Here is a 72,089-nt window from a genome sequence, read left to right on the forward strand (position 1 = left end):
TGTATTGCAAAATAAAAACAGAAGTCTCATAAATAGATAATAAATAATGTAATAAATAGGGGGGGATGTTTAATTCCCTTAGAGTCTTTACACAGGATTTACATCCACTGCACAACTACAACGTCATTCAGCTCACACCTCATGAGTCTGGGGCCCGCAACAGACCTCCCTTTGGGGGTCTCTTGAGAGGGGGCTGGGGGCCGGGTGGGTAGGCACCAGGTGGGACTCTAAGCTGGGGTGAAGGCGTGGTTGGTGTTGGGGAGCGTGGGCAGAACGGTTTGCTTGTCTCTGTGGCGATTCCTGATGGGTCCATGGGTGGAGAGGAGGAGTCCATTGGTGGAGAGGTGGGGTCCATGGGTAGAGAGGTGGGTGGAGAGGTGGGGTCCATGGGTAGAGAGGTGGGTGGAGAGGTGGGGTCCATGGTAGGAGAGGTGGGGTCCATGGGTAGAGAGGTGGGTGGAGAGGTGGGGTCCATGGTTGGAGAGGTGGGGTCCATGGGTAGAGATGTGGGTGGAGAGGTGGGGTCCATGGTTGGAGAGGTGGGGTCCATGGGTAGAGAGGTGGGTGGAAAGGTGGGGTCCATGGGTAGAGAGGTGGGGTCCATGGGTGGAGAGGTGGGTGGAGAGGTGGGGTCCATGGTTGGAGAGGTGGGGTCCATGGGTAGAGAGGTGGGTGGAAAGGTGGGGTCCATGGGTAGAGAGGTGGGGTCCATGGGTGGAGAGGTGGGGTCCATGGTTGGAGAGGTGGGGTCCATGGGTAGAGAGGTGGGTGGAGAGGTGGGGTCCATGGTTGGAGAGGTGGGGTCCATGGTTGGAGAGGTGGGTGGAGAGGTGGGGTCCATGGGTAGAGAGGTGGGGTCCATGGGTGGAGAGGAGGGGTCTATGGATGGAGAGGTGGGGCTGGAGATTAGGTACCAGGGGGTTGTTGTGGCTGGGTCAGGCAGTTCCGGGGTTCAAAGGGGGGGAGCCGGGAGCCAGTGGGGAGGGCTGTGTAGCGGTACCCCTGGAGGTCCACCACCAGGTAAGGACTGAAGCAAGGAGGAGAGAGGGAGGAAAGTAAAAAGTGAGCGTCTGAGGACAACATCCGACACAACTTTGATTAAGAATGATGTTTTTTGTACGAAATCAACACGATCAACAAACACGCAAATCACGCGATCAGTGCAGACAGAGTTGCCTTGGTTTAGCAGAGAGACGTGTAACGGGAGGCTCGAAGCCGACATGAAGGAGAAACAAGAGGGAACAACCAACATGATGACGTCATTGCTGTAGGAGCCTGGAGCTTGTATTGATGAGGGCATCAGGGTTGAAACGTGTCATTCAGCAATCAATTGTGAACTTGAACACGTCACATGTCTTTGAAAGGACAGGGCCGTCGGTGGAGATCTGCCATTGCCCAGTCTTGGGCTTGTTTATTCACTGCCGTTAGAAAACTGCAGTTATCTCCTCAATCTTGAATTAGAAAAGCCATTATTTTATATGATTGATAGTGCAATGGTCTCTTCGCCTCTCTCTTACTGACTTCATAATTTTAATAATAATTTTAATAATCTTGCCACAGTACAAAGCACAGATCCAGAGACAGTCTACGACCAAACGCTCCTTCAGGAAATGGTCTCCTGAAGCAGCAGAGGCTCTGAGGGACTGCTTTGAATGTACTGACTGGAGGGTGCTGCAGGGAGCACATGGTGAGGACATAGAGGGGGTCACACACTGCACTACTGACTACCTGAACTTCTGTATGGACGTTGTGGTCCCTATCAAAACAGTACGCTGCTTCCCCAACAACAAGCCCTGGATCACCAGTAATGTCAAGGACATCCTGAATAGGAAGAAGAGGGCATTCAAGGAAGGTGACAGAGACGAGCTGAAGCGCATACAGGTGGAACTCAAGGTCCAACTGAGAGAGGCGAAGGAGGAATACAGAAGGAAGGTAGAACAGAAGCTGCAGCATAACAACATGAGGGAGGTCTGGGATGGCATGAAAACCATCACAGGCTGCAAGAAGAAGGGCAGCATCACAGGAGAGGGGGATGCTGGAAGAGCAAACCAGCTAAACCTGTTTTTTAACAGGTTTGACACTCCAGCTCCCACAACCAGCGATGGTCCACTTCACACCCACACCATGTCCATCACCTCCCCCAATTCCACCACCTCAGACTGCAGACCACCCCCACCCCCAGCCTCCACACCCATGGACAGTTCAACCCCCCTCCACACCACCATCACCAAGGATCAGGTGAGCAGAGAGCTGAGGAGGCTTCATCCAAGGAAAGCAGCAGGCCCGGACAGAGTGTGTCCAAGGATGCTTAAAGCCTGTTCTGCTGAACTGGGGGAGCCACTCCAGCATGTCTTCAACCTGAGCCTGCAGCTGGGGAGGGTCCCAATGCTCTGGAAGACTTCATGTCTCATCCCGGTTCCTAAGAAAAAACACCCCAGGGAGCCGGGTGACTTCAGACCAGTAGCACTGACATCACATATTATGAAGACATTTGAACGGCTGTTGCTCCATGTCCTTAGACCCCAGGTCCACCACGCACTAGATCCACTGCAGTTTGGATACCAGGAGAAGGTGGGCGTGGAGGATGCCATCCTCTATCTGCTCCATAGGGCCCACTCTCATCTGGACAGGGAGAGCGGCGCTGTGAGGATCGCGTTTTTTGATTTCTCCAGCGCCTTCAACACCATCCGGCCGCTCCTGCTGAGAGACAAGCTGACAGAGATGAGAGTGGACCCACTCCTGGTTACATGGATTACGGACTACCTCACAGAGAGACAACAATACGTTAGACTGAAGGGCTGCACGTCAGACACTGTGGTCAGCAGCACCGGAGCACCACAAGGCACCGTGCTCTCTCCCGTCCTCTTCACCTTGTATACATCCGACTTCCAGCATAACTCTGGGCTCTGCCATGTGCAGAAATACTCAGACGACACTGCGATAGTTGGCTGTATCAAGGATGGAAGGGAGGGGGAGTACAGGAGCCTGGTTGAGGACTTCGTGAGGTGGTGCAGGTCCAACCATCTGCAGCTGAACTCCTCCAAGACCAAGGAGATGGTGGTGGACTTCAGAAGGAAGAAACCACATCTCCAACCCGTGTCCATCGAGGGGGTCGATGTGGAGGTGGTCAGGACCTATAAATATCTGGGACTGCAGCTGGACGACAAGCTGGACTGGACAGCAAATATGGAAGCTTTATACAGGAAAGGGCAGAGCCGTCTGTACTTCCTGAGAAGGCTGGGGTCTTTCAACATCTGCAAAAAACTACTGCAGATGTTTTACCAGTCTGTGGTGGCCAGCGTGCTCTTTTATGCTGTGGTTTGCTGGGGAGGAAGCAGCAGGAGGAGAGACGCTGGTCGAATGGACAGACTGGTGAGGAGTGCTGGCTCAGTAGTGGGAACAGAGCTGGACTCTCTGGTGACAGTGGCAGAGAGAAGGACCCTTGACAAACTGCTGTCCATCCTGGACAACACCCACCACCCTCTGCATGACACCTTCACCAGGCAGAAGAGTGTTTTCAGTGGCCGACTGCTGTCCCAGTCCAGCTCCACTAATAGACTAAAAAACTCTTTCGTCCCCCTGGCCATCAGACTGTACAACAGCTCCCAGTAAAGGCAGGGAGGACAATAGATTACAACAATGGACATTTTATTTATTTATATCTGTATTTTTGCACATCCATCTGCACTGTTTTTATGTGTGTTTTCGGCTGCTACTGGATACTTGAATTTCCCCCGGGATTAATAAAGTATATATCTATCTATCTATCTATAATCCACACAGCTGCAGGTCCCTACTTGCAGACAGGAAGTTGTTGTAATTTGAAGAAGTTGATGCCATTGTGTTGGAGCTGGATGTTTAGAGCCCGTGCTTATGTGCAGGTGTGTTGTTATTTGAATACATGCATACCGCAAAAAAAGAAAAGAAAAGACATGCATCCAGTCAGGTATCGATTCGGAAGAATACTGCATTTCCTGTACTAAACAATATTCTGAAGTTGGGGCTGTTACGCTTCCATGGTAACAGGGAGGCCCCTCTGTGTGAAGCAAAGCCAAACTCTATCATTGGTTCACCTGGTGTGACATCCAAGAGGACCAAGTGGACAGAGTTTTTGGAGAGCAAAAAAAGAAGGAAAGAAAAAGGTATGTGCTTGGCTATGGGCATCTCATTTAAATGCAGCACGCGTCCCTGACCAGGGGAAGGACATGAAATAGCGCAGAGACAGAGAGACAGGGAGAATGAAGAGAGAGCCAGAACACAGAGAAGGGCAGTGGCAGAAGGCCAGCGATGGTGTAAAGCTGCGGTGTGTCGGTGGGACGGTGTGCGGGCGGGGTGCGCTGGCTGCGTCTGAGGCGCCCTGGAGGGCTGGTTACCTGGGGCCCGCTGGGACTCTCCCTCGCCTTACTTGTGGGGAAAGTGGCGGTATCGTGGCAGCAGCAGGCTGCGGACAATCTACAAGAGACTGATACATTAGACAGACGTACAGAGTAGTGACACAGGGTTAGCTCACAAGACAACACACATCAGGGGACTGGGGAGGGGGGGGGGGGGCAGGAGGTCAAGGGGGGCAGTTTCAGCGAGAGATGACTCTAGGTAAGCCGGCTCGGAGCATAGGACGTATAGGTTGAGGCCGATAGGACGTAATATAGATATATTTTTGGTATATCTAGATTATAATATACTAATAATATCAATGTAAGGGGGGTTGGCCTAAGGAGGACAACATGAAATGTAAACCTTTTCTCACCTTGATGGAACATTTTCAGAAAGACATATAGACAGACGGACAGATAAGACAGACAGATAGACAGATAACGGACAGACAGACAGACAAAGAATTTCCCTCTGAGATTCACATCTACAAAATATGTCCTCCGTCAAGAAATTTGTTTGTACACATTTCCAGGTAATTGTTTATAACTTGTGTTTCAAATGGTGTGATTGTTTGACGGTACAATCCATTGTGTTTGGAAAAATAAGTGAACAAAGTTGTATAACTGGTTTTACTACTGGTGGAACAAAGAACTTTTTAAAAATAGGTACATATAACTGTGAGCCAATTTGGTATTTATTTTATAAATCACTATCTGGGTTCATAATGTCCATTATAGTAGGAAGGAGTTAGATATAATAACTGTCTAAGGCGTATTCTTATGAAAGATTCAATAGCCACAGCCACTACCACTGGGGGGCGCTGTGAGCAAATACATGTATGCAGCATGCTGCCATGTCGCTCTGCAGACTATGAGGTTTGCAATCAAATCAGTTGATGTCCTGCAGTTAATTGGCTACTGATAACACCTTGGAGCTGACCCGGACTGACCAGCGCTATGGCTGGGGTGGGGGTGGCCTGGCGGTGTTGCGGCGACCTACTTTGGGCGGGCTGCTCCTGATCTTGGGCCCCTTGGTGCCGCGGCCGCGGTAGGTCAGCTCGTTGTCGAACTCCAGGTCCTCGAGGCGCTGGGTCAGCGCCAGCTTCTGCTGGATGGCCATGCGTAGCAGGGAGTTCAGCGTCTTCTTCTCGTCCTCCGCCGCCGCCAGCTGCCGCTGCATCTCGTCCAGCTGGGTCACGTACTCGTCACACCTGGGGGGGACACAAAGGTCTCGGTTACCCTTTAGTGGAGGAGAGAGTGGAGGAGATACAGGGTAGAAAGGATTGGAATGGAGCCGATTGGGCCTTGTTCACCTGGCGGCCATCTTGGTTCTAAGTACTTTGGAACCAAATTAACCAAATAAATACTGCTGAGGTTGGGGATCCGCATGCTCCGACATTAAGAACCATGATGTCGCCAAGCTAGGTGAATGAAGATGAATAGAGATGTTCTCCTAACACAGTCCCTACTGCGCGTGTGTTACAGGTCTCTGGGGGAATGTTCCAGAAGCCGGTCTCACCTGGTGGCGAACATGGCCCTCAGAGAGGAGAAGGTGGCGGCGTCTTCCTTCAGAGCCTTCAGCTCGTTCCTCAGCTTCATCATGGTCTCCGTCACCATGGTCTTCTCATTCTCGTATTTGCTCTTCAGGTTGGCCAGTGCCCCCTCTGCTGTCTGCCATTGGACAAGAGGGTCTTTAGTATCTCAGGCCTCGTCACAGATCACGAATAAGGAACATTCTCCTGAGCACACTAACAGAACAAAGCCCGGCCCGGGGCGGTCACCTGCTTGTTGGCCTTGAGCACCAGCCGCAGCGTGGCGATCTGCTCCCTCTTGGTGCTCAGCAGGGACTTGAGCTTGAGGATCTCCTCCAGACACGCCTCCTTGTCCTTGTCCAGCATGGGCGCCAGCTCCCGGGCGGCGGCCCGCTGCCGGGACAGCTGCAGGGAGCGGTCGACCGCCCGCTGCAGGTGCTTGATCTGGTCCCGGATGATGGCGTTGAGGTTGTAGATGTTCATGGGCTCCTTGCGCAGGTCGCTGCCCGCCTCCGAGGGCCCCGGGGACAGGGAGGGGGAGAGGCCGAGGGGGCAGCGGGGGGGGCTGCCCTGGCACCCCAGCGGAGAGCCCCTGTCTCCGTTGGTGGTGTTGGTGGTGCTGGCGTTGGCGTTGTTGGTGGTGGTGGTGGGGGTGATGCCGTTGGCCTGGCCCTCCCCAGACGGGGCCTCTTTGGAGGGGGAGTCCATGGGGCTGCGCGGGGGGCTGGACGAGTCGGCGGAGGAGCAGGCGGCGGCCACGGCGGCCAGGCGGCGGGCCAGGCGCGGGGTGAGCAGCGCCCGGACGTCGTCCGAGCCCTTGAGGCTGCCCCCGCGCGGCGCGCGGCGCTGGCGGAGGTAGTCCAGCATGACGCGGTTGGGCGTCTCGTTGTTGCACAGGCAGACGTGGTGGTACAGCTGCGCCAGCTCCTCGCTGAAGGTCACCAGCTCGTCCTGCGCCGTGTTCAGCATGCCGTGGCTCTCCGTCGCCACGGCGCTGGCCGAGCGGAGCTCCGCCTCCAGGCGCCCCACCCGCTCCCGGCCCTCGCGGCAGCTGCGCTCCAGGCCGCGCACCTGGGGGCGAGGAGAGGGGCGTGAGAGGGTGGGGTTAATGAGTTGGTTCGTTAGATGTTCATTAGGTTCAATTGTCAGATGTTAAAATTTATTAAAAATTCTAACGATAAATGTTATTGTATCTTGATGTGTGTGTACATCGTTAGAGATGCTCATTTGGATTCATTGTAAGAGGTTCATTTTTATGAAAGAATTACATTATATATTATAGTATCTTGATGTGTGTATTTTGTGTGTACATTGAACTTGTGAATTGTACTTAAATTAGGCTCCCTGCACTAATAGTACATTAATAATAATGATGTTGGACTTCTATAGCTTCTCTCTGCAGACTTGTCTTATGATTGGATGACAGTGGCTGCATGTGTGAGCGCTGGAGTGTCCCGGGGCGGACCTGCTCGTCCAGCGCCTTGGCCCGGCAGTCCTCCCCCCTGCAGCTCTCCCCCTGGGCCCGCTCCGCCGCCGCCTCCAGCGCCTTGTTGTACTTCTCCTTCAGCGCCTTCAGCTCGGCCTTCAGGTCGATCACCTCCAGCACCGCCACCTTGTACTTGCACTCCAGGACCTCGAACCCGCGGATGTCCGGGTCGTAGTCGTGGGGGGCGTCGTTGGCCGGCGGCGAGGGCGTGCCCCCGTCGGGCTTCTCGCTCCGCTGCGAGTCCTCCGACTCCTTGTCGCCACGGAGGCCGTTGGCGGCGTTGACCCTCTCGGTGAGGCGGTGCACGCGCTCGTGCTGCTCGCTGAGGGCGCCCTGCGTGTGCAGCAGCTGGGTCTGAGACTCCTGCAGGGTCATGAGCAGCGCCGCCTTCTCACGCTCCACCTGCAGGACGGGAGGAGGCACTGCAGGGTGAGACAGGCAGGGTACTGCACACAAACAGCTGGAGCATGCAGAACTAACCGACTAGTAACTAACAATGTGCACTCCCTGTGCCCTTAGCCAATCTTTTCAATTTTTTATCTTTTTTAAGATTGAAGTGAAGTAATTATATCATCAATGATAACCGCTTTCTCATATTGTATATTTGCCATTGAGGTTAGGGGTTATCTCTGAGACAGCAATGGAATCCAGAAGAAGTCCCAAAAAGCCTCAGCAATTTCCTGAAATATTATTTTTTTTTGTTTTGGTCCGCCTATTCTAATCAAGTAAAGCTACCCCTTGCTTCTAACCTATGTCTGATGTCTGCGTTTGGGTTCACCTCCCCATGCAAGCCGTGGCAGGGAGTGAAAGGGGGAGAGAGTGAGAATGGGGGAGGTAGAGAGGGGTAGAGGAAGTGATCAGAGTGCGACATAGAGGCACAGATAGAGCAGTACTGGGGTCTCTGGACTCTGTTGTGCGCCAGCAATATATATTCCTCTGTCACCTTATGTGTGCACTTTATTAGATTTTTTTATTTATTGTTTTTACATTCTATTCCTGTCGACATGTCTCTCAGCTAAAGGGTGATGAGAGAGACTGTGTGTCTCTGTCTGGCAACTTCCTCCTGGATGCTAATCCCACTGACAGGTGTTTCCCTGCGGCCTCAGAGCTAGCCACACAGCGCTAACAGGACACTCTGCTAACATGGCGCGAGAGCACCCTGTTTCTGGGGACTGTTCCAGGCTTGGCTCGAGATCCTAGTGCTTTCTCTACGATGCTGCATGTTCTAAATTGCCGCGTAGAAATGGCCACCATCAAAACTAACAATGGGAATGGTACAGGTGTCATGGTGTGTGTGTTTCCCTCGTGTTGATTACTGTTCCCTCCCCTAATGTGTCTCAGCTGTTCCTCGTTGTGTTTGTTATTTAAGCCCTCGTCTTTCCTTTGTCCCTTTTGCTGTCATTGTGGTTTGCTGTGGTTAGTTGTGGTTGTTAGTCCTGCGTGTTCCGTGTTCCCTGTCGTCTCCCGAGTTCCTTGTTCCCTCTCGAGTTCCCTGTTGTCTCCCGAGTTCCCTGATTCCTGTGCCTTAGCCTTTAGGCCTGAATAAAGTGCCGTTTCCTGAAACCGTCTGCGTTTGGGTCCTACCTGCCTGCCTGCACCCGCAGCCCCCTTAACAGAATGACGGCACCAACATTGGACCCAGCGGACGATCAAGTTAGCCGTGAGTGGGAGGATTTATTAGTCTTCTTAGATAAGGCAATAGATCGCTGGGAGGGTTTGGGGTACCACCCGGTTCCTCCTGGTACTCCAGCTCCCGCACTGACTCCGGTCCCCGAGCCCTGTCCGGTTCCTGAGCCCACTCCTCGCCTTCTAGAGGGGGACCGGCCTCTTCGCCTGCTTGAGGGGGCCCGCCCCCTGCTCCTTCCAGAGGGGGACCGGCCTCCGCTCCTGCCTGAGGGGGCCCGCCCCCTGCTCCTTCCAGAGGGGGACCGGCCTCCGTTCCTGCCTGTGGGGGCCCTCCTCCACACCTTCCCGAGGGGGGTTCCCCTTCAAGGCCTTCCACCAGAGGGGACCCGCCCTCTACCTGGCCTTCCACCAGAGGGGACCCGCCCTCTACCTGGCCTTCCACCAGAGGGGACCCGCCCTCTGCCTGGCCTTCCACCAGAGGGGACCCGCCCTCTACCTTGCCTTCCAGTGGGGACCCGCCCTCTACCTGGCCTTCCTCCTGAGGGGACCCGCCCTCTACCTGGCCTTCCTCCTGAGGGGACCCGCCCTCTACCTGGCCTTCCTCCTGAGGGGACCCGCCCTCTACCTGGCCTTCCTCCTGAGGGGACCCGCCCTCTACCTGGCCTTCCTCCTGAGGGGACCCGCCCTCTACCTGGCCTGCCTCCTGAGGGGACCCGCCCTCTACCTGGCCTTCCTCCAGAGGGGACCCGCCCTCTACCTGGCCTTCCTCTTGAGGGGACCCGCCCCCTACCTCGCCTTCGCCGGCCTCCTGAAGGGTTCCGCCTTCACCGCTGCCGGCCTTCTGAGGGGGTTCTTTGCCACTGCAGGTCTCCTGAGGGACTGAGCCCTCATCGTCCTTGCCGCCGTCCTCCTGAAGGGTTCCGCCTTCACTCTGCCTCTGCTTGCCCCCCAGGCCGTTCGCCTGAGGCTCCCTGCCATGCCCTGGGGCAGTTTTCTGGCCGCCCGCCTGACGTCCCTCGGCTCTGCCCCAGTCCATTTTTTTTTTTTTGATTCCCCCCTCCTGGCGCCCCTCCACCCACCCGTTTTGGGTTTGACTTTCTTCATTGTTTTGCTTGTCGTGGGTCGCCTGGGAGTCGACCCTTAAGGGGGGGGTACTGTCATGGTGTGTGTGTTTCCCTCCTGTGTTGATTACTGTTCCCTCCCCTAATGTGTCTCAGCTGTTCCTCGTTGTGTTTGTTATTTAAGCCCTCGTCTTTCCTTTGTCCCTTTTGCTGTCATTGTGGTTTGCTGTGGTTAGTTGTGGTTGTTAGTCCTGCGTGTTCCGTGTTCCCTGTCGTCTCCCGAGTTCCTTGTTCCCTCTCGAGTTCCCTGTTGTCTCCCGAGTTCCCTGATTCCTGTGCCTTAGCGTTTAGGCAAGAATAAAGTGTTGTTTTCCTGAAACCGTCTGCGTCTGGGTCCTACCTGCCTGCCTGCACCCGCAGCTCCCTAACAGGTAAACTAAGCGTGCATGCTTTAGTGAATGTCATGTCACCACATCGTCATTAGAGCCCTTCACCGCGTTATTAAAAATCTATCAGCAAAAACAAATCATGCGCCAATTCAACCTGTCATGGTCAAACATTTACACAAACAGACACACACAGACAGACAGACACACACACACACACACACACACACACTACAGTTCGGCAGACCAATGAAATGGTTCTGTAGAATTATGTGTAATGTGGAAGCCACTCATTAGCAGTGTGGTTGTATAGAGGATGTTTATAGCATGGCCTATTGTCCACCTCTGTCTGAATGGGATCTGTGGGCAGATTCAAGCGTTGCACATAAATATTTGAAGAGTCTTGAGTGTGGCACAGTAACTGCAATAACTATAGCTCCCGTTGCTCTTCACACACACACATATGCAGGCATGCCCCCAATGGACCCACCTGAAGCAGCTGCTGCTTGAGCTTCTGCATCTCCGACAGGTTGAGCTCGCTGAACAGGTCTGACACAGGCAGCAGCCCCTCCCCCTTGCGCCCGGGCCGGTACTCCACGCCGTTGATCTTGGCCAGCACGGCGCCCGCAGCGTGCAGGTGCCCCGGGCAGCGGTTGCTGTCCTCGCTGCCGCTGTTGGCCAGGGGCAGGCCAGGGCCCCCCAGTGCGTCCTCGGGGAACTTGATGTTCTCCACCCCGGTGACGGTGAGGGCCAGGTGGGCCCCGGCGCCGTACACGCTGTCCGTCAGGCTGATGTGGTGCGCCAGCTCCTTCCTCATGTTGTTCTTCTGCTCGCGCTCGCTCTTCAGCGAGTCCAGCGCCTCCTCCAGCTGGCCCTGGGAGATGTCCTTCAGCCGCAGGGCGTCCTCCAGCTGGCTGTTGAGCAGCACCGTCTCCTCCTCCAGCACCTTGATCTCGTGCTTCAGACCCTCGTACTCCACCTGAGGAAGAGGAGGAGACGCAGCGTGAGATGAGACGGCAGGAGCAACGCGGTCAGATCCCCTGAGGACGTTTCGGCCAAACGATGTGCCGGCAGTAGCTCCAGGTGGTAGAGCAGGGTGGACTGGTAAACGGAAGGTTGCTGGTTGGAGCCCCGGCACCTCCTAGTTGAGTGTCGAGGTGTCCCGGAGCAAGACGCCTCACCCTGACTGCCCATGACGAGCCGGCTGTCGCCCTGCATGGTTGACTCCGCCGTCGGTGTGTGAATGAATGGTTATAAGTTGATTTGGTTCCCCTAAATTTAAATGTGTATGATGGGTGGTACCTTTACAAATGTCTGCGTATGTTCAGGTGTGTTAGTGTTTGTGTGTATGTTTTGGTCTATGGTTGGTCTATGTGCTCCTGACCTGGTTCTGCTTGAGCGTGGAGACCAGTTTCTGCAGGGTGATGTTCTCCTCCTCCAGCTCCGTGTAGTCCTGCAGCAGCCGGCCCTCCCGGAACTTGTACTCCTTGATCTCCTCCCTCATCCTGCTCCTCTGGACCTCCAGCAGGTCGTTGTTCTGGGGACAGGAGAGAGAGGAAGAAGGGGGACCTTTAGACGACCACAGCAGAATATAAGGGAGTCTGCCAAGCAATGCTTCAGCATATGAGCACATCAGCAACAATACAAAATATGCAACGTACAAAATATATAAAAAAGATATCAATAACAAAGTCATTACAATGTAAATAATGCAAAATATGCATAAAATACAATTGGTTTGCTGTTATGGCAATAATTCACAGATCACTGTTAAGGAAAAGTAAAGGAAACGGTAACTTGTTCAGAGAGGCTGTTAGACAAATTGCCGCTCGGTTGGTGAGTGTATGAGTCAGCGCTCTCTAACTCCGATCAAATAGCCCTGATGAGGCGTCTGAAGCAGTGAGTCTCAGAGCCCAAGGCCAGTGCTGGTTAGGAGAATATGTCAAAGAGAAAATGTCCTGGCAAGAGAAAAATACTCAATGAGACGGCCTTGAATGTGGTCCATGCTCATGTTTTTGTCATTGGTAAATCATTAAAAAATGTGTTAAATATATTCAAACTTTTACTTTTAACTCTGGATGTTAAAACGCCACCCTCAACAATTTCAGAGAACAGCAGATTGCATGACAGCTGGGCCGTGATTCCATGAAGATTATCCATCTTTTTAAATTCGAGCCAGAAGTGCTGAGGAAGATAATAATCAGTAGTTTATCAGAAGATGTCCCACATGTCCCATGAACTGAACTCTGAGTGAATAACATAATCAATGTTGAGTCCTAGGTATCTGTAGAGAAAGAGATCCGAGGCTATAGCCATTGTGTTTGAAATTGCAGGCAAAGAAACAGACTTTCTCTTCTTGTAGACAAATCCAACAACGTGCCATCTTCGGTGTGCCAGAATGATTTCCTGCTGTATGATACTCGTTCTTTCCGTGAATGTGTAGGCGTAGCTGCCTCCCTGGCTGCCTGTTGGCCCCTTGTTGGCTGCCTTTAAGCTGTCTGTGGGCTGCCTGTGGCCTTCTTGTGGCCTGCCTTTGGGCTAAGTGCTGCAGTTTTTTCAGAGTATGCAATGATTTATGTGCATTTAATTGACAGTATGCACTGGCTCATGAGTAGTTTATTTACAGTAAGGACTGAATCACGGGCAGTGTATTCAAAGTATGATGGGAACCATGACACAAAACATCGACAACAATGCACTGGATATACAGTATCGACTCTAATTTTCCCCCACCCGCAACTAATGACTCCTCATTGCTCTCTGCTTTGTAGGTGAAGTCACACACACACACACACACACACACACAGACACACACACAATATTCCAAACGCACACACACATGCAAACACACACACACACACACACATAAACACAGGCACACACGCACTCATGTGCCGAGCTCAGTGCATTTCTCTCGTCCTCAGCTTAGTGCTGGATTTGGCCTCTACAATGGGGGCCCGACACATTGTCTGACCCCGGCTCGAACCTCACCGGGGCCCACTGCAGCCAGGACACACAGAGACTTATACACACACCTCAAACTATAAACAAACTTCATCCCAACGCCTTTTTTCACATATCAGAATTTTCTCACTTCCCTTAAATTCTCCCATTTAAGAACAATTCCGGTATTTTGAACATTGAGCCCCCTTTCTGGTTTGTCTAGGATGAAATAGAGTGGTTAAGACCGAAATTTTGAATATTGGTCCTGTCTCGAGTATAGGCTAATTTCGAATCGCCCCTGCCTTCTTCACAATGGCTGGCTATGGGCATTCAAAAAACACCCCTAAACGTTCGTTTTCAGAAATGTGAAACTCATCGAGTGATAAGTGGTGTTCGTTGATGTTCTTAATGAAGTATCGTAGCGAAAAACTGTTTCTGTCGTGTTTTATTTGGCATTTTTTAAATCAGCATTTTGTAAATGAAACGGAAACCGGACCGGAACCGGAAACCAAAAGGAGGGTGGTTGTAGTCTTTTTGCTCGATTCTAGCCCTACTGTTGTTACGGACAACCGAGTGAAAAGACTACAACCACCCCCCCCCCCTTTCCGTGTGTGTGTGTGTGTGTGTGGGTGTGTTTGTGTGTAGGTGTGTGTGTGTGTGTGTGTGTGTGTGTATGCAGTGCATGTGCTGTAGTGAATATCATTCATTGACTCAGGGACTCTGTAGAAGTAAATAAGTGACTATGCGTTGACGATCAGGACCATACCTCCTTGAGGTCGCCCACGACCACGCCCAGCCTCTCGCTCTCCGCCTGGCCGTTGGACGCCACCGACTTGCTGAGGCTCAGCTCCGTCTGGAGCTCCAGCAGCCGCCCAGAGTAGTACGCCTCCTTGGAGGCCGACTCCCGCAGCAGCGTCTCCTCGTTGGTCTCACTGTCCTCCGCCACCTTGCGCTGATTGGAGTACGCCTGGCCAAACGCCTGGGGAGGAATATAGATGGTAGAGAGAGAGAGAGAGAGAGAGAGAGAGAGAGAGAGAGAGAGAGAGAGAGAGAGAGAGAGAGAGAGAGAGAGAGAGAGAGAGAGAGAGAGAGAGAGAGAGAGGATAAATGATTGTATGAGATCTTGGAGATTTGATTTCAATGTCACTTTTCAAAGAGCTGAAATAATATCTTCTAAGATCCCCACTCTGTCTCTGGCAGTAAGTAACAGATTAATATATTGTTTTAAGAAAAGGTAAACTATCATGAGAAAATGCACACAGAATCATATAGACATTCTCAGATTGTGCCAACAAACGACTTCATATATACACCTTGTATTATCCAATGATCACCACTAGGGGTGTTCTTGTTTGTTTTGAGTCAGACTACCCTGGTCAGACTTCTTCTCTATCTTCCCCTCCCTATGTCCCTCTCTGTCTCTCTCTCTCTCTCTCTGAGATTATATTTCAGCCTGCCTCCTGTATCTGTGATCAATAAAAACACTGTTCCCCTTCTCCTGACACAGGTTTTCACAGAGCAGAAGGCTGACTTAACACCATGAAGGAGCTCCACTTTGATTTGGAAAAAGCAGCAAGCATCAACAGCCCCAAACATACCAGAGCCACTGACCCCTGGAGGGACGAGGGATATGCTAGAGACAGATACATCCACAAGCCAAAGTCACCTAGCCATTGTGACGCAGTATAGAGTTATGCATCTAGATCATGGATGCATACATGGACATATCGGAGCAGTATAGAGCCATGCATCTTGATCAATGATGCATACATGGATATTGTGGATTGAACTTTATGATGGGAGTTGGACTCCCTATCTTATATCTTATTAACCATCTAACTGCCTGTCTGACTGTCTCCAGCCCAACTCGAGACAGCGTATAGGCTTCTACCATCGTAAAACTTGCTCTATATTCCTTTGCCGCAGAGAATACTTGTGAGTGCATAGGGGTTGTCATGAACTCTGCAATCACCATCTAAAGTTCAGAGGTCTTGATGGCCTCCTGTAGGCTATCATTAGACCCTGTGTGATGGAACACGGCCAATAGACCGTGGACCGTTCTGCTGACCATCACCGGCGGTCAGCTAAAACCACATGCACTATCGCCACCCTCAGAGAGTAGTATGTTATCATACGAGCCATATCGGCACTTTGCTCTCGTACTTTTCTAACCTCTAAGTGCAGCTGGGCTTATGACTAGTACATCCACTTAGAAATGGTGTCCCTGTTCGATTGTAAAAATGTCTGTAAAGAAATGTACATTTATTTTTTGAGATACCGATTAGGTGCTTAATATTTCCAGAGCACTTGGCCCCAATGGAATGAGCTCCATTGCATGAGATTAATTATTAAAACGGTACAACATGATGATTCTTATTATTTATGCATAGAGAAAATGTGATGACTCCGTAGGCAGACGACCTCTCTGACCACAGGGCTGCCTTTCAATATTTAACTTGATTCAAGCCATCATCCAACGTTGTGTATATGATTAGAAATGAATATGAACACTTAGAGACACAGAAAAACAGACAATACCAAACCGGCTATGAAGATACATACTGTTAATTGATGACTTGCCAACTGATTGTGCTCCCAATTCTTGATGATTCATTTCAGGTGTGTGTGTCATGTGACTGCCTATATAAGCTGATGCACCTGCACAATATAAACTTTGTGTGTGTTTTCTCAGAACTTGAATGCAGTTTTGTTATTTGTCCTCCCAAGTTGATAGAACGTTTCCTAGGTATATCTAGCAGTCAAGCTCTGTTTAACAGGTTATGGGCCCAGGAGCGTTTGACGTTTGTGCACAGAGATATCCGGCGTGAGTAGGCACCGAGAGACATTTGTTTGTGAGCGAGTTTGAATACGTGTCTCACGGATTGGAGTGCCAGGACCATGAGCGAACGTACAAGTTCACGTTGGTCTCGTCTTGTGTTTGACGGAGACGAAAAGAACTATGAACTGTGGGAGACTAAGTTTTTGGGCCATATGCGGTTGCAGAAATTGAAGGACACAATTTTGAATCAACCAGCCGGTGGCGCGGAAGAAAACGCACTGGCCGAGGATGCGGCGAAGAACGCGGAAGCGTACGCGGAATTTATCCAATTCCTTGATGACAAAAGTTTGTCTCTGGTCATGCGAGAGGCAGCGGATGACGGACGTGCAGCTCTCAGGATTTTACGCGACCATTATGCAGGCAAGGGTAAGCCCCGCATTGCATGCCTGTATACAGAACGGACTTCCTTGCAAAAGATGAGTTTTGAGAGTGTGACTGATTATGTCATACGCGCCGAGACTTCAATCACAGCACTGCGTAATGCTGGAGAGGTTTTAAGCGATGGATTATTGGTTGCAATGATTTTGAAGGGGCTGCCAGAATCATTTAAGCTTTTTTCCATTTTTATCACTCAAAGTGATGAGACTCTCTCTTTTGCCGAGTTCAAGACTAAGGCCCCGTCCACACGAAGCCGAAACGGGCGAAACCGTTACGGTTTCGATCTATCCGGTTTCGAAGTATCTCCGTAAAGACGAAGCCAAGCGAAACCGGATAGATCTGTAGAAACGCTGTAGTAAACATTCCAGGCCCATAAGGGGCGCTGCTTCTGGTACACAAATCCAGAAGAAGAAGAGGCGAGCATGCGCATAAAGGCTGCCCCCCGAACCACTAACACAAACAAACAGCTCTTCTACGATGGCGAACTAGATTCTCAATAAATAATGGCTTAGCAACCCAACAAGGGACATGATATGCTGCAGAACGATTACAAGCTTGTAGTCCGCCATCATCTTTTTTGTTGTGATTTCTGAGACTCCGCGGGCTTAAGAGCCATTGGCTAGGAGGTCGAGGGGTGGGGCGATGACGTCATGGTTTGCGGTTTCAGTCGGTTTCAGGCGTCCACACGAAACCAAAACGAAACTTGATAGATTTGAAACCACCTCCGAGGGTGGTTTCAGAAGTTTGCGGTTTCGGTCAGCGGATTCGCCGGCTTCGTGTGGACGGAAGGCCGAACCGTACAAGACCTTTGCGGTTTCGCCATGAAATCGGCTTCGTGTGGACGGGGCCTAAGTTGCGCAGTTATGAGAGCACTGAAAGTATGCACACAGCTGCGGCTGACGACAATGTCATGGGGGCCCGTGCGCATCCAAGTAGGGCTGCCCCATCAGGTGCAAATGCGCGCAGAACCGAGAGCGGGGACATTGTGTGTTTCCGTTGTGGCCAGAGAGGTCACAAGGTAAGAGACTGTCAGCGTGGTCAACAGTGGTACAGCCAGGGCGAGAATACCGCACGGCGAGGAGGATGGCGACAGCGGCAGTGTGTGTGTTTTCTCAGAACTTGAATGCAGTTTTGTTATTTGTCCTCCCAAGTTGTTAGAACGTTTCGTAGGTATATCTAGCAGTCAAGCTCTGTTTAAAACATACACATAATAACCCACAATTTGACCATCCAGCTCCCGCCTCCATCCCAGGGTTGGCTCATAGTGGCTGGTGGCAGTGAGATGTGGCCAGCAGCAGAGCTGATCTCTGATGACAGCCCCTTTCACGACAAATGTGGCCCCCAGTCCGGCCGCAGAGAAGGTAGCCAATGGATAACATCCTTAATGTATGAACTGAAACCTTTGTGTGAAGTGAGTCTAGGGCTAGGCCCTAGACTAGGGAGTCTAGGCCCTAGACTAGGGAGTCTAGGCCCTAGACTAGGGAGTCTAGGCCCTAGACTAGGGAGTCTAGGCCATAGTCTAGGGAGTCTAGTTCCTAGTCTAGGGAGTCTAGGCCCTAGACTAGGTGGTCTAGGCCCTGGTCTAGTAAGTCTAGGCCCTAGACTAGGAGGTATAGTCCCTGGTCTAGTAAGTCTAGGCCCTAGACTAGGAGGTATAGTCCCTGGTCTAGGGAGTCTAGGTCATAGGCCTGGTTAGTCTAGTCCCTAGTATAGTCTAGGGGGTCTGGTTCCTAGCCTAGGGAGTCTAGTCTAGGGATACTAGTCCCTAGCCATCTCACATATCCTTCTGCTACTCTACTGGGGCAACTCAAAATGTAGCCGTATCTTTTGGGGTAAGTCAGACTACTATATGCATTACAAATTCATCAAACACCTAGTTATTTATATTTCATATTATATGTTGTTTTGTGAGCAAAAGTAAAAGTGCATTATTTTCTTCTTAGTCCATATATTCCAGAGGTATGTATTTGAAGAGTCTGTGAGCCCACGGTTTCAGATGGAAATCAAACAGGGATATACGTTTTTGACGAGTTCTAGGAACCTTCCCAAAGGCTCATCTTTGGGAACTTGATGTTGCAAATGAAATGCGCCAGTCACTGTGGTGTTATACTGAGAAGCCTAACCATCCCTTGGATGCAATCATCAAAATCAAGGAGTTTCCAGAACAAGCTCCACACATCCACACGCATTCATTCAGTGTTTTTTGGAAACAGGCAAAATCATAGGATTCTACGCCCGTTTTCTCTTTTTTTTGTAATAATGACCAAAAGGCATGGATAACAATGTTCACGATTATATGAGAAATATGATCACGTTCACATTAAAGAACTAGTCATCCAAACAGACCTTGACCTCTGTGGTGTAACTATCCTCTGGTACACCTACTTAGTAAGTAAGAGCTGCCACCGACATGTGCTCAGTAATCACATGAACAGTTAAGCAACAACTTCTGCTTGATTTTTGTCCATCTGGTGTAGCCATCCCTACAGCCTTCTCCTGTTTACTCCTCACTGGTTTCTACCTTCCTCATGTGCAACGTTAGTAACGCCCGTGCCCCCTTTATCCACATATCGGGGGAGGGGGAGAGTGATTATTAATGAACCACTAAGGGAGGCTCTGGGAATAAACTGCATAATTCATTGTGAGATCCTTGAGACTGAATGAGTCACAAGGTGTTGTCACAGCCCAGAGCCCAACCAACAACCAGCCAGGTTCCACATCTTCTGCTGTCAGACCCCTACACGTCATCCGATGAGTATTGGGCGGATGTATGAGGAAGGTCGTGCAGCAGAGGAGAAGCAGATGGTTTGAGTTTTTTGGCCTCCTTATAAGGTGGCCTCCACCTCCTCCAAGTCTGTTCCCTCCATCTGTTGACCATTTTATCAGAAGACTGACAATATAGCAGACCAAGGGGGCGATGCCAGGACACCTCCTCATCCAAATGGATGCAGTGCCACCCCCCCCCGTTTGCACTGGGTGGCTGACACTCTGACTCTCTGACTAGACCACGGTGGGCCCAGACAAACACTGAGCAGCGTCTTAAACATTACCCCATGATACGAAGATAAAAAAGAACCGCCTTCAAGGTGATTATTTGGTCAAATATTCCTCAATCTCCCAGGGCATAATTATCAAGCAGCATGGGGTGGATTCATGTTTATTCTGTCGTCAAGATGATGTGTATAAGTAGCTCATTATCAAACCCCCTTTCAATTCAGGCCTCGGGCTCTGGGTGTCAGTGGTTCTGTCCATCCAGTCCAGACACCAGCGTCTGTACAGACTAGACAGATCCCTGGGCCCCTAGGATAGGAACGCTCAGAGGTAGCAGGCCGCTGCAGCGAGGTATAGACTGGAATAATAATAATAGACGAGGCTGTAACACATGTCCATCCACCTCTCGTTCTGATTAGTTCTCATGGAAGGCTTTCATCTGTGTGTGTGCATGTGAGTGTGAGTGTGCATGTGTGTATGTGTGTGTCGGCGATGGGAGAGGTGAAAGCATTTTACAGCAGTGATTAATCTGGTGTGTAACCTCCATGGCGAAGGCACTTTGATTCCTAATGGAATCACCCAGAGGGACTTGGAGCGCTCACCATTCAATTAAAGACTGTTATTTATAGATATTAACTCATGACTTTAGGGTACTCTTTGCCTGATAAAATGTACAACAAACAAAGATATTGTTCCATCAGTTTATTATAGGGTTCGATTTTTTAAGGGGTAAAGTTTTGAATTACTCCTTGTTTGGACATCAAAGTGGTATCTTAATCAATACTAAAAGTCCCATCTATAAATAATAATGGATGGGATAATAAGCATGAAGCAGAATTGAAATCCGAAAACTATTTAACTCTCAAAATGAGCGCTTACTGAGTGAATATCTGGAGGAATAGTTGCACCCATTTATCTTTGATGTATATACCAGTTGCACGCACGCACACGCACACGCACACGCACACACCTCTCCAGAGGGCGGCTGGGGTTTTCAGGACCATGGAGAGCGAGACACAGGCCTGCCGCTGGAAAACAGTACAGCTGTGAGCTCCTGTGAGGCAGACATTCATACATGACTGTGTGTGTGGTGTGTGTCCCTGCATAGTTTCCCTTCTGGGATAATTAAGGGTTATCATATGTTGTCTTAATTTAACTTTTGCCCAGTAATTTCAACAGAGACAATAAAACAAAAGACGGATCTTAAGACGGATCTTAATACACACACACACAACCACACACTGGCCCTCATTTATCAAACGAACGTAGAAATGAGCGCAAATCTGAACGCATGATTCATCTTACGATAGGACCCACGTGAGATTTACGAAACCTTCGTATCACACCAATCCCAGCGTACGAAGGATCTTGGTGTTGATAAATACGGCGGCTGAGATCGATCGTAATTAACGTAACACGCCCATATAAAAGCACGTCTTCAGAAGTCTCGCCCCTAACTTTTACGACATGGAGAAACGTCCAACGGTAAAATAGAGGAATTTTTCCCGAGACCCAAATGGAGACGCTCGGGTCACTGGTGGATGCGAACCGTCTGGTTTTATTTGGTAGCCTATAGCTGGCATTAAAGGCCAGCAAAAGAATGCTATATGGAAGGAAATAACTGTTGCAGTGAATAGTGTTTCCAATGTTCGTCGGGCTACGGAAGAGGTTTGTTAATTAAATTAATTAAATAATAAATTAAATGTTCAACTTCTGTTATCCAGCTTAAAACATTTCACATATATGCTATTGTTTGCATTCCGTTAAAGTTATTTAATTCCGAATAAGGTGAAGAAGAAATGGTCCGACATGAAGCTCAGCACCAAAAAAATCGTGTTGCGGCTGTGAAGCCGGCCAAGCAAGAAACGGGAGGAGGCCGGTGCAGTGCGACTGCAGCGTAACTCCCCGAGATGACTCTGACCATGTAGTGCGCCCTGATGTAGACGATGCCCAACGTTGCTATTTTGGAAAATAAAAGAATCGTGCGTGCCCCCAGGCCATCGGGCTACCATGTTCAGGATTGACATTCTGGCATCGCAAATAATCGGAACATTAACTGAATGGTAGCTTTTGCGGTTGATGTACGCGTAATCATTAATATATGGTTCATACGCACATGGGTACAATCAACCGCACCAATCACATTTGGAAACCTAGCAATAGCATACAAATCCCGTTTGATTCCAGTTTGCTGATCGTTATTATATGGGAATTTAATATAACGTTCGGAGAGGGACATTATAGCTGCCAAAACTGCTGGCATGGTTCGGCTAATACTTGGCTGGGAAATAGCAGACCTGTCCCCGATCTCCCGCTGCAAGATCCCGGTGGCCAAAAATCCCAAGGTAGAGCAAACCTGCACAGGTATTGCGTTTGATCGCCTAGTTTCTTGCCTTAACTGTGGCTCCAAAGCATTGCATAGCTCCATCAGGAGATGCCTTGGGAGACGAAAACGACTCAAGAGCCATTCATCGCCCTCCTTAAAAAAATCGGCGCGGTCTCGAAAAACTCTCTCGTCTGTGCGTTGAGGTCCTTAACAGAGCCAGATCTGCCATCGCTGAGACACGACCACCTATTTGGCAAAGCTCCTGTTAATATAGACAGCTGAATAAACATTTCACCTGTCACATTCTAATTATTTTCATAGCAATACTGTTTTTAATTAGGCCTGACTTGATTGTAATTGTTTGAACGGCTGGGCTAATTCCAATTTATTTAGTAATTAATACAGATGTTGAACATGGGCTACTTGTGCTGCACTATTCATCATTGAAATACCCGTATGTTGTGCCAAAAAAACTTGCGTACACGAGCTCAGACCTGACGTGAGATTTCATCGCAGCCTGCGCTCACGTTCAAATTGATAAATGCCAAGCTCAACGTTGAAATGAGCGTACGTCCATTTTACGCACGTTTTCTGTCGTACGCTCGTTTGATAAATGAGGGCCACTATGCCTGGCTGAGACGATGGAGGTGTGTGGATGGTCAAAGACCTGCAGCCGTTTATGGAGTCCCTGTGTGGAACTCGCCTATTAGACCTGCCCAGATCAGAGACCTGCCTTACCCCCACTTATGATGCATAGACACACACACACACACACACACACACACACACACACACACACACACACACACACACACACACACACAGAGAGAAGAACACACTCACATAAATACACACACACACACACAAACACACTCTCACTCTCACACACACACACACACACACACACACACACACACACACAGGAAGGAAGTAGCAGGCTCACCAGAGCAAAGCACTGTGCATATGGAATCTTCTTGATTACGAAGCCGACTCGAACCTTGCTCAATAACAACTGCGGTAATACACCTGTTTTTCTGCAGGATTTGCTGAACCATATATGGACACATTGTTCTCTCTATACCTGAATAAATGATGAGCTAGGTTTTATGAACATTGGGTTGGTGTGGTCAGTGTGCAGTATGCCCTGTCTGTCTCTGCATTTACCTTCAAAGACAAATAAGAGAAAAGAAAGAGCTAGAGATAGTGCTCATGCACTGTCAGTATACAGGCTTGGCTATGATCCAGTAGATATATATAGCCCACAGTAGACTATTATATAAGGGGGACCACAGGTATGCGGGAGAATCCATAATATAAATAATAGCAGATGCAGAAGGTCCAGTCAGCACCATTGAACCAAATTCATGGCTAATGCAACAAAGATAACAATGGGTTCCCATTGGTCCTTTTCTCTCCAATATAATTTGTACACAGCAGCAGACATACTGTTACCTGACATGGATTATTCTTGCTAACGTAGCCTATAAATTACCCAGCCTGGTCATTATTTCAGCTCCTCCCCATCTAATTTCCTTTCCTCTCTTCCTTGCCTGTTCCTTGCCTACTTGACCTATTATCTTCTCCCTTCCTTCTCCCCCTCTCCAACCCTCTTCTCTCCACTCCTCTCCTTACCTCTCATCTCCTTCCCCCCTATCTTCCATCTTCCCTTGTCTCATATACTCTCCTTTCCCGGCCTTTTTGTCTTTGTTCTTCCCCTTTAAGAAAACATACACATTCATTTTGCAGCGGACCCACTCAGTGTAATGACACACACCCCCTGCCTCTGTATATAGACCTTGAAGCTGCAAAGGTCTATCCTTATAGTCACTTACATAATGCTTGGGATGGAAGACAGTATCTTATCCATAAATACTAAAATAGTCAGCCTCAAGAAGAACCTAAGTCATCCTCTCTTGTGTGTGTGCCATACAGGGAACATAGTGTGACTTGACATTAGTGTAGTTTAATCATATTAGTGTGATCCTAGTCAGTTCATACATAGTACACACACACACACACACACACACACACACACACACACACACACACACACACACACACACACACACACACACACACACACATTGACACACAAACACACACACATACACATAGAACTGACATAATTGTAAAATAACATGTTGTGCATCAGCTCATGTCCATGCCTACATGTATGTATTCTGCACGTATGTATTCTACACGTATATATTCTATACATATATGGATGTATTCTACTTGTATGTATTCTAAATGTATTTATTCTATACATATGTACTCTACATGTATGTATTCTACATGTATGTGTTCTACATGTACAGTATGTATTCTACATTTATGTGTTCTACACGTGAAATGTCCCTCTCCAACTTTCCATTTCTCATCTTCATCCTGTAGCTGTACATCCATGTACTTTAGTTTGGTTTTTATATTCATCCTGTCATATATATATATATACACACATATATTAAGCTCTTCCAGCAGCTATCTTTGTGTTTTAAAAAATCAAAGTAAATATCTAGTTAGTACGTTGTTATCTGGAGTACATGTGCTTTAGTGGAGTTTTATAGTTGAAGATAACATCTTCTTATAGTGCAAAGAAATATACTTTCACTCAATACTTAGAGAATGAATACAATTATAATTATTATTAATGAAATAAAATCATGTTGTGTATGCATATGAAAGTGAGTCTTTACCAGACTCACTTTCAAGTAAGATATCTGTACCTTTATTCAAGTATAACTTCCTAGTACTTTATACACCCCGGACACTGTGCACCAGCAGGCGGCTGTCTAGTGACAGCACCTCAAAACATAGCGAGTGCAGAGTCTCAGGGCCCTGTGTGCTGCAGAGGAGCCCCTCTGGCTAGCTCTGTGTTAGAGCAATGAGGTGGACAATGTGATGACTGCCGGCGACACGCCCCTATTCCTCTCACCACACTCCTCACTCTCTCATCACACTCCTCACTCTCTCTCTCTCTCTCGCTCTCTCTCTCGCTCCCAAAGGGCCCACTCTTTGACCGCTCCAGCATGACTTCCATCCCAATGGCACCAGTCATACTGTCGTGTGAGTTTAAGAGCTGTTGAGGAGAGAGATGGTCAGAGAGGAGATCATTTGGTTGTGTAGGATGGATGAAGGGCAGGCGGAGAGGTTAAGTGGGAGGGGGAATATGGGAATTGTTATTAGGGTGATGGCGTCGAGGACTTCAGGTCCTAAGAGCGATAAAACATTCATTGATAATTTCCGCAGCCCACTTAGTCCTCTTGATCCCTTGGATATAAACTATAATAGCTACATTCAGAAGCGGGAGGGTTTTTCAGTCAATGTAAGGGTTCCGCGCTATAAATAAACTACATTCTCCTCCCCTTCCTATGACTAGATGATATATTCTGTCACGCATATCTGTTCATTACTTAACTCTATCAAGTAGACTGAAAGTAGTTGAAAGAGAGTTGACAATACAATACCGTTCTGATAATAAAATAATAATAAAACAATTAAAAACCATGGTGATATAAAGTGACCACATAATTAACAGAAAGCCACTGCCCTAATTGGTATTGGTGGCTGAGACTGCAGAGACAAACTCAAAGAAGCTGGGAATGAGCAGAGTGAAAGGCAGAGCCAGAGACGTGCAGACTGTGACTCAAAGTGAGCTAGACGGACAGAGAGAGAAAGTCAGTAAGAAGATGAGACTGATAGGACATAGAGAGGATGGAGAGATGGAGAGAGAGATACAACAGAGAGGGAGAGTAAAAGAAGGAGGGAGACGGGGAGGGCGATAACAACTTGGGGCCTCACCCCTTTCTGGTGCAGTGAGTCAGCGCATAACGCAAACAAACAGGACTCAGGGACACCACACACACACACACAAATCAGTAGACCCGTCTGGATTCACATTTGACACATCCCATACACACACGCACACACACAGGCACTCACAGCCACAAATACACACTAATACAACTACGCACACACATACACTACCAAATGTACACCATCAAACAGACGAAGATAATGACACAGTCACGCACACACGCACGCACGCACGCACACACACACACACACACACACACAAGCACACACACACACACACACACACACACACACACACAGGGGCATATGGCGACCTATGGAAAGCGATCCCCTGCCAGCCATACTATACTGCTGTTGAGAGAAACTGCTGAGGTGGATTGAAATTGTAACGCAGTATTATCACTAATTTCTCCAACTTGCTGCTATTATCTCAACGTACTTGGACTGCACTGTAGACTGACACTGTGTTCTTGGTCTTCCACGCCTCTCCCCTCATGTTGTAGAGTTCTTTAAATCTGTTTTTCACACACGTTTGGTTAACAGGGTTGCTCTTGCGGTTGCCCTGGATTTCCCTTCTGGGATAATTAAGGGTTATCATATCATTTCTTAATTTAACTTTTGCCTTGTCATTTCAACAGAGACCACATTGGTCCCGTGAGCCTGTTCGGGGGCATTGAGCTTTGCGAGCATGCGCTAGGTTAGCCTTAAGTGTTTATAGGGGGCAGCGGGTCGTATCAAAGGAAAGCACTCTGGGTCGGTACTGAATGGGAGCCTGGGGTGATCTAGAGAGCATCTTTGTCTGGATCTCTGTCTCCTTGTCATCCAGGAAGCAGGGGTTGATGGACACAAGGACGAGACACAAGAGTGGACTCAGTCGGCCTCATTGTAGAAACTGAACTCAAACTGAACAAACAACAATGTATATTTTTGACAGACAGAACAGAGAGAGACACACAGAGGAAGTGAGACGAAGAGAAAGAGAAATAGAGAGGGGAAGTGAAAGAGAGAGATGTGTAGAGAGAGAGTGAGCGAGAGATGATGAGAAAGAGATACAGAGAGAAAGAGAAATAGAGCATGAGTGACAGATGGAGAGAGAGAGGGGTATGTCTTTTGCTTTTTCCTCCTACTTTTTTGCAGCAAAAACAGGTTGGCCCTAACCAACACAATGGATTGCAGACTACTGTCCCCTCTTGCCCCTGGCAAACTTTTTCATCGCAGCAAAAAGCAGCATTGTGGCTGAAAATGTGATCCACCTTGGGGTGGATCACATGCAGGAATGTCCGTGACTTGTGTCACAAGATCCACAAAAAAAAAAGAACCCCATCGATTTCTTCTCACGCTGTCCCTACCGTTCCCCTGCAGGCTTTTATCTCTCATATCATATACCGAGGCCCATTCTTCCTTGCTGCCTTTGTTTGTCTAACACACAAAAAGACCTGAAACAACATGGAGGCCATGCTTCCTGCAGCACCCTGAGAGGCTAAGAAAACATCCACAGTTCTACACCACTTTCCACATCTCCTGGTACGACTACACATAGACTTCCATGCACACTTTCTGTCTCTCTCTGTCACACACACAGACACACATCTTTCTCTCTCCCTTTCTCACAAATGCATACACGTGAAATACACAGACACGCGCACAGAGCAGCAACAATAACACCCCCCCCCCAGACAGAGGGCAGTAGGAGCTCATCTGTATGCCTGGCTGCATCCCCTGCCTCTGCATATTGTTCGGGTCAAAGGTCAACACTAGCAAACCTGACAGAATACACATACATGTGATCTGCAAAGCACAGCCGAATACATATAGCCTGAAGTAGTCCAATGCAATGCATTATTAAACAGAAACAATGTGCAGACCTCAATGCATAGAGAAGCAGCATTTACTATCAGAGCAGCTGCAGCAGAATGTTGTTCTGGATGAGTTTGACAACAACAAAAGGTACCAGTAGGACGGTGTCCCCTGTGCTACTAGCTTCACTGGGACATTCTATAGTGAATTCAAGTGTAGTTCATCTTGCATTTTTTATTTTCCTTAACCAGGATTAATCACGGCTCATTTAGTATTTATGCTCACATATTTATGGTCGACCACATCACAAAGACAGAACACAGTTGCATATATTGGTATATTCCCTCTTGGCTTGTCTCGCCCGTATGTGTCGATGTTAACAAAAGTCAAACAGATGTAGTATGTTTGCAGTAGAGGCATTTTTATGCACTGATATTTTATTATATTATATTCAATATAATATTTTTGTGACTCCATTAATGTTGTAGTTTGCACAGCCCCATGGCTGATGAATTGATAAACCAACAAAAAGATATTCATTCCATGGTGGAACAAGGGCTCACAAGGTGGAATAGGAAGTTCCACCAGTCAGGTGAAGGAGGGTGCAAGCAGGAGGGAGGGTTAGATGAAGACAGGTGAGGGGCTGAAAGACCCCAGCGTTCTCCAGCCCCTCATCCACCAACCCAGCACCCCATCTATATATATATATATATATATATATATATATATATATATATATATATATATATATATATATATATATAGTATATGTATATATAGATGTTGTATAAAAATAAAATATACTGCCATTGCAGGTCTTTTTGTGAACACTTGGTCACATGTCCCCTTAACGGGAGAACATCAAACAAGGCAAACGCATAATGCAGAACTCGGTAGCAGAAATGAACACTTTTTGCAAAACCAAAAGTTAACTTTACAAAGTTTGTTAAGTAAACAACATGTGTTTTGTAATTTATGTTTTTTCTTGAAGCTGTGCCTCAGTACATCAGAATGAACGTGCGCGTGTTCAAATCACCGCACAGGAAAATATGGGTTGGAACAAGGTGTGGTTCTCCCATGCCTTTGCAGTCTGTCAGTGTCCACTCAGCAACTGCAGAGTTCTCTGCTTGTTTTCCTCCATTATGGCTGCTCCGAGAGCAGCTTCAAATGTTGCTCAGAAGAAGCGGTGTGGATCTTTTTGTATCTCACGATTCAATTTGATTCTAATTATTGGGGCCACAATTCAGTTCAAAATCCATTCTCGATTCCTAATGATTCACAGATACAGAGTTTTTTGGTTCAGTGAAAAGGGGCGTAATAGGGGCGTTTTTTCTGTATCTACTCAAATCCGGTGCAGTGCAGAGAGAGACGAAGTGACAAATGAGAGCAGAGTAAAGTGTCTTTAAGATTATGTTGTTTTTATTTTCGAAAAATGCACATCAACATGCCTTAATGTTGGCGAAACATCCAGAATTCTTTCGCCTTTATGTCGCTAAAGAAGGAAGCAAAAAAAGATCTTAAAAAGATCTTTCAAGGAGCTTTGAGTCACTGAGGAAATCAGTAAGATGTAACATTCTTCTCTTCCTTAATATCGAGTGACCTTAGAAACAGTTTGAAGGATATATCTTTTGACATATTTTCGGCTTAAAGGCAACAGATGTGTGTTGGAACTAGACGTCCTATCCTATCTAAAACATGTGACAGACTGTTCACCAAAATAAATATCCTACAGACAAGACCAGTGACCAACTAAAATGAATGGACACAAAGTCTATGTGACAAATAAGCCAAACATCCGGTTGGTGAGTTAAGCCGTGAGGAAACACAATAGGGTTTTGATGTAAAAGCACGAGAGCCTCTATGGTCATAATTAATGCCTCGCAGATTCACACATTAAAACAACAACAAAAACCCAGTGACAACACAACCGCCTGATCAGCTCCATGATCTACTGACCCTCTATTGAAGCCCTGCAGGAATGGGTTAGGACAACATCACGCTCCACTATACAACCTGAGGTCGTATGCTGCAAAGATGGTCTCCACGTTTCATTTGCTGTTCCCACTGTACTCGCTGTTTTTCTTCCTGCCTGGAGACAGCACTAACAAGCATCGTGCATTGGGCCGAAACAGCGTCTCTTTCTCTCTCACTTCTTAGGTCACTATAAAGGGACATGCGCAGCGGTTGGGACCCACTGAGGCTGGGAGAACAATATCTAGGTATGACTGATGAATACTTTAGTGCATTACAATTTTTAATACTTTTATATTGGTAACACTTTATAATAAGGTGCCATAATAAATAGCAAACTAGTCATTGCCTAACCCTTTGTTAATATTTGTTACTTGTTACTAAAATATCTATTTGGCACAAGTTAATAGTTTTTTCATCATTAATTAAATATTAGTTGTTTGCATAACCCTAACCCAACCCTAACACACGGCCCTAACCCTAACCCTAACACACGGCCCTAACCCTAACACACGGCCCTAACCCTAACACAAGGCCCTAACCCTAACACACGACCCTAACCATAACACACGGCCCTAACCCTAACCCTAACACACGGCCCTAACCCTAACACAAGGCCCTAACCCTAACACAAGGCCCTAACCCTAACACACGACCCTAACCCTAACCCTAACCCTAACCCTAACCCTAACCCTAACCCTGACCCTAACCCTAACCAGCGACACTCTGTGGTCAGTGCATAAAAACTATTAACTTGTGCCAAAAATATATTTTAGTAACAATTAACAAATATTAACAAAGGGTTAGGTAATGACTAGTTTGCTATTTATTATCGCACCTTATAATAAAGTGTTCCCTGAACATTTATTTTCAGAAAACAGGAGCATTATCACATTTGCTTAGCTGGGTTTAATAAAAACAGTTATTTCTGTCATCTCAGGACTCTCAACTTGGCATTTAAGGAGAGACAGAGAATGCTAAGACGGTCAGAAGGGCGGTTCTACTTTCCTCTTCTTTTTGCTCTGCCTGTGTCGGCCATTTCTGCACAGATAAGACTTTGTCATGACTGCCATTTCACCGCCACTCTCTCCTGTCTGGCGGTCTGACTATAGTGTTTGTTTTTCAGAGCAGCTGTCCAAGCTTCTGGTCAAAATGTCAGAGTATGCACACATGTGCATGCACACACGAGCATGCACATGCACACACACAGACATCCAGCAACAAGCAGACAAACATACACAAGTCCAAATCTACTCCAAATAAATCTACATCTATCAACAAAGAAGACTGTGGGTGGATATCCACACACCACATAGACCACTCAATGTACTGAAGGAGTTATGATTACGGTTGGACAGAATCGCTTGCCATCGACGTAAAGAAGCAGGAACAATTGCTGCAAATGCTATTCGTTCTGTCTGCTATAAGAATAATAAACAGCACTGGAATGTTTTTTTCCAGTCCCAGAAGCAATCTCATTACCATTTGATATACCTTCCTGCCCATTGCTCCTAACTATATACACACTTTACAAAGCTTGATGCCATATAGCAATGCAGCTCTGTTAATTAACAGATGCGTTGAGATCATGTATTGACTGTGGCCACTCAAGTGATACGTAAAATGAACGAGTCAAATTGTAACACATTCATCCTCAGGTGGTCAACTATGATCAAATACAATATACAATTCAAGTCATCAGCAAGGCCTTGGAAACCTATACAATACATAACCAGGAAGAGCAAGAGGATCTTTTTCAAATGTTTTACTTCTGTTTCCTGTGACACCTTGCACACACAAACATAATCACAATCTAAGATGACCGTCAGACTCGGTCAGCACTTGTCTCTCGCACTGCTTTATGCATTTCTGCATTAATGAGGGAATGCAGAGAAAATATAAAAGGCAAAGCAATCTGTTTAGCCTCTTGTAGTCTTGTTGTGAGAACAATGATGTGAATGCTCATGTGTCTACGTACCCATTGTAGTCAGATGTGGTAAGGTGTTCAAACTGATATAGTGAGGAGACATGGAAAATATAAGACACATACTGTGTGTGTGTGTGTGTGTGTGTGTGTGTGTGTGTGTGTGTGTGTGTGTGTGTGTGTGTGTGTGTGTGTGTGTGTGTGTGTGTGTGTGTGTGTGTGTGTGTGTGTGTGCGCTCGTCTGTGCGTGCGTGTCTAGAAAGTAAAAAGCAAAAAAATTATGGTATGGTGCATGTGCCCTACTATATGGAGCAGTGATTAGGTTGAAGTAAAGTAATGTATCATCAGGATTAACATGAGTTGGAAATAAAATACTGCAATGATGAAATGTTGCATTTTTCTTTTTGATATTAAAGGCCATTTCGAGCAGTCGAAGTTAAGTTATGCAGCCAAGGTGGAGGCATCCCCACTCATCAAACACACAAACGAACACACGACATGCCACTCAGCTTATCAATAATGGATAATCAATAGCCTATAGCATACCTCCTGTAATTGTTCTAACTCCCGCTTTAGAATGTCTTGATCGGACTCCAGTTCGGCATACTGCTGCTTCAGCGTCTGGTTCTCCTCCAAAACCACCAGACCACATTCTGCTGCTCTCATTTTCTCCTGATTTGCCTCGGCCAGTTCGTGGGTGAGCCGCTCTACTTCTGCCCGGTACTCGTCCACTGTTCCCCCGCATCGCGCCCCAGCAGCCATCGCCCCTCTCGCTGGCTGCGGTACCCCAGCCTCCGGTTTGGACAGATCTTCACAGGCAGAGGCTGCGGGATACCCACCCGTCCCTGATCATTCAAAAGACCTGCTGCAGTAAAATAATAAGGTCTCCTATCGGTTATTGCTGATTAACACCAATAACAGAAATACAGGCTAAAATGTGAAGCCATGAAGACAAAATCAGGTCATTGTTTTCCTCATGTGGGTGTCAGCAAACACTTCAATATCATTTCTGCTTATTCATGGTAACACAACGACGCCACCTCGCGATTGTCTGAAGAAATGGTCTGGACCCTCCGTCCTGCCCAATGACGCGAGACGACGAAGGGGCACGGCTTCAGATAGATGTAAATTAGTCAAATTCGATTATTTGGATGAAAGTTAAATTATACCTTGTTACTTAAATGGACGTTTTTTGATTAATAACAACAGCATAAACAATACCATTGTAGGTTGGCTAAATACTTAACAGCCTACCTGGATCTCCAAGTAGGCCTAGACAAAACATATTTAATAACAATTATGATAACAATAATGTAGGTTGCAATTAACACGTTTTATTTGCGCTGGTAATTTGGAAAGGCGTGTATCTTTATAAGGTTGTAGTTGCGGTCTGTCACCACAGGGGAGGGCCGCCGCCTACCTGTGTTTCTTGGATGAACTATCACGAACAAAAAAGTTGCAGATGAAATCAAGTGACATCGAGGGTAATTATATATATTTTTATGAAATGTCGCAAAATGTCATTGTTCCTAAGTTTTTAATACATGTAATAATACGATTTTATACCAGTGGTGATTATATATACTATTATTTGTTTATTAATGTAAGTCAATGTGTTCAATGTAGGCCTACTTACTGTAGACCTATATGAGAGGTGGGGGAGTTGTCACACACATGGAAGTCGCCACACACGTGGAAGTCACCAGCAAGTCTAAAGTCCCAACTTTCCAAATTCAAACAAGACACAAGTCAAATCGTACGAAATTCTCATGATGCATCCCAGTCTCCACATTTTTATTTGTTAAATGACAGTGGTCATGAAAAGTATTTATATTCAACATTAAACAAGCTATTTCAGGCTGCTTACACTTTATAAATCGAACTGATATTTGACATTTTGTTGCAATCTGTAACATGCCACCTGAATGAACAGCTATGTAGAGCGGGGCGCTGGAGTTATTATTATAGCACTGTCTCGCTGCCTTTTTGGGTCGCCAATGGCAGAGTAATGTTCGTAACTGCTCTGTGAATTCATTTTCGTAAATAAAATGGAAGAGCGTTAATTTGTTTGCCATACGCTGGTCTGTTCAGCTCAGATGCTGTGTGAGGGTCAGATGCTGTGTGCGGGTCAGGGTTGGTGTGGCTTGATCCAGACACTTGGGGATGCATTAAACATTATATATGGCAGTGGCACCATGTGCCCCTTGAGGTAGTTGCACAATACAGATAAGATGGTCCTTTCGAAGGCTGAACAATCGGTCTGCCTTCGGTCATATTTTTTATTGAAAGTTCAGTGGCATGCTGCAACTGCGCGGTAACTGTGGTTGACGTGGGTGATGGATGAAAACGTTACCGGTTTAACGGTAAACATTGCATGGTCACATGGTGATAATAATGGTCTGGAATTTGACCGTGGTTTATCGTATATCGTTTATCTATGTAATTGTGTTCCTGCCCTGTGTACTTTATAAGTAAATGCAGTACACAGTACAAGTTATATGAAGCACTCCCAACGACAGCAGATCGTGTGTGTATTGCCCTACTGTTCCTATGTCCTACTTTTTCAAGTTCATAATGAGGGTTTGAGAAATGTATAAACTCACATTGGATTATTGCTGTCATGTATTCTACTTTTATAATTAAATAAATACATTTCATATGCATATAAAATTCATGGTTTGTTGTGTTCTTAATCATTAGTTTACACATGTAGATGTTATGGCAATTCATGATACAAAAAAAATGTTTTATCCTGGGGAGACACTAAATGTTCTCCTTTTTCTCTTAATATCCAATATCTTTCAAAAACAAACAAAAAACAACACTTTCAACACCCCGTCAGCAAGCACCACAAGGAGAAACTAATCAGGAAGGAACTAGAATGTGTTAGGGTAAAGTAATAGAGTTACAAGCTCTTTTTAGCATGGTTGCTGAGACCATGGATAACAGCTCTGGGCTACCCCAATTAACATCTACAGCTGTTGGCGTAGTTGACTCATCTTATGGCCAGTTAACAATACTTAACTCACCATAAGTCTTGTGGCAAGTAATGTTAAATTGCAATTACCCTGAGGCAATTTAATTTAAATGAAATTACATTGCGTGACTAATTGTAAGGGGATACAATTTTAATGCATTCGATCAGGGTAACATCAGATAGATTTTCTTTGACTGGTGGTGAAGACAACTCCCATGATCCCATCTTTGGTTATTGTTTGGATTGAGCGACCCCTAGGAACATTCCATATCATACCTTACAGGCCAAAGGGCAGGGGCTCAAGCCCTTGTTGAAGGTATGTCTGCCCGGGCCTGACTCAAAAGTCGGTCTCAACGCTTCGCTCAACTAGAGACTGAGGACATCTCCCAGGTTTCATTGCTAAAACTGGGTAAAAAAATAACGGGGGGCCCTTAGTATTGAGATGGTGACATGCAGAATTTGTGTGTGCTTGTAAACACTTCTGTACCAACAAGGCGATCTTGTCTTGGATTAAAAATATCAAGATTCACCAATCTTGTGGACTGAGCCCACATTCGCTGAAACTGAATCATATAATGAAACATTGCTGGACGTCCATTTTCAATGTTTTAAAAAGCCCTTTCCGTTTCCAGCCTGGTGAGTGCATTTGTTGGAGAACACCGTTGGCCTGCCCAAGGAATCCTGTGTCTACAGCAACTACCAGTTGGAGAGTCATCCATTTCTGCTTTGGTGGTTCCGATGGCAGCCTACAAGCAAGTGATCTGCAATCAAGTCTTGCAATCGGTGAGTGTGCAGTCGTAGACATTGAAAAAAGGTGTATCAGCTGGATGTTTACTAGACACTGGCCTTAATGTCAGTACAATTACTACAAGGTTCTTTAATACTCTCCTGTTAAGAGAAGATAAAGACCTTTTGCCAACAGATTGGTGGTTAAAAATTACAGCCGCTAATGGCTATATTTAGTTGGCTATATTTAGCCAATGGCTATATTTAGTTTAGACCCAAAACGGCTTTAGTTAAACCATTCTGTGCGTTTAAATACTTCATGTTTTTTGGGCCTGCAATGCCCCTGCATCATTTATGAGGGACCTCATTTTCCCGATCATGCCTGTTTATCATGATGACATTTTGATCTACAACTTGGTAAAATGGAGCCAGACTTGAGGTATCCAGGGGAGACAGGTCTTAGAATGAAGGTGCAGAAATTAGACTTTCTATAGGAGACTGATGATTTTTGGGTCATCAGGTGTCTGCCAAAGCTGTTGCAACAGATCCCAGGTAAGTTGCTGCTGTTGGTGAGTTAAAGGTCCCATGCAGTGCCAGGGAGCTTGGATAATTGTTTGGGTTCGGCAGCTACTGTATGAACTTCATTCAGGTTTTCTCACAGCTAGCCGGGCCTTTGCCTGACCTTTTCAATCAGCGCCGGGAGGGACACCTGCTAAATGAGTCCACTGTCTAGCTACTCGTGGACTGTTAGGGGTCCGGATGCCTTTCAGAATTTTAAAGATATAACTACTGCACCCATTTTAGGAGTAGCAATTTGGACCAAGAGATGGCTCTAAAGAGAGGAGTGCTGCTGCCCTCTCTCCTGAGCAGCTATACCCCTCTATACACACAGACTCATACCGGGGATCACGTCTTCAATTCTCCTTATCAAATCCATTTTGTTGCTCTACTGCTAGATTTTTCACCACGTTGCGGAACGTGGTGAAACAGTTGAGGGACTATCAAACACTGCCTAGACTCTAGTCCAGATTGTGGTCAGGTTTTCAAATACCAATATGTTTGCTGAACATGTTTCACTGCTGAGTTAAGGAAAATCCATTTGTTTTTGTTGATGTTTCTTATTTGTAATAGTGCTCCCCAATGTTGTGGTATCAAGCCACCCTGTAGGTTACCTTTCAGCTATGACTTTAACATGGAGAACCTCTCTTCTTTAACATGGAACACTTCTGTTCTTTAACATGGAGCACTATCTGTGCATGTAAACATTGAACATGCTTGACATTTGGGACATTTGGGCACCATTGGTAACATGAGTGGTACTTCCGAACATTTCTTCTTTCCATGCACTGAGTAGAACTGTTTATTATCTGCTGGTATTCCAGCATCTGCAGTACAGATTGGGCAAAGTCAATTTGATGGTGATATGGGTTGACCAGACCGAAGCGGGATCATCTCTTACCCAGCGAGGGGGGACTCAAATTGGGGAACCAAAACTTCACTGTCTGAACGTGTCGAGGGTCATCACTGCAACCTTACATGATTTTGTGAAAGGCGCTGTTATGGTGAGGGGCAGACAGATCAGATAGATTCAGGAGCTCAACTAGATTTTTCACCTCCTGTAGACTCATAAATCAATGTGTCTGCAGGGTTCTTCCTGTTAACCTTAGGCTTTTTATCAAGAGTTGATCCGATTTGATTTGTTAATGATCTTATTTGAGTGTCTGGGCCCCGGGCAATCCATCGCTGATCCGACTGCAGGAAAAACCTGCTGGAAAGGCCCCCTCGCACCGTGATTGGTGAAAAGATATTCCTGATTCACAAATCAAATTATTTGTGAATCTTATGATGATGGTGATGTGAATCTGAGCATCCCCATTGGCCACCGGGAAGGTTTGGCTTGGACTGTGAGATTTGATGTGTAGCGAAGATTCAAATGGGGGACTGAAACGATGTAACCGTAGGTTTGGTTTGTACTCGTATATTTGATTTGTAGCGGTAAACTCACACATAATTGAGTTCTGTGTGAATTCTTTCAACCACAAACTGTTAGATGAGCATACTAGATGTGTAACTGACAACAGTTTTTGTAACTACAAACCAGAGCCATTTAGAGAGTTGATTCAATGGATGCTGTAAATGCTTAATTGTCATGTTAATCACGGAGACTTTCTGTAATTATTGGGAATATAAACCCCGACAGGGTGAACAGGACACTGACGCGCAGCGAAGGTGTCTTGCTTCGCCCTGAAGGGGCTTATTTTCGATAATGACCGGCGACGTTCTATACATTATCCCACTTATTACACGGCTACTTGCCAAAACGAAAAAATATCTTCACGTGTCTTTTTACAATTTATTCGTTACCAGCATTCGTAGTGTATCAGCAGAGAAATAATTTGTCCGCAAAGACGGTGACGTCGCTTAGCAACGGAAGACACTGGGGTTGACAAGTTAGCGGACTACTACCAATGCAAGTGAACGGAGCGTTCCACGGCATTGAGAAGACCCGTGTAATAAAGGCCTATAATATTTCAGATTAGGCCAATAAAGCGATGATAAAAAAAAAGAAAAAAGAACGCTCGATCAAAGGCCCGGCCCGACCATGGGTCGGGCTCGGGCTCGGGCAGAGAATCTAAACACTAGCTCCTGTTGCCTTCCGGTTCCCATTACCGCCCTCGTTGACTCGGGGGGCCGACGAGAGCTTCATGGATCGGTCCCTTGCCTTTCGGCTGGGACTCCACCCTGAAAGACTATCGTCGCCGATCTCTGCCAGAGCCCTGGATAGACACGTGTTGGGGAGGGTAACTTCCCGAACCAATCCTGTGCACATGCTCCTACCGGGGGGTCACAGGGAGACCATCCGGTTCATGCTTCTGCCTACCCCCAGCCAACCTGTCATCCTGGGTCACTCCTGACTTCGTAGGCACAACCCCAATATCGACTTGTCTACCTGTTCCATCCAGGAGTGGGGAGTGACCTGTCTGCATTCCTGCCTTAAGACGCAATCACCGTCGCCTTCCCCCCTCGCTCCTGCTCCAGCCTCAGACATCTCCGGGGGCCCTGCAGTCTACCACGACCTGAGGGACGTCTTCAATAAGGCTAAGGCCACCTCCCTGCCTCCTCACCGTCCCTATGATTGCGCCATTGATCTCCTTCCGGGCACTTCACCCCCCAAAGGATGTTTGTACTCCCTCTCCGCCCCCGAGCGATAAGCCATGGAGGAGTACATCCGGTCCTCCTTAGCAGCGGGGATCATCCGACCCTCTTGGTCACCCGCTGGGGCAGGTTTCTTCTTTGTGGGCAAGAAGGACAAGTCACTACGGCCCTGCATCGATTACCGAGGTCTGAACGACATCACAGTAAAGAACCGTTACCCCCTTCCACTACTCTCCTCTGCCTTCGAGATGCTCCAGGAGGCAACAGTGTTCTCCAAGCTCGACCTTAGGAATGCTTACCATCTGGTTCGCATCTGAGACCGAGAAGAGTGGAAGACGGCCTTCAACACCCCTACAGGTCATGACGAGTACCTGGTGATGCCCTTCGGTTTGACCAACGCCCCGGCAGTCTTCCAAGCGCTCGTCAATGACCTTCTGCGGGACATGTTAAATAAGTTTGTTTTTGACGACATCCTGATCTTCTCCCGCAACCTAGAGGAACACGCCACCCACGTCCGGTCGGTTCTCCGCCGCCTCCTAGACAACTCCCTGTACGTCAGGGCACTGCTCTCTCCAAGTCTGCAGATCGCAACGCTGCTGCTGCAAACAAACACCGCACGCCGACCCCTGCCTATCAACTTGGCCAGAAGGTCTGGCTCTCCACCCCTGACCTGCCCCTTAAAGTGGAGAGTCGCAAGCTGGACCCCAAGTTCATAGGACCATTTCCCATAACCCGCATCATAAACCCAGAGGCGGTACGCCTTCAGCTTCCTCGTTTCATGAGGGTCCGCCCAACCTTCCATGTCTCCAGGGTCAAACCCGTCCAGGAAAGCCCTCTGGCTCCTCCCGTTCCGCCCCCTCCTCCCCCTCAGCTCGTCGACGGAGGTCCGGCGTCTCCCCCGCTCCCGCCGCCGTGGTCGTGGGCTCCAGTATCTGGTGGACTGGGAGGGGTACGGTCCGGAGGAGCGCTCCTGGATCCCGGCTCGCTTCATCGTGGACGCCCGTCTCATCTCTGACTTCCACCGGTCCCACCCTGACCAACCTGCCCCGCCCTCTCGTCCGCCCGCTACGGTTCCATCTGCGGGGGGTTCTTCTGACCTCCCGAGGAGAAGGCACTCGGATGTCGCGTCCACCTCGTCTACGGAGGACGCAACCTCCGATGCCTCGGAGGAATTCTAACCCTCGTCCGGGCCCCCTCCACCCTCCCTGTTCGATCTAGGACGTCTGGAGCCGCCCCTTGCCGGGGGGGGGTACTGTCATGGTCCGCCCCTGGTTTTCCCATTCACCTGCCTGCCACCCTGATCTCCCCTAATTAACCCAACCAACCATATATAAATCCTCTCTCTCGACTCAGTCTCTGCCAGATCGTCTCTCGTACTCACAGAGCTTTCCCGCAACTCCTGAACTGTTCTATATAAATCTATATAATTTGAATATTAGTGTATACAATTGGCATTACCTGCCCTGTTAACATATTTAACATATAACTCTTGATTTAAGAGTGTGTTGCTGCTTAAGCTTTGAATTCTTATCTTTTAAATTATGTTTTTGAACGTATGGTAATGAAGAGCAATCACACTAATGTTTATTGATATAATTAGAGTTACGGGAAGGTTATAATTTAGATTTGTGTTTTAATCAGTAAGATTAGTAAATTACCCGACTCATGTTATTTTAACGACTTTCAGATAAAATAGTAGGACGCAGGGGACTTAAGGGATAATGATTACAAACTGACAGTTCAATGGCCCATTGAATTAGCAACAGCATGGCGATACAGTTTTGTTTTAGGATCTCCATTGCAGTATCATTTTGAAACACTGCACCTATTATATACATTGATACACATTAATTATCACAATTCTAAACAACTTTATGCTGGCAAAAGGCAGAAGTTTCTCTTTGACTTGCATGTGCAGAAATCTGTAAAAAGTAAACCGTTGATGCAACTCGCTCTCTAGATGGCTCTACTCAAAACCCCAGCAAACTTGTTGCCATAAAGGTGTTGCGCTTGCAGCTGAGCAGACGTTAATTGATTTCCGCAGTTCGGTTTTCTAGGTTCCGCTTGCTAGGAAATTGGCACATCATATGATAAATTACTGATTACTGTTGATAACTTAAGTAATCGACGCAACTCTTTTTTAATGTTTTTTGAGTACTAGTTTTTCACTCTGAGATATTGGTAGCCCGGACAGATTTTTTAGGAACAAAGAATAAACCTATTCATGAAAGCAAAACACCAAGCGCATTGATTTCAACGATGCACGATTATTTGACACAATTCATTAAATGATATGTTCATATTTCAATTTCAAAGGAATGCAGTCAAACCTGTAGATTCAAGTTCAAGACTCACTATTCATTATTCACTTAGTCATCGTCAAAGCCCAGCACCAAACATGCCTCCCTGAGTGCCGCCAAGGCAATGACCCCTCTTGTGAGAGGTCATTCCATAAACCACGTCACCTAGAAACAGCAAAAATATAACAAATTACGGCAGCTCAGCTGCCACACGTAACATGTGAGCTTTTGGAGTTTGGAGTGAAAGCCGCTACAATTTATCTTACCATTTATCTTTCAATTTGGAAATGAGCGAAGTCCACCATTTGGTTTACGTATTGGTGGTTTGTAGTAACTTGCAAGATTTCTGCTCGCAATAGGGTTAGTAACTTATAAAAACACAAGTTATCCATTAAGGCATCTGGAAACCTATGAGCCATGTAAAAAATAGTGATAAGACAAAAATGATTGTTTTGTTTGTTTGGAGTGAGTGTGTGTGTATGTGGGTTGGAGAGAGATCGACTTTGATAGAGGTAAAGCAAAAAACGTGACCCATACCTTTCCTTACAAGATACTCTATAGCGAAGGGGCTGGTCAGCTGCTTTTAATTGGTAAATCACATGAGGGAAAGGGGGAGTATCTTTCAGTTAGCAGCCACAGTCTCATTCAACTTTTTCTACTCAAACCCTTTTCCTCCCTCCTTCCTTCCTCCCTTAGCTTTAACACACACACACACTCTGTTTATCTGTCACACGCTCTGCTTTCACTCAGTTGGTGTCTCTGTAGCGACTTTTTGGCAATTTTGTTTTTGATGACAGCCCTGCTTTTGTGTTCAACTAAACCTTCCACCCAATAGATTGAGACTGTCATGGCTCCTGAGAGGGAAGGCAACCGTCCCGAAAACTACAATTTTGCGGTGAGTGTGAAAATATTAGTTATCTCTATTTTTTCCCATTTAGTTAGACAAAAATACTGAAGTAACACAGATGCATGCTAATGCTCGCAAACAAAAACATATTACTAATCCTTGCATGAATGTATCAAACACCGCTTTATAAACTGTTCCACCACACAAGAAAGGTGTAGTGTGTAAAATGTTGTGGAATCTAGCAACAAAGCAGAAACTGAATATAATATTCATAAGTATCGTTAATTAGTGTTTAATCCTATTAGAATAAGAATAATAATTGCTGTTCATTACGTTAGAATGAGCCCTTTATATACATAGGACCTAGGACCTATGGTTTTACAGACTAAATAACGAAATACAGCTTAGAAATCTATAAAGGAACCTCATCACTTGAAACTAGGCCACTCGATGCTACTGGAACCTTTCAGGACAGTACAGGCCACTGTAGCTTCTAGATCATCATTGGAAAAGGAGAGGTGAAGGGGGGTTAGTCAGTTGGTTGCCATCTGCAACATCACATTAAGATGCCACTAAATCCTACACACTGCACCTTTAAGCTCTTGATAAAGTAACACACACACAGAGACACACAGAGACACACACACACACACACACACACACACACACACACACACACACACACACACACACACACACACACACACACACACACACACACACACACACACACACAGACGCACACACATATGCATTACGGCTGCAACTAATCAATATCCATATGATGTATGTAGTTATATAAATATGATATGCTGTACATCTATTAATACTATACTGGCTACCAGAGCTTGATGGCTGCTTCTGTGACCCCCCCCCCCCCCAGACAGAGGATGTGAACTCTGAATTTTCGACGGAGGAAGAAAGGGACAAGTTAGCCTACTGTGTCACGGATGTGCCTCCCTGGTATCTGTGTATCATCCTCGGTATTCAGGTAAAACCCACGAATGTCCTCGGAGTGCTTCCCCGTCCGAGCAGGATAACGTTAACCTCATGATTCCCATATGGCAAACAGTAGAAGTGACACATTGAATGAGGGTCTTCAAGATGGGCCTGGTGTCTGGACACATGTCAAGGGGGGCAAGCCAGAGCAAACTTGGACCGTCACATGCGGAACATTGATCTTTAACCTTATTTGAGTTGGGTCCATGTGTATGCAAGTCCCATGGGTGCAATTAGCATAGCACTAATGCAGATGTGTGACTGTCAGGTTTTTCTCACGTAACATAGCATAGCCTACATGCAGGAATGGAGCCCTTATCCAAATATCTTGCATAATATATTGTCAAAAAATTATTTTTAAGCAAACAATACTACAGTAGATATACTGTATATATATATATAAAAAAATTGGTATTAACTTCCCCATTTTCCACTTGTTTGAAAAGTGTGGGGTTACTGTGATGTTTGTTTTACAAATAAAGTGGAATTGACTTAATCGCCTCTATAGCTCAGCACACATCTTTACCATCATATTTTTTCTCACTGTCTGTCTGTCTCTCTGCCTCTGCCTCTCTCCCGCTTCAGCACTGCTTAACTGCTTTTGGGGGGATCATCGCGATCCCCCTGATCCTGTCCCAGGGGCTGTGCCTGCAACATGACAGCCTGACCCAGAGTCACCTCATCAGCACCATCTTCTTGGTCTCAGGGGTCTGCACGCTGCTCCAGGTCACCTTCGGGGTCAGGTGAGGGTCAAATACACTCTATATCTGTGTATAGGCTATGTGGGGATGCTTTTGGATGAAAAGTATTACTTTCAGGTAACTTCTTGATCGAAAAGTATTTGATTTAATAGAGCATGGTCATAAAAGGCCGAGCGTTTCACGTACGTAGCCAGCCTCAGCGAGGTCCACCGACGGGGAGAAAAAGAGGTGCCTGGAGAGGAGCCCCTCTTCAGGCAGCGCGCGGCAGGCGGCGCAGGAGGCGGGGGCAACCATGGCAGCCGCGGCGTGTTCAGCGCCGAGGCACCTGAAACACGCCAGGTGCCCGTCAGCGGGCGCCAGGGAAGCGGGACAAGCGGCGCACTGAGGCCCTGATAGGGGCCCCCTAGCTCTTATAGGAGCGCCCTCCAGTGGCCCTGAAAAGGGCCGTCGGTCCGTGGCCTCGCCCACGCGGCCGCTGCCACCAGTCTGAAAGTTGGAAGTAATTTCTTCTTTTTCCGTAGATCAGTACAAGTGCTGATAGAAAAGGGAGGATGGGCGGCGGTATGCGCCGCCTTATATACACGGTACTGTGGGAAATGTGGGCGGTGCCCACGTTGATTGGTGCATAGTTGACATTTTTCAGTGCGCACGGGACAAGCCCATAAGGCGAAGCCTAGACGGCGTAGCCTACATCAAATAGAACTTTTAGATTTAGCAGAAAATACTTTTGAATGTACTGTTAGCAATTACATTCGAGGTCTGTATTTAAAGCTACAAAAATAAAACTAATCAAATCCGATGAACTCCAACGTTCCCCTTCTGGTGAGGAGGCAATGTCCTCATCGTCTGCCAGCTACGAATCCGAACACGAAACAGGTAGGGCAGTTTTTAACCTATCCACCCTGGGACCTGGTTTCAAAAAGGTGTGTTTACGGCCACTGAAAATGCCGGATCCGTCTGGATCTTTGGCCCAAACGCACAAGACGTTGTAGCGTCCAGCCATCCAACAAACAGGTTTCCTGCACTGCTTTAACTTGGCTCAATATTTGTGTCACAGAAGGCTTACAGAGAAGGAATTTAAATCGTATTATGTGGAGAATCGAGCTCTTGCTAAACCAACATTCTGTTGGCTTAGCATCACCAATGGTTTCAACAACCTACTGGTCAGCAGGCAGGGAAAACAATAGATGTGTTCAAAGTCACACTCCTTTAGAGAAACCTGAACTACAACCATCATCTTGATAATTAATCTTAAAACCTAATTAATTTAGACTTACCACAGAGAAGACCAGGGTGTGTATGTCAGAATGTAGACAATAGACATGTTCATAGACACATCTTAGGTAAACCAGAACAGAAACAAACACTTATTTTATTTTCTTTCAAAACATAAAGGATGTGGTGCAAAAGATTGCTTAATGTAAATTTATGTCATTATCTTTTGCCGTATAAGGTATTAATGGTGATTGAGACTATGGTCCACTGATGAAAGTACTTGCATTGTCAGTGGTATTAATGTTACAAACTGGGTGTTGGTGTTGGGATCTATGGAAACAACCGCTTATCGCTAAAGATGTCGCCAAAGAGAATCTATTGGAAATCCTTGAAGCTGCCATTTTAAAGGGCCTATTTTACCACCAGGGGTAAGTGTGATTAGCCATTTCAAAATGGGATTGCCCTGTGACTTGGTGACATCCCAACTGGAAGTTTCCTCCTAGATATATGATGCATAAATAAGCCTGAGTTGCTACAGTCCACCGAGTAGGCTGGTAGACGAAATATCCAGTATAAACATAGGTGGACACTCCCGCCTGTGACACATCAAGTAATGTTTTATAACAGTTTTCCAATGTGTGGAGAAGGAAATTATGTGGTACACCAGGGTTCATTTTAAACCTTCAGCACATGATTAGAGTCATGATCTGTTTCTTCCCTCATGGGATTCAAGTTAACTTTAAATTGGCTGTCTGCAATACATCTAGTAGGAGGGCGAGTACAGGCGACAGGGATATGAAGCTGTAATGTTAAGGCTTTAAAAGCCCCATGTCCTCTTCTAGATACCGAAGAACGCTTTATCATGTTCTCTGAATTATACATACTTTCAAATTCTAGCCTGGTACTGGCCAAGTGGGTCAATAGATATATAGCATGAAAACGATTGTATGACTAATAATCTAATTATTTAGACGACTTAAGAGGAAAAATTAGATGAGAGGGAGGGGCCAGGCCTGCCAGCTTAGAGTGACCAGGGTTGGCGCAAGACTACAGGGGGCACGAGGCAGGATTTTCTTTGGGGAACCTCCTTAATTTTTCTGGAGCCGTAATAAAAAATATGAAATAAAAACCAAGAGGGAGATAGGAGAGTTAAAGAGAGGGACTAGCCAAGGGAGAGAGAAGCTTCTCAAAGAGTCTGTTGTTTCAAATGCCTTGTGGTTGAGATTTGTAATGTTTCTGGTGCCAGATGATTTTCGCAACTTAGAGTCATATAGAGTATAAACTATAATGGAGTGGGAGCCCAACCACTGTGGGTTTGAAGGCCATTACTAATATATCCTGATTGAAGATCAAATTTTTGTTGATTCTAGTATTATGAGATTTTTGATTTTACCAACCAGATATAATTACGATCAATGAATGCATATCGATTTTCATAGAATGGAATTGCTGTCATGTTTCGGGCAAAGTACTATGCATGAAAGTATACGTCAATATTCACTAGACAACTACAAAGCATTCTTTCAATTGGCCTTTGAGTGCGAAACCACCATCAGAGGGCAGCATAACTCCTTTAGAATCAAACTTAAATCCACCTGCGGCTGTCGCATTACTGTAAATAAATTGCAATTCTCTTTGCGGGGCACTGTTCAATTGCGTAGAGCATATTGCACTGGCCAGCGTTGGCAGTGACTAATGGTGCGTTCCAGAGCCCATACAAACCAGTGGGACGTGGGACTTATCCTACCTCCAACTAAGAAAAGTGCACCGGAATGCCTGTCGAAGTGGAACATCCCAACGTCGAAGTGGAACCTCCTAGGCTACTAGCGAACTGGGGGTTGATCGGCCTACCCCCACTTCACCAAATAGGAGCTAGTAAAGTTGAGGTAGGATAAGTCCCACATCCCATTGCTTTGGATGGGCTCTGGAACGCACCATAACGCTATATGCCTTAGTTTTATTCATCACATTCAGTCTCAGTCATACATTTTCTGGTAGGAGGGACATTTTTGCTACATTATTAAAATGCAAAATAATTATAAGTATGAGTGAGAGTGAATTGTTAATAACAAGTATATATAAAATAAAGCTTTAGAGAGAGAGTTAGTGAGAGAGTCTGCTAGGAGAGTCTATTGAAGGATTCTTAATGTTCTGGTTTGTAGGAACTCAAATATTAAGATTTTGTCATTTGAAAATGATTTGAAAATATTTGAATTATAAATATGGTGACTTTGCAATGTTTCAATGCATTAGTATCGTCATTCTTTGAGGTATACATCATCAGTCAAGGTCTCAATTCATTCAAATCCTTGGGTAACCCAGATGGTTGTTAAAGTGTGGAGGTATTCCTCTTCGGTTCTCATCAGATTAGTTCTTCCTTTCCTCCCTCCTTGCTTCCCTAACTCGCTCCTGGCTCCCTCTTGCTCCTCCCTTCCTCCATTCTTCCTACCTCCTCCTACCTCCCCCTTGGTGACCACTCTCCTGTGGCCGTCCATTCAGGTTGCCTATCCTTCAAGGCGGTACCTTCACACTGCTGGCTCCGTCCATGGCCATGCTGTCTATGCCCGAGTGGACGTGTCCGGCCTGGACGCAGAACGCCACCCTGGTCAACACCTCCTCTCCAGTGTTCATCGAAGTGTGGCAGAGCCGGATGAGGGCAGTAAGTGAGATGTAGGACCAGGCTCAACCTCAAGAAGCAGAAATACTACTGCAGATAAAACAATTGTTCAAAGCAGATTTATTGATACGTAAAACATTTAAGTGATTAAATGTTATGAATAATATGGGAATCGTGCTGTGCCTGTAGAGTCACTATCTATCGCTGAATGAAGTAACACAATGGTGATTTACCCTATGGCCCACTAATGAAATCACTTGCATTTGCAGTATTGAACGGGGAGTCATTGGCAATAACGTTGAGCCAATGTGAACAATTAACGCTTATCGCCAAAGGGAACAGAACTGAAATCTTTGAGATTGCCTTGCTTGAAGACAAAGATTTGGAAGAGTTCAAAAAGTAATCTTGTGATCCGATGTGAATTGTCTGCCTCAGTTGCAGGGCTCCATCATGGTGGGTTCCCTCTTCCAAGTCGTGGTGGGCTTCTCAGGCCTTATCGGTCTCTTCATGCGCTTCATCGGCCCGCTGACCATCGCGCCCACCATCTCTCTCATCGGCCTGTCGCTGTTTGAGTCGGCTGGTGCCAACGCCGGCAACCACTGGGGTATCTCTACCATGTGGGTAAACCTGCAGGTTTTCATGTTTTTGGAAACAATTCCTACAGTACAGCTGAGAGACTTCCTCTCATATACAGCTCTTCTCTGCATAATAAAGTACATTGATAAAACATTCATGTCACTTTTCTACTGCAGCTATTTACTCCATTATAGATGTCTGAAGTAAAAATGTTCTCAAGAATATAATGCTCCTATCCACTAGTCAATCCATCCAGGGATTTTTACTATTTAAACCCTTTATGCTGCTCCACTTTTTTTGTGCTCCACGACAACTGTCTCGACGTAGGCTGCTTATCGTGAAATAAATCAGCTGCTCAGCGATTTACAATGCTGATTCTCAGCGCTTTGTTCGGTTTGAGCATAGCTGCAAATAAAGATATACTTTGAATGGAGGTTTAAAGTATACATAGTGCAGGTTTAATATTCCACAAATCAGTTAATGTTTGATTTATCTTCACAGAAAAAACTAAGAAACAAACAACAAGGGTTTTCTCTTGTCTAAAATAACATTGTTTTTTCAACAATAGCATTGTTTTCCTAATTGCTGCGTGTCTTAACCCATCTCTCTCTCTCTCTCTCTCTCTCTCTCTCTCTCTCTCTCTCTCTCTCTCTCTCTCTCTCTCTCTCTCTCTCTCTCTCTCTCTCTCTCTCTCTCTCTCTCTCTCTCTCTCTCTCTCTCTCTCTCTCTCTCTCTCTCTCTCTCTCTTTTCTCTCTCTCTCTTTTCTCTCTCTCTCTTTTCTCTCTCTCTCTTTTCTCTCTCTCTTTTCTCTCTCTCTCTCTCTCTCTCTCTCTCGTCCACACAGGACCACAGCGTTGATCATCTTGTTCTCCCAGTACCTCCGCAGGGTGCCGGTGCCTTTCCCAGCTTACAGCCAGCACAAGAAACTCCACACCACCAGCATCTACGTCTTCCAGATCCTCCCTGTAAGTCGTGCTTATGCTAATTCATAGTATACTACGCAATGTTTTATACACATTTCTACAGTATGCATACGTTTTAACAGAGGAACTTAGACAAGATCACATGCGGCCAGGACTCCCTTGAAGACGAGATAATATATCTAAATGGTTTAATACAGGTCAAATAAAATGTTTGCACTAAATATCTGCACAAAAAAATATACAATTTGTAGGATATAATCAATTAGAATTTCCTTCCATTCATCCATCCAATGGCTACACTATTTCTCCATGCTACAACAGATAAAAATAACATAAGTATATGTATTCATATGTTTAGTATATTAATATAGATACAAAATCAACGTGTTCCTCCGCACCCCACAGGTTCTGTTGGGCATCACGGTGTCGTGGCTCATCTGCTATATCCTGACAGTCAGCGACGTGCTGCCCTCGGACCCCAACACCTACGGCCACCTGGCCCGCACCGACACTAAAGGAGATGTCATCGGCCAGGCCTCCTGGATCATGTTCCCCTACCCGGGTAGGAACCCTCCTCTAGCATTACTAGAAAACCAACCCACCAATCAGTGGCTTTCATTCCCACCTCGGACCAAATGGAAGCAGTCGATTGACATCGAAATAGTTCATCCAGTGTACATTGAAAAGTTGTCTTTATGAGCAAAACAACTTCTTTACAAAGTCTTATTCATTTACATTATTAAGTTATCCGCTGAAGGCTACTAGTTCTCATGTCAAGTATTTTAGTAGGAGTATAAGTAACCCTTTTGTGCTACATAAATACTTTGGCATTCCATAAATACATTTTCTACCACTGTTGGAGCGTAGTCCGGGCTTTGTGACCTGAGCCTCTTCTCTGTGTGGACCCACCTCAGGCCAGTGGGGGAGGCCCACCGTGAGCCTGGCGGGGGTGTTTGGCATCCTGGCCGGGGTCATCTCCTCCATGATAGAGTCGGTGGGGGACTATCACGCCTGTGCCAGACTCTCCGGGGCCCCCCCCCCGCCCAGACATGCCATCAACAGGGGCATCGGCATGGAGGGCCTGGGCTGCTTGCTGGCGGGGGCCTGGGGCACCGGCAACGGCACCACCTCATACAGTGAGAATGTGGGGGCCCTTGGTATAACTAAGGTGAACGGACCTCCTTATGGCCCTCTCAAAAGGAGGATAGGCCTTGAAATTTAATTCAAATTCAGTTTGTGTATGATTTTGTCAATGTTCTCAAATTAATCTGTTGACTTTTTTTATAACAGGGGGTTAAATAGTTTTAGGCAGAAACCTTTGGGGTTCAACCCCCAATGTCTGACTCAAACAGTACTGGGTTAGGCCTCTTGCTTTACTCTGATGCCTCACCCTTACCTGATTACAGAGGCTGGGAGGTGACACAGGAGTCACTTTTTTACAAAGTGCGCATGCGTTTTCTAACTCGCTTGCAGGCTTTAATTAAAATAAATTCCAATTGCAATTCAAATATGTCCCGGTTATTTTAAGCTAGGAGCTTGTTGAAATGTTGCTACTTGAAGGTGATGATATTTTAAGCGAGCCTTTTCCGATGTGTTAGGTGGGCAGTCGCATGGTGATCGTGGCGAGTGGCGTCCTGATGGTGGCCATGGGCGTGTTTGGTAAGATCGGGGCTATCTTCACCACCATCCCGACGCCCGTGGTGGGAGGAATGTTCATGGTCATGTTTGGAGTGATCTCCGCAGCTGGGGTTTCTAATCTCCAGGTAACAGTCTGCAACGCAGTACAAAGATGAACTATACCATGAGTACATTGAAATGATGTTCTTCAAAGTGATCCTGAAATGTGACTCTTCTGTTCCTATTCAGTACACAGACATGAATTCTTCTAGAAACATCTTCATCTTTGGCTTCTCCATGTTCTCCGGCCTCGTCATTCCCAACTGGATCATGAAGAACCCCACTGCCATAGCGACGGGTGTGTTAGCTTCATCGATGTCTGCTACACTGAACTTCCTTTTTGTTTTTGCACACTTCTTACTGGTGAAACCCTATGATGAGGGTGTGAGTAGTAGTAGTAGTAGTAGTAGTAGTAGTAGTAGTAGTAGTAGTGTGTTAAGGATGTCTCTCATGTGTTTTCATGTGGAGGCGTGGTGGAGCTGGACCAGGTGTTCCAGGTGTTGCTGACCACCAGTATGTTTGTCGGAGGCTTCTTTGGGTTCTTTCTGGACAACACCATCCCGGGTAACTTCCTTTACGCCCTGATTCGCCTTAATGGCTAGTTTATTCACAAATGAGGTTAAGGCTTTTTTATTACTTTTACAATCACAGACCTGTTTAAACCTAGCACTACCCAAGCAAGTACAACACACAGCCATTCAGTCTTAGAGACAGGAGGGTTTTATGAGGCGTACAAAACAATTGTATAATAGCACCAGACATACAGCTGAGAAGGAATGCGTTTCGTTCGGCAGATTTTTAAACCCAACTCAGCATTGCTGTTTACTGTATTCCAAATCCAAACGGGATAAGTCTCAGATCTACTACAGGCTACTCCAAACAACAGCCCCATGCGTCTCCCTCAGGCTCCAAGGTGGAGCGAGGCATCGTGGCGTGGAACCAGACCCACCAGGAGGCCGGCGGCGCCCTGGAGAGCGACGAGGTGTACGACCTCCCGTTCGGCATCAGCTCCTTCTTCCAGAAGTCCTCCTGGACGCGCTACATCCCCTTCTGCCCTCCCCGGAGGCCCGGCCTGCTGGACGGCTACGACGCCAACGCTAACTCCATGGACATCAAGCACCTCCCTCAGGACCAGACCTCCTCTCACGTCATCATAGCGGCGGCCTCCATGTAGGCGTCACTGTCGCACGCTACCTCCTGCCCAGTGTGTGGCCGGACTTGACAAAGGATCAATTGCAGGGTTTTTTACGGTGGGTGTAACAGAAGGACGACGGAGACACTGGAGGATAATGTGAATACAATTGATTGTAAGTTTTAAATGGACATTTCTTATTCTTCCTTGATTGCTTATATATTGATAGTGTATTGTTGAGGTGTGTTATGTGTCATGTTGCATTATATTCTGCTGCAATCACAGGGAGATAAATACAAATCTTTGACAAGCCTTTCTTACCAACTTTTTCTAGAAGATACTTTCATTTATTCATTACTGCTCATTAATATTGTATTAAGCACACTCTTTTGTATTCATTAAGTTTGTGTTTTTTTCACTTTTATGGAGAAGGTAAAGAGGCTGGAACAGTTTCCTTTTTTTTTAATTAAAAAATCGTAATTTACTTAAATTTGCACAAACTGGCGTTGTGGTTTCTCTCCATCCAGACTAAGGTGATGATCTAAGATAATATATAAGCCTATAAAGATTTTTATTTTTTTTTCAAGACCTTCAACTCCATAATGGTTGGCCCACTATTGCCCATCACTGCTCCTCTTTCAGATCCTCCTTTATGGCTTTGAACAGGCTGACAAAGGACTCGGCCCACACGTCTCTCTGGTGGTCCGTGGGGGATTCGATCACGTGTTGGGCCGTGTACACCATGGTCAAAAGCGTACGCTCGAAATCCCCCTGCCCCAGGGACCCGACGCGGCCCAGCAGCCTGGAGGCCAGCCTGCGTACGTCTGTCAGCTCCCTGGGGAGCGCGTCACCACAGAGGACCTCTAGTTCCTGCGTCTTCCGCAGAGAGGCCAGCTCTGCGTCTCTCAGCCACAGCCCTCTGCCGTGGTCGTCAAAGTATAGACCGGACAGCAGGATCTTAAATAAGGGATTAGGAAACAAAAATATGAGAGGTCGACCGTTTTTTGCTCTTTAGAGGTGCTGTGGGAACGATGGGGGTTATAATTTGAGTGTAATTGGTTCAAAATCCTCTAGCCATCCGTCAGCAATAAGTGTGAGAAATGTGCAGTGAGAGTGTCTAGTGGTTTACTGTACATTAGGACCGGTTCAATTATAGATTATACATCGCCACTGGCTCATCTCTTACTGAAAAACCTTACTCTCTTCTGCTCTTTGCTGCTCTCTCTCTCTCTTTACATCTCTTAAATGTTACCTACAGTAACTTTATGTCTCGTATTCACTTATTAAAAATAAGATTGAGTATAATAAGAAAACCTCTCACCTCGTACAGTAGATCCACGTCGTCTAAGGACTTGTGGAAAATAGGGTTTTGCATTGTTGACAATCCCCTCTTCATTCTTATCGGAAACAGGGCTAATAGGAAATGTATATGATAAGATAAAGACAGATACAAGGGAAAATAATACTTTTGCAAAATATTTTACGTAATTATTATTGTAATTTAATGACTAGATCTCTGCTATTGTTTAAGCAAGCATTATTTGTTCAGAAAAAAAACCTTCATCAGCCACATTCTGTGTTGGGCACACACTGTAAAGACTATCCACAGACACTAAGCTGTTGGGGTTGGAGACTTCAGTAAGAGTTGCAGAGGTCCAGACCCATTCCTGCTCTGACCAGCGGTTCCCCAAACCCAGGCCAGACACCTGTTTCAGGTCAAACATTGGAGTATGTGACCTGCCCACAGTGAGTCAAGACAGGGTTTTACTTCTGATGTTAAAAGTTATGGGGTGGGGGGGGGGGCTTGGTCGGGGGGCTCAGTGGCCTCTTGCTGAACTAGGTCAGGGCGTGAGGGCCTTGCTCTTTACATTCTGTATCACAGGATCAGTCCGCCTGCACAGCACGTTGGGCATTAGACAATACGTTAGGCACAGGTTATAGTGTTAAGGTTATCACAGAGGAAGACACGCCAACAAGAGTTATCCTGATCGCTACGGTTATTGTAAAGAGATAGAGTAGATGCCACTTTATTGGCTTTGGAATATAGACTGGAAGAAGGTCATGCATTGTATTGTTAAACAACAAAGACAAGGAGATTAAATGTTATAGCAAGAATCTGATATTGGTCCCTTTCGAGAAATGCTATGGAGTCCTGTCCTCTTTCGTCAATATGCACATGAAGCACCCGTATGCCTGCGTACCAGGTTATTTGGACACATGCGGGAGGTTCATGTAGGAATGAGGAGCGCACATGAAAGAAAGATGGAATGGATGGAATGGATGGGGGGGAGATTTGCCGCTAGTTCACAGGCTATTGTTTCCACTTCATGTCCAACCACTTCAGTATATGATCGCCTTCATCTCCCCACATGGCAGAATCGGTTGCCAGCTGGTTTTACTAATGTATGTCAACTGTGGAGTATTTATGGCTGTATTATGTGCTTTGAAGGTTTGATGTCACAAAGCAGCACTGCCTAGCATGAAAGGCAGCCATATGGCAAAACGATGGACAACAGAACACAGACAGACAGGCAAGTCCTCTACCACCCTTGCCAGTTTTAAGTCTAATTTAAAGACATACCTTTTCACTCTTGCTTTTAACAGCCCTTAACACCCTTAACCCTGTTCTTACTCTTTTTTATTGCTCTCTTTCTACTTATTTTCTACTTATTTTATGCATTTCTTCTTTAGTCAAGACCTGTGTATCCCTGGGCCCCTTTCAACAACTGTCCTGCCCAACCCTTATTTCTGCAAATGTTAAGCGCTTTGGGTCAACTCCTCAACTCTTTAAATGTGCTATGTAAATAAAAGTGACTTGACTTGAGACAGGCAAGATAGACACACACACACACACACACACACACACACACACACACACATACACACAGACCATCTTTATGCTAATAATAGTCCTGCAACACACCACACTACACTACATTATACTACACTGCACTACCATAGTGCACAACCCCAGAATAAAGTACAATACACACCACTTCACTACATTATACTACACTGCACTACCATAGTGCACAACCCCAGAATAAAGTACAATACACACCACTTCACTACATTATACTACACTGCACTACCATAGTGCACAACCCCAGAATAAAGTACAATACACACCACTTCACTACATTGAACTGCCCGGCACGGCACTAGTCCAATAATTAGTGTTCCATTACACAAGCTTTTCTTGAGGTTAGGGGTAGGAACATTTTCAGTGGGCAACATTACAACTAACATTTAAACTAATATAAATTGACCTTAGAAGAGCCAAAGAAGAGTTCACGTTTTAATGCAACCTTTTATGGGGAAATATAAATTCCCTGCAAATCAAACATGACAATTTAGGTAGCTGGAAAGAACGATACTTTGTCATATTCCTTTTCTGGCAATTCATAATCTACTCTGTAGATTTCATTGCAAGGGTACATTGCTGTTCAATTTGACCTATAAATTATCCTAACTTTGTGATTTTTATATCCCACAAAGACAGCAATACAATATCTGGTATTTTGTGTAAAAACTTTGATAAAACAATGTTATACAATAAAATATCATCAATATTCTCAGGTTATCTTCAGACTTACCTTTGTTGCGTTGCTGCTGAGTGGCTGCCATGTCAAAAAAGCAGTGAAACAGACCAAGAAACAACAGTGTCCATGACTGCATGGTGGAACAGTATTTATGCAGTAGCTCACAGGTACTAGAGGCTCCACAGAGGCGTGACCACCTCACCAAAAAGATGTTGCCCTCAATGACATCATTGGCAGATGGCACCCGAAACAATCATGTCACGCTGTTGTTTACCACCTGATTCCATGATCTGATCCGAGTCTGTCCTATCAATATCTGTACCAATGTACCACTGTACTGTCTCTGACAAAATCAAACACTTCACTCTTTTTCAAAGTCTCCTTCAACCTACCTCCTTACCTCTCTTCCCCCCCCCTCCCCGTGACATACAGACATACAGCCCCCGCAGTTTCCATCTGGCTCCATTCAGTTCCCAGAGAATGGCTCCCATACAGCACTGCTGTATTTCATCACAGCTTCATCATTATCCTAAACATGATTACCATCGTAAACATTGACATTAGCCCTTATCATCATCATCATCATCATCATCATCATCATCATCATCATCAGCTTTCATTTTTTTTATTACTCACTTTTGTTGACATGGCAGGCCATATCATGTACACAAACGTGAAAACAGCTGTCCAATCAGAGCGTGTTCTTCTGTGGTTAATTTAGACAGAACTGGTAGGAGACAAAGGGGTCTACAGCCTGTGTATTGGGTGCGTTACTTTAATGAAACTTTATGTATGCCAATCACAGCCAAACACTTTCCCCTGCGTAAAACTCTTGGGAGGTGGAAAATAATGAAATATTAGCAAAATCAGGCAGGATATTGGACATGGAAAAGTGACGCAGTTGGCATGGTCCAAATTTCATGAATAAAGTTCCATCAGCACAGTGCAAGTTGTTCCTCACGAAGTAGGCCTACTGATGTTGTTCGAGAAAAATACAAGGCATGGCAAAGGAACAGTTAGTGTACTGGGTACTCAGACGGCCCGTTGAGTTTTTTGTTGTTTAACGAACACATTCATATTCAAAACAAGGGCATAAAAACAGGGAGAATATCTACACTGGACGCTGGAGTTAAAGGCGTCAACACCTGTAGAACACAGTTACCTACAGTGATCTGAAATTCTCTACTTACGGAGAGAGGGCACCAATATGTTATCTATGTATAAATGTATACATATATATATATATATACAGGAATGTATTACAAGCAGCAAATGATAGGGTGAGTTCCATATGTCCTTCCACACTTTGTGACTACGCTATTCTGCAAACGCTTCATGTATGACCCAGACAGATGCTCTGCTCTGTCTCCTCCTCTTGGGCGAGGCGTTCCCTCGTTCTTTTAAATCTCTACACATGTTCGACTTGTACACCTGCCATCCATCTCCGGTCATCCTCCTGCCCTACTTAAACCCCGGTTCCCCACCCCCACTCATTGCAAGATTGTAGTTTCAACCAACCAAGTGGTAGATAACTACTCTCAGCATATTGAATTTTGTATTTCTAAATACATTTTGCGTTCCATGTTTCCTCCTGTTCAAAATCTCTGTGTTCTCCTTGCCCCGGGATCACCAACCCCTTACCTGCCAAATGATCCCAGCATGACGAAGACCAGTTGAAGCTTTACAACATTTTGGCCGGGAACCAGCAGCCAGTTCTTATGGACCGTAGGTACCGTCACAGTGAAAAACATTTTTCATGGATAGTTTATCCTGATCCTTACGAAGGAATTATTGGAGCAAAAAAATGAACTAAAAAAAACTCAGCACCTGTGACAGTGGAATTTGTAGCTGTAGAAAGCGTCACATGTCTATCAGTAAATCTGGAGTCCCGGAGAGAAATTATTTTGGTTTTGAGAACTTATTTATTTATTTCCAGGTTCATCGCAACCACATTTCAATTAGATACATGATACCATCATATACTGAGATATATGATGGTAATATAAATGTGGTGCAAAAATTAAGCCCGAAAACTGCATTTGAGGTTCTTAGCTGCATATTCGAGCAGTTACAGAAGTTCTTGGCTTGAAAATTATCAAAGATTATATTTTTGGTGACATTCTACAGGTGTGTACTCTGGACTGCAAGAGGTCACTGGTGTTTTATGTGTTTTGCATCATATTCACTGCAGCAACTGAAGCAAAAATGTGAGCGTATGACTTTCTTAATATGTAATGTAGGTAGAATAGGATAGCTGCAACTGGAATGAATCCTTTGAGAAGGTGTGACTGTGAAGGTGTTTGTGTGAGAGAGACACATTCAAATTCTAATTTATTGATACACATGGGATTTTCTGCAACTACAATTGTCCCTGTCATGGTGCTCAGTTGTTTTTCTCTCATAGTGACTAATAGTCCTCCCCTTCGTGTGTGTGTGTGTGTGTGTGTGTGTGTGTGTGTGTGTGTGTGTGTGTGTGTGTGTGTGTGTGTGTGTGTGTGTGTGTGTGTGTGTGTGTGTGTGTGTGTGTGTGTCGTCAGGACACACCCAAGCAAAACTAAAGGCTAGAGGAGGTCAGCGTTATCCTGTGACTCCCAATTCAATCTGCAACCTTCGATGTGCAACGTCTTCGTCATCAACTGCTTTAAAAGTGACAGGGGTGCGTCTATTCCCTGCTGGAATGGGCATTCCGTCATACGTTATGTTTTTAAACAACTGTATCAATGTATACCAAAACCTGTTGGTGGGCCAGCATCTGAGCTAACCCTTGCACATCTCTCATCAAGGAAAATACTAAATGCAGCAAAATTAGGCATTCAGGCATGTTGTTTTAACACTTCATTCCTTGGCGTACACACATCTCAAATTTTGTTAGCTTTTTTCTTATTGTTCTTTTTGAGTTGAGGAATAGAAAACAATGTGCCCCATGCGGCAATGGACACATGGTTGGAACTCATCTGGTTTCATCAGGCTGTCCGCATGACTGGTGTCTTCTGGTGCCAACAAGACCCATAGGAGCCCACTCTGTTCTCTGCTGGCGCTTCAATGAACGGAATGTCCGAGCTGCCCAAGACACAGTGAGTCATTATTTCTAACTACACTGCCTGTGTGCCCATAAAAACCAATATCATCCCACTGCAGACACAAATGGGCGTTCTCGTGTGGTGGGAGTTCCCATTTACGCAGACTGGAACGCCCACTTCTTATTCTTCGTCGCCTTTCTCACTGAACTGTATACAAATTTCAAAGTGTACTACTACGAAACCATGTAAATAGTGTTGTAAATAAACTTCCAAAGCTTTTCAAATCTTATTTGGCAAATAACTTCACATGGTGTGTCTTTTTACAATTTATTCGTTCCCAGCATTCGTAGTGCTGATCAGCAGTGAAATAGTCTGCTATAAGACGTTGACGTCGCTTAGCAACCGAAGACGCTGGGGTTGACAAGTTACCGGACTGCTACCCTTGCAAGTGAACGGAGCGTTCCACGGCATTGAGAAGATCAGTGTAATAAAGGCCTATAAAATAGGTTAGGCCAATAAAGCAATGATAACAAAAACAAAAAAAACACAAACGCTCGATCAAAGGCCCCCTCTCCCTCGGGTCAATCAAAACCCTCATTGTTTAACATGAATTGGCTAAACAAATGACCACTGTACCATATGTAAACACAATTCAAATTGTGCAGAGAATTATTTCCATTGGTAATTATCAGTGGCGGCTGGCGATTAAACATGTTGGTGGGGCACAGTAACAGACAGGGGGTCTGAGGTTCCCCTCCCCCCCCCCCCCCCCCCCCCCATATTTTAATTTTAATTTAATAGGTTTGATTCCCTGTATTCTGGTGCATCTTGGGGATGGCCACTACCTATTTACCTACTTTTCATTCTGATTCATAGCCTACATCCTGACTTGCAGGGCCTGGACAAGCTTACACTGCATACAGACCTACTTCATGGCCATTCCACCAGCCATTGCTATTTTACCCATTGTTGTTATTCTGATATTGAGACAAATCATGATCACTGTCCTATAGCGTCCATTTTTTGTGAGTTTCAATGTCTACTTCAAATGCAGTTAGAAATATGGGACAGTTGCTTCATTTTTTTTATATGCTACAGGCCGAAAGACTAAATTAATATGTAACTTACTTGCTCCTTTTAAGTATAACATTGCTTGGGGAGTCCAATTCCTCCCCTGAAAAGGGTGGAAAGTGCTTACAACTCTCTGCTAGGTAGCGATCTATGACACTGGGGTTTATTATTGGTCGTCATGAAAAAAACAAAAGGGGTAACACTGTCGATATTTATCAAATAAAACATAGGGGATAACACTGTTGTTTTTCACACACTGTCGTTTTAATCAAATGAAACATGAGGGGTAACACTGTCTTTTTAATCAAATGAAACATAAGGGGTAACACTGTCGTTTTTTATCGGTCGTCATGAAAAAAACATAAGGGGTAACACTGTTGTCCTTGTCAAATAAAATATAAGGGGTAACACTGTTGTTTTTATTAAATGAAACGTAAAGGGTAACACTGTCGTTTTTATCTATCGTCATGAAAAATCCGTAAGGGGTAACACTGTCGAAATGTATCGAAATAAAACATAGGGGGTAACACTGTCGTTTTTATCAAATGAAACATGAGGGGTGACACTGTCGTTTTTCTTTGGTCGTCATGAAAAAACCATAAGGGGTAACACTGTTGTTTTTTATTGGTCGTCATGAAAAAAGCATAAGGGGTAACACTTGTTTTTTATCGGTCGTCATGAAAAAAAAATAAGGGGTAACACTGTCGTTTTTTATCGGTCGTCATGAAAAAAAACATAAGGGGTAACACTGTTGTTTTTTATAGGTCGTCATGAAAAAAAAAACATAAGGGTTAACACTGTCGTTTTTTATCGGTCGTCATGAAAAAAAACATAAGGGGCATCACTGTCGTTTTTTATCGGTCGTCATGAAAAAAAACATAAGGGTTAACACTGTCGTTTTTTATCGGTCGTCATGAAAAAAAACATAAGGGGTAACGCTGTTGTTTTTTATTGGTCGTCAGGAAAAAAAACACAAGGGATAACACTGTTGTTTTTTATCGGTCGTCATGAAAAAAAACATAAGGGGTAACACTGTTGTTTTTTATTGGTCGTCATGAAAAAGAACATAAGGGGTAACACTGTCGTTTTTTATCAGTCGTCATGAAAGAAAACATAAGGGGTAACACTGTCGTTCTTTATCGGTCGTCATGAAAAAAATATAAGGGGTAACGTTGTTGTTTTTCATCAGTCATCATGGGAAAAAAACATATGGGGTAACACTGTCGTTTATATCAAATGAAACGTAAAGGGGAACACTGTCGTTTTTTATCTGTCGTCATGAAAAATCCGTAAGGGGTAACACTGTCGAAATGTATCGAATAAAACATAGGGGGTAACACTGTCGTTTTTATCAACTGAAACATGAGGGGTGACACTGTCGTTTTTCTTTGATCGTCATGAAAAAAACCAGAAGGAGTAACACTGTTGTTTTTTATTGGTCGTCATGAAAAAAGCATAAGGGGTATCACTGTTGTTTTTTATCAGTCGTCATGAAAAAAAACATAAGGGGTAACACTGTCGTTTTTTATCGGTCGTCATGAAAAAAAACATAAGGGGTAACACTGTTGTTTTTTATCGGTCGTCATGAAAAAAACCATAAGGGGTAACACTGTTGTTTTTTATTGGTCGTCATGAAAAGGAACATAAGGGGTATGCACTGTATATACAGTAGATAAGATAAGAAAGCCCTTTATGAATCCTAAATAAATTCATGACGACCAATAAAAACAACAGTGTTACTCCTTATGTTTTATTTGACAAAGACAACAGTGTTACCCCTTATGTTTTTTTCATGACGACCAATAAAAACAAGAGTGTTACCCCTCATGTTTTTTTCATGACGACCAATAAAAAACGACAGTGTTACCCCTTATGTTTTTTTTCATGTCGACCAATAAAAAACCACAGTGTTACCCCCTATGTTTTTTTTCATGACGACCAATAAAAAACCACAGTGTTACCCCTTATGTTTTTTTTCATGACGACCAATAAAAAACAACAGTGTTACTTATGTCCTTATGTTTTTTTTCATGACGACCAATAAAAACAACAGTGTTACTCCGTATGTTTTATTTGACAAAGACAACAGTGTTACCCCTTATGGTTTTTTTCATGACGACCAATAAAAAACAACAGTATTACCCCTAATGGTTTTTTTCATGACGACCAATAAAAAACAACAGTGTTACCCCTTATGTTTTTTTTCATGACGACCAAAAAAAACGACAGTGTTACCCCTTGTGTTTTTTTTCATGACGACCAAAGTAAAACAACAGTGTTACCCCCTATGTTTTATTTGATAAATATAGACCCTTATGTTTATTTCTTGACAGCCGATAAAAAACGACAGTTACCCCTCATGTTTTTTCCATGTTGACCAAAAAAAAACGACAGTGCCACCCCTGTCTACGTTTTTGCGGGGATCCAAAAATGAGCTGTTTAAAGTGTTAACCTCCGACCTTAACAATGCACCAACAAGACACCGGACATAGGCATCACGAAGGTTATACTTGACTTTATAATTCACATGAAATAGATATAAGAGTCTTCCAACAGAAGGCATCAACCGGACTTGAACCCCGGTCTCCAGGGGGTTAGGCAGAGTGCACTCCACTGCACCACTGAGGCGATGACATTGCACATTAATCAATCATCAATAAAGAGGATATACATGACATTAAAATGTATGTGTGTATTTCTATTATTTTCCTTATGTTTTTTTTCATGACGACCAATAAAAAACTACAGTGTTACCCCTTATGTTTTATTTGACAAAGACAACAGTGTTACCCCTTATGTTTTTTTCATGACGACCAATAAAAAACAACAGTGTTACCCCTTATGTTTTTTTTCATGACGACCAATAAAAAACAACAGTGTTACCCCTTATGTTTTTTTCCATGACGACCAAAAAAAACGACAGTGATACCCCTTGTGTTTTTTTTCATGACGACCAAAGTAAAACAACAGTGTTACCCCCTATGTTTTATTTGATAAATATAGACCCTTATGTTTATTTCATGACAGCCGATAAAAAACGACAGTTACCCCTCATGTTTTTTCCATGCTGACCAAAAAAAAACGACAGTGCCTCCCCTGTCTACGTTTTTGCGGGGATCCAAAAATGAGCTGTTTAAAGTGTTAACCTCCGACCTTAACAATGCACCAACAAGACACCGGACATAGGCATCACGAAGGTTATACTTGACTTTATAATTCACATGAAATAGATATAAGAGTCTTCCAACAGAAGGCATCAACCGGACTTGAACCCCGGTCTCCAGGGGGTTAGGCAGAGTGCACTCCACTGCACCACTGAGGCGATGACATTGCACATTAATCAATCATCAATAAAGAGGATATACATGACATTAAAATGTATGTGTGTATTTCTATTATTTTCCTTATGTTTTTTTTCATGACGACCAATAAAAAACGACAGTGTTACCCCTTATGTTTTATTTGACAAAGACAACAGTGTTACCCCTTATGTTTTTTTCATGACGACCAATAAAAAACAACAGTGTTACCCCTTATGGTTTTTTTCATGACGACCAATAAAAAACAACAGTGTTACCCCTTATGTTTTTTTTCATGACGACCAAAAAAAACGACAGTGATACCCCTTGTGTTTTTTTTCATGACGACCAAAGTAAAACAACAGTGTTACCCCCTATGTTTTATTTGATAAATATAGACCCTTATGTTTATTTCATGACAGCCGATAAAAAACGACAGTTACCCCTCATGTTTTTTCCATGCTGACCAAAAAAAAACGACAGTGCCTCCCCTGTCTACGTTTTTGCGGGGATCCAAAAATGAGCTGTTTAAGGTGTTAACCTCCGACATTAACAATGCACCAACAAGACACCGGACATAGGCATCACGAAGGTTATACTTGACTTTATAATTCACATGAAATAGATATAAGAGTCTTCCAACAGAAGGCATCAACCGGACTTGAACCCCGGTCTCCAGGGGGTTAGGCAGAGTGCACTCCACTGCACCACTGAGGCGATGACATTGCACATTAATCAATCATCAATAAAGAGGATATACATGACATTAAAATGTATGTGTGTATTTCTATTATTTTCCTTATGTTTTTTTTCATGACGACCAATAAAAAACGACAGTGTTACCCCTTATGTTTTATTTGACAAAGACAACAGTGTTACCCCTTATGTTTTTTTCATGACGACCAATAAAAAACAACAGTGTTACCCCTTATGGTTTTTTTCATGACGACCAATAAAAAACAACAGTGTTACCCCTTATGTTTTTTTTCATGACGACCAAAAAAAACGACAGTGATACCCCTTGTGTTTTTTTTCATGACGACCAAAGTAAAACAACAGTGTTACCCCCTATGTTTTATTTGATAAATATAGACCCTTATGTTTATTTCATGACAGCCGATAAAAAACGACAGTTACCCCTCATGTTTTTTCCATGCTGACCAAAAAAAAACGACAGTGCCTCCCCTGTCTACGTTTTTGCGGGGATCCAAAAATGAGCTGTTTAAAGTGTTAACCTCCGACCTTAACAATGCACCAACAAGACACCGGACATAGGCATCACGAAGGTTATACTTGACTTTATAATTCACATGAAATAGATATAAGAGTCTTCCAACAGAAGGCATCAACCGGACTTGAACCCCGGTCTCCAGGGGGTTAGGCAGAGTGCACTCCACTGCACCACTGAGGCGATGACATTGCACATTAATCAATCATCAATAAAGAGGATATACATGACATTAAAATGTATGTGTGTATTTCTATTATTTTCCTTATGTTTTTTTTCATGACGACCAATAAAAAACGACAGTGTTACCCCTTATGTTTTATTTGACAAAGACAACAGTGTTACCCCTTATGTTTTTTTCATGACGACCAATAAAAAACAACAGTGTTACCCCTTATGGTTTTTTTCATGACGACCAATAAAAAACAACAGTGTTACCCCTTGTGTTTTTTTTCATGACGACCAAAGTAAAACAACAGTGTTACCCCCTATGTTTTATTTGATAAATATAGACCCTTATGTTTATTTCATGACAGCCGATAAAAAACGACAGTTACCCCTCATGTTTTTTCCATGCTGACCAAAAAAAAACGACAGTGCCTCCCCTGTCTACGTTTTTGCGGGGATCCAAAAATGAGCTGTTTAAGGTGTTAACCTCCGACATTAACAATGCACCAACAAGACACCGGACATAGGCATCACGAAGGTTATACTTGACTTTATAATTCACATGAAATAGATATAAGCGTCTTCCAACAGAAGGCATCAACCGGACTTGAACCCCGGTCTCCAGGGGGTTAGGCAGAGTGCACTCCACTGCACCACTGAGGCGATGACATTGCACATTAATCAATCATCAATAAAGAGGATATACATGACATTAAAATGTATGTGTGTATTTCTATTATTTTCCTTATGTTTTTTTTCATGACGACCAATAAAAAACGACAGTGTTACCCCTTATGTTTTATTTGACAAAGACAACAGTGTTACCCCTTATGTTTTTTTCATGACGACCAATAAAAAACAACAGTGTTACCCCTTATGGTTTTTTTCATGACGACCAATAAAAAACAACAGTGTTACCCCTTATGTTTTTTTTCATGACGACCAAAAAAAACGACAGTGATACCCCTTGTGTTTTTTTTCATGACGACCAAAGTAAAACAACAGTGTTACCCCCTATGTTTTATTTGATAAATATAGACCCTTATGTTTATTTCATGACAGCCGATAAAAAACGACAGTTACCCCTCATGTTTTTTCCATGCTGACCAAAAAAAAACGACAGTGCCTCCCCTGTCTACGTTTTTGCGGGGATCCAAAAATGAGCTGTTTAAAGTGTTAACCTCCGACCTTAACAATGCACCAACAAGACACCGGACATAGGCATCACGAAGGTTATACTTGACTTTATAATTCACATGAAATAGATATAAGAGTCTTCCAACAGATGGCATCAACCGGACTTGAACCCCGGTCTCCAGGGGGTTAGGCAGAGTGCACTCCACTGCACCACTGAGGCGATGACATTGCACATTAATCAATCATCAATAAAGAGGATATACATGACATTAAAATGTATGTGTGTATTTCTATTATTTTCCTTATGTTTTTTTTCATGACGACCAATAAAAAACGACAGTGTTACCCCTTATGTTTTATTTGACAAAGACAACAGTGTTACCCCTTATGTTTTTTTCATGACGACCAATAAAAAACAACAGTGTTACCCCTTATGGTTTTTTTCATGACGACCAATAAAAAACAACAGTGTTACCCCTTATGTTTTTTTTCATGACGACCAAAAAAAACGACAGTGATACCCCTTGTGTTTTTTTTCATGACGACCAAAGTAAAACAACAGTGTTACCCCCTATGTTTTATTTGATAAATATAGACCCTTATGTTTATTTCATGACAGCCGATAAAAAACGACAGTTACCCCTCATGTTTTTTCCATGCTGACCAAAAAAAAACGACAGTGCCTCCCCTGTCTACGTTTTTGCGGGGATCCAAAAATGAGCTGTTTAAGGTGTTAACCTCCGACATTAACAATGCACCAACAAGACACCGGACATTGGCATCACGAAGGTTATACTTGACTTTATAATTCACATGAAATAGATATAAGAGTCTTCCAACAGAAGGCATCAACCGGACTTGAACCCCGGTCTCCAGGGGGTTAGGCAGAGTGCACTCCACTGCACCACTGAGGCGATGACATTGCACATTAATCAATCATCAATAAAGAGGATATACATGACATTAAAATGTATGTGTGTATTTCTATTATTTTCCTTATGTTTTTTTTCATGACGACCAATAAAAAACGACAGTGTTACCCCTTATGTTTTATTTGACAAAGACAACAGTGTTACCCCTTATGTTTTTTTCATGACGACCAATAAAAAACAACAGTGTTACCCCTTATGGTTTTTTTCATGACGACCAATAAAAAACAACAGTGTTACCCCTTGTGTTTTTTTTCATGACGACCAAAGTAAAACAACAGTGTTACCCCCTATGTTTTATTTGATAAATATAGACCCTTATGTTTATTTCATGACAGCCGATAAAAAACGACAGTTACCCCTCATGTTTTTTCCATGCTGACCAAAAAAAAACGACAGTGCCTCCCCTGTCTACGTTTTTGCGGGGATCCAAAAATGAGCTGTTTAAGGTGTTAACCTCCGACATTAACAATGCACCAACAAGACACCGGACATAGGCATCACGAAGGTTATACTTGACTTTATAATTCACATGAAATAGATATAAGCGTCTTCCAACAGAAGGCATCAACCGGACTTGAACCCCGGTCTCCAGGGGGTTAGGCAGAGTGCACTCCACTGCACCACTGAGGCGATGACATTGCACATTAATCAATCATCAATAAAGAGGATATACATGACATTAAAATGTATGTGTGTATTTCTATTATTTTCCTTATGTTTTTTTTCATGACGACCAATAAAAAACGACAGTGTTACCCCTTATGTTTTATTTGACAAAGACAACAGTGTTACCCCTTATGTTTTTTTCATGACGACCAATAAAAAACAACAGTGTTACCCCTTATGGTTTTTTTCATGACGACCAATAAAAAACAACAGTGTTACCCCTTATGTTTTTTTTCATGACGACCAAAAAAAACGACAGTGATACCCCTTGTGTTTTTTTTCATGACGACCAAAGTAAAACAACAGTGTTACCCCCTATGTTTTATTTGATAAATATAGACCCTTATGTTTATTTCATGACAGCCGATAAAAAACGACAGTTACCCCTCATGTTTTTTCCATGCTGACCAAAAAAAAACGACAGTGCCTCCCCTGTCTACGTTTTTGCGGGGATCCAAAAATGAGCTGTTTAAAGTGTTAACCTCCGACCTTAACAATGCACCAACAAGACACCGGACATAGGCATCACGAAGGTTATACTTGACTTTATAATTCACATGAAATAGATATAAGAGTCTTCCAACAGATGGCATCAACCGGACTTGAACCCCGGTCTCCAGGGGGTTAGGCAGAGTGCACTCCACTGCACCACTGAGGCGATGACATTGCACATTAATCAATCATCAATAAAGAGGATATACATGACATTAAAATGTATGTGTGTATTTCTATTATTTTCCTTATGTTTTTTTTCATGACGACCAATAAAAAACGACAGTGTTACCCCTTATGTTTTATTTGACAAAGACAACAGTGTTACCCCTTATGTTTTTTTCATGACGACCAATAAAAAACAACAGTGTTACCCCTTATGGTTTTTTTCATGACGACCAATAAAAAACAACAGTGTTACCCCTTATGTTTTTTTTCATGACGACCAAAAAAAACGACAGTGATACCCCTTGTGTTTTTTTTCATGACGACCAAAGTAAAACAACAGTGTTACCCCCTATGTTTTATTTGATAAATATAGACCCTTATGTTTATTTCATGACAGCCGATAAAAAACGACAGTTACCCCTCATGTTTTTTCCATGCTGACCAAAAAAAAACGACAGTGCCTCCCCTGTCTACGTTTTTGCGGGGATCCAAAAATGAGCTGTTTAAGGTGTTAACCTCCGACATTAACAATGCACCAACAAGACACCGGACATTGGCATCACGAAGGTTATACTTGACTTTATAATTCACATGAAATAGATATAAGAGTCTTCCAACTGAAGACATCAACCGGACTTGAACCCCGGTCTCCAGGGGGTTAGGCAGAGTGCACTCCACTGCACCACTGAGGCGATGACATTACACAATAATCAATCATCAATAAAGAGGATATACATGACATTAAAATGTATGTGTGTATTTCTATTATTTTCCTTATGTTTTTTTTCATGACGACCAATAAAAAACGACAGTGTTACCCCTTATGTTTTATTTGACAAAGACAACAGTGTTACCCCTTTTGTTTTTTTCATGACGACCAATAAAAAACAACAGTGTTACCCCTTATGGTTTTTTTCATGACGACCAATAAAAAACAACAGTGTTACCCCTTATGTTTTTTTTCATGACGACCAATAAAAACATCAGTGTTACCCCTTAGTTTTTTTTTCATGACGACCAATAAAAAACAACAGTGTTACCCCTTATGTTTTTTTTCATGACGACCAACAGTGTTACCCCTTATGTTTTTTTTCATGACGACCAATAAAAAACGACAGTGTCACCCCTTATGTTTTTTTTCATGACGACCAATAAAAAACGACAGTGTTACCCCTTATGTTTTTTTTCATGACGACCAATAAAAAACGACAGTGTTACCCCTTATGTTTTTTTTCATGTCGACCAATAAAAAAACAGTGTTACCCCTCATGTTTTTTTTCATGACGACCAATAAAAAACGACAGTGTTACCCCTTATGTTTTATTTGACAAAGACAACAGTGTTACCCCTTATGTTTTTTTCATGACGACCAATAAAAAACAACAGTGTTACCCCTTATGGTTTTTTTCATGAAGACCAATAAAAAACAACAGTGTAACCCCTTATGTTTTTTTTCATGACGACCAATAAAAAACAAGTGTTACCCCTTATGTTTTTTTTCATGACAACCAATAAAAAACAACAGTGTTACCCCTTATGTTTTTTTTCATGACGACCAATAAAAAACAACAGTGTTACCCCTTATGTTTTTTTTCATGTCGACCAATAAAAAAACACAGTGTTACCCCTTATGTTTTTTTCATGACGACCAATAAAAAAAACAGTGTTACCCCTCATGTTTTTTTTCATGACGACCAATAAAAAACGACAGTGTTACCCCTTATGTTTTATTTGACAAAGACAACAGTGTTACCCCTTATGTTTTATTTGACAAAAACAACAGTGTTACCCCTTATGTTTTTTTTCATGACGACCAATAAAAAACGACAGTGTTACCCCTTATGTCCTGATGTTTTTTTTCATGACGACCAATAAAAAACAACAGTGTTACCCCTTATGTTTTTTTTCATGACGACCAATAAAAACAACAGTGTTACCCCTTATGTTTTTTTTCATGACAACCAATAAAACACGACAGTGTTACCCCTTATGTTTTTTTTCATGACGACCAATAAAAACATCAATGTTACCCCTTAGGTTTTTTTTCATGACGACCAATAAAAAACCACAGTGTTACCCCTTATGTTTTTTTTTCATGACGACCAATAAAAAACCACAGTGTTACCCCTCATCTTTTTTTTCATGACGACCAATAAAAAACAACAGTGTTACCCCTTATGTTTTTTTTCATGACGACCAATAAAAAACAACAGTGTTACCCCGTATGTTTTTTTTCATGACGACCAATAAAAACAACAGTGTTACCCCTTATGTTTTTTTTAATGACAACCAATAAAAAACGACAGTGTTACCCCTTATGTTTTTTTTCATGACGACCAATAAAAACATCAGTGTTACCCCTTAGGATTTTTTTCATGACGACCAATAAAAAACCACAGTGTTACCCCTTATGTTTTTTTTTCATGACGACCAATAAAAAACCACAGTGTTACCCCTTATGTTTTTTTTCATGACGACCAATAAAAAACAACAGTGTTACCCCTTATGTCCTTATGTTTTTTTTCATGACGACCAATAAAAACAACAGTGTTACTCCTTATGTTTTATTTGACAAAGACAACAGTGTTACCCCTTATGTTTTTTTTCATGACGACCAATAAAAACATCAGTGTTACCCCTTAGTTTTTTTTTCATGACGACCAATAAAAAACAACAGTGTTACCCCTTATGTTTTTTTTCATGACGACCAACAGTGTTACCCCTTATGTTTTTTTTCATGACGACCAATAAAAAACGACAGTGTCACCCCTTATGTTTTTTTTCATGACGACCAATAAAAAACGACAGTGTTACCCCTTATGTTTTTTTTCATGACGACCAATAAAAAACGACAGTGTTACCCCTTATGTTTTTTTTCATGTCGACCAATAAAAAAACAGTGTTACCCCTCATGTTTTTTTTCATGACGACCAATAAAAAACGACAGTGTTACCCCTTATGTTTTATTTGACAAAGACAACAGTGTTACCCCTTATGTTTTTTTCATGACGACCAATAAAAAACAACAGTGTTACCCCTTATGGTTTTTTTCATGAAGACCAATAAAAAACAACAGTGTAACCCCTTATGTTTTTTTTCATGACGACCAATAAAAAACAAGTGTTACCCCTTATGTTTTTTTTCATGACAACCAATAAAAAACAACAGTGTTACCCCTTATGTTTTTTTTCATGACGACCAATAAAAAACAACAGTGTTACCCCTTATGTTTTTTTTCATGTCGACCAATAAAAAAACACAGTGTTACCCCTTATGTTTTTTTCATGACGACCAATAAAAAAAACAGTGTTACCCCTCATGTTTTTTTTCATGACGACCAATAAAAAACGACAGTGTTACCCCTTATGTTTTATTTGACAAAGACAACAGTGTTACCCCTTATGTTTTATTTGACAAAAACAACAGTGTTACCCCTTATGTTTTTTTTCATGACGACCAATAAAAAACGACAGTGTTACCCCTTATGTCCTGATGTTTTTTTTCATGACGACCAATAAAAAACAACAGTGTTACCCCTTATGTTTTTTTTCATGACGACCAATAAAAACAACAGTGTTACCCCTTATGTTTTTTTTCATGACAACCAATAAAACACGACAGTGTTACCCCTTATGTTTTTTTTCATGACGACCAATAAAAACATCAATGTTACCCCTTAGGTTTTTTTTCATGACGACCAATAAAAAACCACAGTGTTACCCCTTATGTTTTTTTTTCATGACGACCAATAAAAAACCACAGTGTTACCCCTCATCTTTTTTTTCATGACGACCAATAAAAAACAACAGTGTTACCCCTTATGTTTTTTTTCATGACGACCAATAAAAAACAACAGTGTTACCCCGTATGTTTTTTTTCATGACGACCAATAAAAACAACAGTGTTACCCCTTATGTTTTTTTTAATGACAACCAATAAAAAACGACAGTGTTACCCCTTATGTTTTTTTTCATGACGACCAATAAAAACATCAGTGTTACCCCTTAGGATTTTTTTCATGACGACCAATAAAAAACCACAGTGTTACCCCTTATGTTTTTTTTTCATGACGACCAATAAAAAACCACAGTGTTACCCCTTATGTTTTTTTTCATGACGACCAATAAAAAACAACAGTGTTACCCCTTATGTCCTTATGTTTTTTTTCATGACGACCAATAAAAACAACAGTGTTACTCCTTATGTTTTATTTGACAAAGACAACAGTGTTACCCCTTATGTTTTTTTTCATGACGACCAATAAAAAACAACAGTGTTATCCCCTATGGTTTTTTTCATGACGACCAATAAAAAACAACAGTGTTACCCCTTATGTTTTTTTTCATGACGACCAATAAAAAACGACAGTGTTACCCCTTATGTTTTTTTTCATGTCGACCAATAAAAAAACACAGTGTTACCCCTTATGTTTTTTTCATGACGACCAATAAAAACAACAGTGTTACCCCTCATGTTTTTTTTCATGACGACCAATAAAAAACGACAGTGTTACCCCTTATGTTTTTTTTCATGTCGACCAATCAAAAACCACAGTGTTACCCCTTATGTTTTTTTTCATGACGACCAATAAAAAACAACAGTGTTACCCCTTATCTTTTTGTTCATGACGACCAATAAAAAACGACAGTGTTACCCCTTATGTTTTTTTTCATGAAGACCAATAAAAACATCAGTGTTACCCCTTAAGTTTTTTTTCATGACGACCAATAAAAAACCACAGTGTTACCCCTTATGTTTTTTTTCATGACGACCAATAAAAAACAACAGTGTTACCCCTTATGTCCTTATGTTTTTTTTCATGACGACCAATAAAAACAACAGTGTTACTCCTTATGTTTTATTTGACAAAGACAACAGTGTTACCCCTTATGTTTTTTTTCATGACGACCAATAAAAAACAACAGTGTTATCCGTTATGTTTTTTTTCATGACGACCAATAAAAAACAACAGTGTTACCCCTTATGTTTTTTTTCATGACGACCAATAAAAACAACAGTGTTACGCCTTATGTTTTTTTTCATGACGACCAATAAAAAACGACAGTGTTA

At 44.2% G+C, this 72,089-nt stretch overlaps 3 protein-coding genes across 3 annotated transcripts; 1 reads left to right on the plus strand and 2 right to left on the minus strand.

Annotated features, from left to right (window-relative positions):
- Positions 1-584: 584 nt before the first annotated feature.
- On the minus strand, positions 585-32,480 carry bicd1a (bicaudal D homolog 1a). The gene is made up of 10 exons (XM_060060892.1): positions 31,996-32,480; positions 14,174-14,386; positions 11,849-12,001; positions 10,955-11,443; positions 7,371-7,793; positions 6,155-6,976; positions 5,893-6,044; positions 5,374-5,584; positions 4,374-4,462; positions 585-1,027 (listed from the first exon to the last, which is right to left on the minus strand). The coding sequence occupies exons 1-10, from the start codon at positions 32,209-32,211 to the stop codon at positions 907-909; spliced, it is 2,889 nt and encodes a 962-aa protein (XP_059916875.1). The 5' UTR covers positions 32,212-32,480; the 3' UTR covers positions 585-906.
- A 374-nt stretch (positions 32,481-32,854) lies between these two features.
- Positions 32,855-51,786, plus strand: slc23a4 (solute carrier family 23 member 4). Its single transcript, XM_060060893.1, has 14 exons — positions 32,855-32,933; positions 35,059-35,209; positions 41,444-41,503; positions 42,339-42,446; positions 43,040-43,197; positions 46,870-47,029; positions 47,423-47,604; positions 48,409-48,529; positions 48,893-49,049; positions 49,402-49,655; positions 50,086-50,250; positions 50,354-50,462; positions 50,633-50,728; positions 51,070-51,786. The coding sequence occupies exons 2-14, from the start codon at positions 35,165-35,167 to the stop codon at positions 51,336-51,338; spliced, it is 1,884 nt and encodes a 627-aa protein (XP_059916876.1). The 5' UTR covers positions 32,855-32,933; positions 35,059-35,164; the 3' UTR covers positions 51,339-51,786.
- On the minus strand, positions 50,867-55,245 carry LOC132464490 (protein FAM180A-like). The gene is made up of 3 exons (XM_060060894.1): positions 54,893-55,245; positions 52,618-52,709; positions 50,867-52,253 (listed from the first exon to the last, which is right to left on the minus strand). The coding sequence occupies exons 1-3, from the start codon at positions 54,972-54,974 to the stop codon at positions 51,921-51,923; spliced, it is 507 nt and encodes a 168-aa protein (XP_059916877.1). The 5' UTR covers positions 54,975-55,245; the 3' UTR covers positions 50,867-51,920.
- Positions 55,246-72,089: the final 16,844 nt, after the last annotated feature.

This window comes from Gadus macrocephalus, chromosome 9, assembly GCF_031168955.1.
Source record: "Gadus macrocephalus chromosome 9, ASM3116895v1".
Taxonomy (NCBI): domain Eukaryota; kingdom Metazoa; phylum Chordata; class Actinopteri; order Gadiformes; family Gadidae; genus Gadus; species Gadus macrocephalus.

What these genes read in the sequence shown, in the direction of transcription:
- bicd1a (XM_060060892.1), bottom strand. Translation starts at nt 32,211, where the DNA reads ATGGCTGCTGGGGCGCGATGCGGGGGAACAGTGGACGAGTACCGGGCA. An exon ending in AGTTAGAACAATTACAGGAG is followed by an intron (nt 14,387 to 31,995) that starts GTATGCTATAGG and finishes ATTCCTCCCCAG; the next exon opens with GCGTTTGGCCAGGCGTACTC. An exon ending in TCGTGGGCGACCTCAAGGAG is followed by an intron (nt 12,002 to 14,173) that starts GTATGGTCCTGA and finishes TCCTGTCCCCAG; the next exon opens with AACAACGACCTGCTGGAGGT.
- slc23a4 (XM_060060893.1), top strand. Translation starts at nt 35,165, where the DNA reads ATGGCAGCCTACAAGCAAGTGATCTGCAATCAAGTCTTGCAATCG. An exon ending in CCGAAAACTACAATTTTGCG is followed by an intron (nt 41,504 to 42,338) that starts GTGAGTGTGAAA and finishes CCCCCCCCCCAG; the next exon opens with ACAGAGGATGTGAACTCTGA. An exon ending in CTGGGGTTTCTAATCTCCAG is followed by an intron (nt 50,251 to 50,353) that starts GTAACAGTCTGC and finishes GTTCCTATTCAG; the next exon opens with TACACAGACATGAATTCTTC.
- LOC132464490 (XM_060060894.1), bottom strand. Translation starts at nt 54,974, where the DNA reads ATGCAGTCATGGACACTGTTGTTTCTTGGTCTGTTTCACTGCTTTTTT. An exon ending in TCAGCAGCAACGCAACAAAG is followed by an intron (nt 52,710 to 54,892) that starts GTAAGTCTGAAG and finishes ATTTCCTATTAG; the next exon opens with CCCTGTTTCCGATAAGAATG. An exon ending in ACGTGGATCTACTGTACGAG is followed by an intron (nt 52,254 to 52,617) that starts GTGAGAGGTTTT and finishes CCCTTATTTAAG; the next exon opens with ATCCTGCTGTCCGGTCTATA.